The sequence below is a fragment of the Sarcophilus harrisii genome, chromosome 3 (assembly GCF_902635505.1).
Source record: "Sarcophilus harrisii chromosome 3, mSarHar1.11, whole genome shotgun sequence".
NCBI lineage: Eukaryota > Metazoa > Chordata > Mammalia > Dasyuromorphia > Dasyuridae > Sarcophilus > Sarcophilus harrisii.
Window position 1 is genome coordinate 595,487,278 of NC_045428.1, and position 65,184 is coordinate 595,552,461.

At 49.7% G+C, this 65,184-nt stretch overlaps 4 protein-coding genes across 4 annotated transcripts in view; 1 reads left to right on the forward strand and 3 right to left on the reverse strand.

Annotated features, from left to right (window-relative positions):
• The first annotated feature begins 1,700 nt into the window (after positions 1-1,700).
• PPP2R1A (protein phosphatase 2 scaffold subunit Aalpha) lies at positions 1,701-29,118 on the forward strand. Its single transcript, XM_031963283.1, has 15 exons — positions 1,701-1,877; positions 6,728-6,818; positions 9,427-9,527; positions 11,078-11,310; positions 12,802-12,949; positions 14,125-14,280; positions 23,277-23,391; positions 23,486-23,556; positions 24,898-25,032; positions 25,351-25,524; positions 26,423-26,483; positions 27,564-27,718; positions 27,885-28,027; positions 28,409-28,500; positions 28,671-29,118. Exons 1-15 carry the CDS (start codon positions 1,800-1,802, stop codon positions 28,685-28,687), a joined length of 1,770 nt encoding a protein of 589 aa, XP_031819143.1. The 5' UTR covers positions 1,701-1,799; the 3' UTR covers positions 28,688-29,118.
• Positions 29,119-30,643: 1,525 nt separating this feature from the next.
• Positions 30,644-31,861, reverse strand: LOC105750200 (formyl peptide receptor-related sequence 4-like). Its single transcript, XM_012547264.2, has one exon. It carries the CDS (start codon positions 31,859-31,861, stop codon positions 30,644-30,646), a length of 1,218 nt encoding a protein of 405 aa, XP_012402718.2.
• Positions 31,862-43,879: 12,018 nt separating this feature from the next.
• Positions 43,880-48,133, reverse strand: LOC111720241 (N-formyl peptide receptor 2). The gene is made up of 2 exons (XM_031963284.1): positions 48,095-48,133; positions 43,880-46,023 (listed from the first exon to the last, which is right to left on the reverse strand). Exon 2 carries the CDS (start codon positions 46,010-46,012, stop codon positions 44,975-44,977), a length of 1,038 nt encoding a protein of 345 aa, XP_031819144.1. The 5' UTR covers positions 46,013-46,023; positions 48,095-48,133; the 3' UTR covers positions 43,880-44,974.
• Positions 48,134-59,902: 11,769 nt separating this feature from the next.
• Positions 59,903-65,184, reverse strand: part of LOC100915075 (N-formyl peptide receptor 2-like) — a 7,964-nt gene continuing 2,682 nt past the window's right edge. Inside the window, exon 2 of the mRNA XM_012546834.3 lies at positions 59,903-64,359. Coding sequence (XP_012402288.3) covers positions 63,302-64,348 — 1,047 coding nt within the window. The 5' untranslated portion in view covers positions 64,349-64,359 and the 3' untranslated portion in view covers positions 59,903-63,301. The remainder of the gene's footprint in view (positions 64,360-65,184) is intronic.

Genomic DNA, 65,184 nt, shown 5'->3' on the forward strand with positions numbered 1-65,184 from the left:
GAGGTCAGTGTGAGTTATCGGACCTCATGGATCACCGAACGTCACAGAACTTGGAAGCAGAACATCAGGCTGGGCTTGGAGGGAGAGTCCGGCCCTTCCAGCTACTCTGGCCTCTGGTTCCTCCTCTGTAAGAGGAAGGCGCTGAGCGAGCACCAGAAGCCACTGACACCGCCTAGCTCTGCGCATCCGGGCAAGCCACTTTACCCTATTTGCCTCAGTTTCCTCATCTGTGAAATGGGGACGTTGGAGGAAAAATGCCCACCCAAGAAAACCCCACGGGGTCCCCAAGACTAGGTGACCGACCGCCCGTCCCCAGGCATCCCAGGGCACAGGTGGGGCAGACACCGGTCACTGCCCCGGCCCCGCCTGCTCCGAAATGGGGAGGGGTCCTCCGGGCTCTGCCGTAACCGAGGTCACCGCTGTCCGTAAGGAACAGGAGCGGGCCCGTTGGGCCCTGGCCCCGGAGGGCCCTGGGGCCAAGTCCAGCTCCTGCCTCGGCTTTTCTCCGACCATGGGCAGCCCCTCTACTGAGCGGAAGCTTCCCGAGGCCAGCGCCTGGCCCCGCCTTCTTGGCACCCTTTGTATTCAGCAGGCGCTCAGCAAATGCTCTCTCAGCCTAACTGCAGGCCTGAGCCCGGATGGAAGCTTCCCAAGGCCAGCGCCTGGTCCCGCCTTCTCGGCACCCTTTGTATTCAGCAGGCGCTCAGCAAATGCTCTCTCGGCCTAACTGCAGGCCTGAGCCGGGATGGAAGCTTCCTGAAGGCCAGCGCCTGGCCCCGCCTTCTCGGCACCCTTTGTATTCAGCAGGCGCTCAGCAAATGCTCTCTCGGCCTAACTGCAGGCCTGAGCCGGGATGGAAGCTTCCCGAAGGCCAGCGCCTGGCCCCGCCTTCTCGGCACCCTTTGTATTCAGCAGGCGCTCAGCAAATGCTCTCTTGGCCTAACTGCAGGCCGGAGCGGGATGAGCCTTCAGGGCTCGCTTGTCCTTATTTACAGAAGGGAACCTGAGGCGCAGGGAGGGAGCCCCGGAACTAACGGCAGAGCCGGGATTCGAACACGCGGTTCCTTCCACTACAACACGCTGCCTTGGATTGTCAAGGGACTACGTACCACACAATGAAGCTGGTTATGAATGGGACTCAAGAAAGGTAGAATTAAGTCATCTTTAAGCGCCCTTCTCGCTCTGACGTCAACTTCCGGAGAAGTCAGACACGCCCATGCCGAGGTTCTGCACCTGGCCGGGGGGGGGGGGGGGGGGGGGGGGATCTCAGGAGCAGGGCGGGAGCGCGCATTCTCAGTTCCTACCGATGACGTCACACACTGCTGCTAGAACCCGACCTCCTCGAGGTTGAATGTCGTCACCATTCCTCACCTTCCATTGGCAGAATGTGCTGCAATTGGTCTGTCGCTAGGGGCGACAACCAATGATGTTTCGGAGATCGATTGGGAGGAGGCGGGTCTATGCTGGTTGCTAGGATGCCAAGTTGCAGTAGCCCTCCCTTTCTGCCTCCGCCTCTCTACGGGAAACGGGCCAGCTAGAGAGAAGGCCCATTTTTCCTTTAGCCAATAGCGGAGAGGGGGCGGAACCTCGTCTATTCGGACCAATGGGCGCGCGGTGCCTCGTGCGGACTGTCCAATGGAAGTCCAGCAACCCCTGCAAAATCGCCTAGGAGACCCCCCCCCTTCTTCCTCTGGTTCTGCCCCTCCCCCGCCCCGCCCCGTTCCACTCCCTTCCCTTCCCTTCCCTTCCCTCAGCTCGGCTCGGCTGCCGAAGCCTGACGGGAGCGGGACGGAGCCAAGATGGCGGCGGCCGACGGCGACGACTCGCTCTACCCCATCGCAGTGCTCATCGACGAGCTCCGTAACGAGGACGTCCAGGTTCGGGCCGGGGCCGGGACCCGGGGGGCCCGGGGCTGCGGGCGGCGCGGGCGGTCGCCTCGACGTTCTTGGGATCTGAGGTCTGGGGGGGAGGGAAAGCGAGCCAATCAACGCACGCGTCACTTGTCTCGCGCCGCCGTGGCCCGCTGAGACAGCACCTTTGATTGGACAGCGGCGCCTCTGGGGAGGGGGCTCCGGGCCCGGGGACCCCGGGCCGGGCAGGTCTGTCAGGGGGCGGGGGCGCGGGCGCGGGGCTGCCCCCGGCGCCTCCTGATTGGCCCGCACTCTGCGTTCTCGGACGCGCAGAGGGCTTCCTGATTGGCCCTCGGAGAGCAAGGCGCCCCCTGATTCGCTCCGGCCCCGGACGAAAAGCGGGGACCCCCGTGGGTTCCTGCAGGGGAGCGGCCCCTGCAAGGGGCGGGGCCTGGCTCCGCAGAGGTTCTGAATGGTGGCTCGGAGGTTAAATCCCCAGTTGCGGCCAGGCCTCTCAGGATGCGGGGCAGGCCTTGGTGCTTTTCCGGGCGCCCCACTTCTCCACCTTGATTATCCCGCACCCTTATTCGGGGCAATGACCTTTTGGGGAGAGAAAGGACCCCCTTGGAGGTGGTGCTTAGCAGGGAGTCGAGCCAATCGCCGAAGGGTGCCCGCCCCCTTGGCAGCTTTCCATTGGCTGAGAGGACGGGTCGGGCTTCAGAGGCTCCACGGCCTCCCTCGGCCTGGGGCCGGACGGACCCGGGATGCCTCTTGGGACTGGGAGTGCGGCAGGCCGCCTTCTCCTTTTGGCCTTGGCCAGCTCTAAGTGACCTTGGGGAGTACGGCGCCCTTCCCCCCTTTCCCTGAGGGGCCTCAGTTTCTCTCTCTGTACACGTGGGGGTAAATCTGATTCACAAATGTCCCTCCCTGAGGTCCTTCTCCTTCGCCGCTGCCGGGCCCTTCCCCCTCCAGTCAGCCCCTACTCGGGGGAGGGATAAAATGGGACACGGACACCTGGTGCACAGTGATGTGGGGTAGGGAACCTCGGAGGAGGGATCGCCCGAGAAAGGAGCGTGGGGGTGGGGGCGTTATCCCAGGCACACAGAGAGGAGTGACCCAAGGTGAGCTGCAGGCTGGGGGGGAGGGGGCTTAAATAACCAGAAGTGCTAGAACCCTGGGCTGGGGCTCTAGGCCTGAGCCCAGGAGGGCCATGCCGAAGCCCTTGGCCTGGCTTGGATGGGGGATGGGGGCTGTGGGCGTTTCCCCCCCCTTCTCTCAGCCTTGCCAGCCCAGGCCTCCCCTTCATCTCCCAGAGTATCAGAACCAGAAACCACTGTAGAAAGTTTCCAGGCTGGCCCACAGAGTTAGGGGAAGGGTCTTGTCCAAGGTCACGGCATTAACTCTTGGGTGGGAGCTGTTCTGGGAATCCAAATTCCGACGCTTTCTCATAAGGCTGAGCCATGGTCCCATTCCTGTCCTGGCTTGCAACCTTTCGCAGGCCAATAGGATCTGGCTGAGGGATTTTTAGCCCCATATTGGAGGTACGTGTTGGATGATTTTTGGAATTAGACTTTTTGGGTCCTAATCCCTGATCTCTTGTGACTTTGAACAAGTAATTCAACAGAAGTCAAGACTGACTGTAAAATGAAGGATTTGGATTAAATGACCCCTAAACCCAACCCCCCCTTTTCTCTTGGATCACTCCTTCAATCAGTAAACACTAAGTACCCCTCTATTGGGGGCACTGTGCTGAGCACTGCAGATGCAAGAAGAGGCAAAGGCCGTCCCTGCTCTTGAGGAGCTGACAGTCTCTTGCTAGTTTTCTCGTGTACTTTCTCTGTACCCATCAGCCAGGCCCGAGGACCATTTTCCCTGCTTGGAGTGATCTCCCCATCCATTCTAGAGCCCATTGAGATCCTCCCTGTGCTTTGCATTTTTCCAAGAAACCTGCTTTGGTCATGTTAGCTGGACGGGATCTCTTCTTTCTCTAAAACCTCACTTGACCATGTTCCTCTCTCTTGGGCACTTTAAAGAGTTTGTTTTCCATTTTAATTGTCGACTTTTTAATTTGCCAACTGGATAGCTCTCTGAGAAGTAGAATGGTAGATAGGGGCCTGGCCTGAAGTCAGGAAAATCTATTTCAAATACTTACTAGCTTGGGGATCCTGGACAAGTCACATAACTTCTTGGTACTTCAGTTTCCTTTTCTTTAAAATGAGATGGTTGGCCCCTTCGGCTCTGAATTGGCAGTCAGCGAGTAGACGTTTACCAGATGCCTACTGTGTGCCCTGCACGGTGTTCTGCACAGGGGTTACAAAAGGAGACAAAAGTCAGTCCCTGCCCACAAAGACTTTACAGTCTGATGAAGGAGGCAACATCTAAACAAATGTCTACGAAGCAAGCCAGGCATAGGATGAGTAGGAAATAATTAACAGAGGAAAAGAATTGCTCTTCCTAATTAGTGCGTAGGTTTTTTTTCATGTCACTCCAGAGCTCAGGCGCCTCCAGTGACTTCCTCCATCCCCAAAGACCAAGGTTCAAACTCTTCTCAAGCTCTCCTGGCTAGACTGCATCCCGGCCTTCCAGCCTATCTCATCTTCCTCTCTTCGTGTACCCATAGGCCTTGGCCAGGGGGTCACCCCGGCTCCTTCTGTAGACAGCCTGCGCTCTCCCACCTCCATGCCTTCGTAGCCTGCAATGATCTGCTTGATTTCCACCCTGAAGAACATTTGCTGAATGAATCGTGAAAGCTTTTTGTAAACCTTAAAGCTCTCTAGCAGTGTCAGGGAGCATTGTTACCATGGTGCTGAGGTGGGGGGGAAGGGAACTAGGCTGGAAGCCAGTTATTCATTTATTCAGTAGTTTCCCCATCTGCATGGTCAGGGGAGGGTGACTGGTCCGTGAAGGCCCTTCTAGCTCTGATCTACTTTGTTCTAAGGGCCCTTCCTCCTCTGGGCTCAGCCCTGAGCTCCTGAGTACAGATGAATAACCATCTTGTTCTCTGAGCCTGTGCTCATCTGGTGAGGTGAGTCACGCGTGGGAGAGTCCATTCCCATTGCCAAAGACTTCTTGGAAGTGGTGGCCAGCAGGTAATAACCGTCTTAACCTGCTCCCGTGGGAAAGAACGGGGCTCATGGCACATAGAGTGTCACTCACCGATGGAAACTCTGCCTTAACTATCGGCGGGGCTCCTCACACGTCTTCCTGATTCTGCTCTCTTTCCCTCTCAAATCTGGCCTTCGTGGGCTACCAGATTAAATTTTCCAATCCATAGATTTGTTTGTTCTGTTTTATAGTTAAGAAAGCTGAGGCAACTGAATTGCAACACAGAAATAGGTCTGGAAGGGAGGCCTTAGAAGGGAGGCCAACTTTTCTGTCCCCTTTCTCTCCATCTTCCCCCGGCCCTCCCATTCTCTTTCCCATGTTACAGGTAGAAAGGAGAGTTGCACAGTACAGCGGACAGTGTGCAGCTCCTGCCCTCCAGGAGAGCCCCCTCTAGGAGGGGATTGGGGATGTTTATGTGATGAAAACACATGTTTTGGTAGTGCTGACTTGCTGCATGAATGTTTTGTGTCCGTGATCTCCCTGGACTTTCTTGACAGCCCTGTGGGTGTTTTAATGTTGATTGAAGTACTTTTCCTGCAGTAGCCCCAGGACCTAGAGGGACGAAGTGTTATTATGGCTCTTTAAATGGCCACAGAGAAGAATGGACTCTCAGGGTCACAGAGTGAGAAGTTTTGAGTTTGAACTTGAAGTGAGAGCGCTTTCCCTGAATAGCAAGCCACGTATGCCATTGAGTGGTTCGGAAGAACTACAGATACTTATTAAGTACCTGCTATGGGCAAGAAACCATGCTCAGAATTAAGGTCTGTGCAGAAGGATGGAGAGAGAGTTCAGCATGTCAGGGAATTGGGGCCCCTCTTGGTGGTAGTGCTTGAGCAGGACCTTGAAAAGATTCAGTACCTGGCAGGGCAGAGAAAGTGGGACTGGAAACACAGCAGGAGGGATTTCAGGGCATTTCATAGGGCAGATCAGTGTGGGAGCAGAGAGAAAGCCCCAGGAGGACTTAGCCAGAAGAGCTCTGGGAATGTGGAATCTCAGAGCTGAGGTGGGGGGAACCACAGAACATGTAACCTCAGAGTTGGAGGACCCTAAGAATATGAAATCTCAAAGCTGGAAGGATCCATGGAACACGGAACCTCAAAACTGGGAAGATCCATAGAATACAGAATCTCAGAGCTGGGGTGGGGCAGGGTATAAAATATGGGACCTAAGAGTTGGCAGGGTCCATAGAACACAGAACCTCAGAGCTGGAGGACCCTAGGAACATAGAACCTCACAGCTGAAGGACTCATAGAACACAGAACCTCAGAACTGGAAGGGCCCTTAGAACACAGAACCTCAGAACTAGAAGGACCCATAGAACACGGGACCTCAGAACTGGAAGGGCCCTTAGAACATGGAACCTCAGAGCTGGGGTGGGGGGGTATAGAATATGGGACCTCAGAGTTGGGAGGGCCCATAGAACATAGAACCTCATAGCTGAAGGACCCATAGAACACAGAACCTCAGAACTGGAAGGCCCATAGAACATGGAACCTCAGAACTGGAAGGGCCCATAGAACCTGGAACCCCAGAGCTAGGAGGGTCTTTTAGCCACAGAACATGGATTCTAGTTCCAGCCTTGTACTCGGGTTGCAAGCCAGGGTCAGATTGTAGAGCCTTCTGTCTTGTTCACGATGGATGCTTGAGGTCTGACCCTCCTGCGATCCCTCATGCACCCTTTGCAGACAGAGAAAAGCTTGGTGGGGACCGGCCGGTTGCCGAGCGGCCTGCTCTCGGAAGCCTCGCTCACTAACTTGTGCTTTTTCCTGCAGCTCCGGCTCAACAGTATCAAGAAGCTGTCCACCATTGCCCTAGCCCTTGGTGTGGAGAGGACCCGGAGTGAGCTCCTTCCATTCCTGACAGGTAGGGGAGCCTAGCCAAAAAGCAGTGGCCTTGTGGGAAGGGGTGTAAGAGGGAAGGAACTCCCTGAAAAGGGTGATGCGGCTGTTTGGGAAGGGGGTGGAACCCCTCTTCTGGGCGCTGAGTTTTCTCAGTGTGGGTTAACAAATAGCATTGACAGAAACAGGAGGGCTCCCCGGGGGCAGCCTCTTTCAGGGGAGACTCTGTAGGCCTTCACCAGACTGGAGGTCAGTGAGTGCTGAAGGCAAACAACCGTCTCTGACCTTCTGCCAGCTCTTTGGCCGTCTCCAGATTTCCCATTGGTCACAAAAGAGACGGGTGACGGGTGACCGTTACTGACTGACTTTGCCAGGGGAGGGATCGATGTCGGCCTGGAAGGAGCCCAGCTGTAGGCCTGGGGTCCTCATGGGGCGCCAGCTTTAGAGTGGTGTGTGGGAAGGCGTAGGTGGTAGACCCTTCTCAGACTCGGGGATGGCCTTGTCGCTGTGGAACAGTCCCTTTCGTGTTGGGCAGCCTGCTTAGGGTCTCCTCACATTTTGAGACTTAGCACGCTGCCAGTGCAGAGGGATGGTGTGGGAGCCCGCCCTTTGGGGCAGAGTGGGAGGGGACAGCAGCTCCTGGGAGGTGGACCCTGAGGTCCCAGTGGCCCCGGCCGCTCACCTTCGGCCAGTGGCCTCCCAGGAGCCTTGTTGATCTAGTCCGTGTGGGCGCTGTCACCGTGTAATGGATCAGCTGGGTCTCCTTGGTGGCCCCTGCTCTGTGGTGTGCCCCAGGCTCGGGGCTCTCCTTCTAGCTGAGTAGTGTCAGGGCTGGGCCTCTGGGGAAGGGCTCCCGAGAGCTCAGTCTACCCTCAGGCGCCTGAGGGCCCTTGGAGCATCCAGGGCAGCTGACTGGGGCATCTCCCCTGGAGATCTGGATCCAGCCTTGGACCCTTCCTGGCTATGTGGCCCTGGACTAGGCACTTCACCTGGTTTCCCTTAGCTTCCTCATGTGTAATGGGAGCCAGAGAAGGAAGTGGTAAACTACTACCGTGTTTTTACCTAGAAAACCCCCAGTGGGGTCACGAAGACTCAGACATACATGTCGTCTTGCCAGGATGGTCTGGGGGGGGGGGCTCTGTCAGGATTTCCTGAGGCCTTGACAAACAGACTCGGGATGAGGGGCATTATTCCAGCTGGAGGCTGTTGCCTGAACAGAGCTGTGGAGAGTGGAGAGGAGCACTGGGGCTGCTGGGAATAGGTTGAAGAAGGTCCTTTGGTGAGCTTCTCCGCCGCCTCCCTGGAGTTTGGGCTCAATCCCACATGGCAGCTCTTGTTTCCGGAGGGTTTCAGGTCCACCCCCACCCCCACCCCACCCCCCGATCCCCCTTGCAGTGGCCCTTTGGATCACTGTGAGTCCACTTCATTGTCCCCTCGCCGTCAGTGGTCAGGAGCCCTTGGGAGCTTCACCAGGTGAGGGATGTGATGGGGATCGGGGGCCGTGGAACGGGCCTTGGAAGGGACGGCAGAGCCCAGAGGGCCTGATGTCACCCTCAGACAAAGCCTCCCAGGCTGGGAGCGTGTTCCCCCTCCCTCTCTGTGCAAGGCGACTCTGAATCTGAGGCTCACTGAGGTCTTCGCTAACCTGGAAACTCTGTGATTCTGTGCGGTGCCTCTGCTCGAGTCCCTTGGCCCGGGGAGCTCGCGGTTATGCAGGGCGGTCTCTTCCGGCCTGCCTCGGTGGGAAGCTTTCCTGGGGTGCTGAAGTCCGTCTCCTGCTGCCTGTGACTCTCTGGGCTCAGACCGGCCCTCCAGGGTCACTTTGGGCCTGTCGCCTCCTAGGGGATAGAGAAGGTTGATGTGCCCTTGTGGTCCTGGGGCTCCAGGATTTGATGGGGGGCGGGGAGCTCGAGTTGTGAAGCCGGGGGAAGGTGGCGCCCCTGCATAGCCTCTCCCTGGGCTCGGCCTCCAGTCACTGCGGGGAAGCAGATTTCAGCTCGGCAGGAGAAAAACTCCTCCCTAAGTGTGGTTCTCTGATGGGGGAGTAAGCTCCTCCCCCCGGGGATCTCCAGGAGGACCCCTTGTCCTGATGTTGGGAGGAGATTGCTGCTTGGGGAGGGGGCTTCTGATTCCCCCTCTGGTTCTGTATCGTCCAGCCCTCCGCAGCTAGAAAGGCCCTGAGGGAGTGGCTTCTGTGCTGGGGCCGGCACAAGGCCGGGAGCTCGGGGTGGGTGGGCTTTGGGGGCGGGCACGGGAGGCAGCTCCCTCGGGGTGACAGGAAGCTGCCCAGAGGGTAACATTGGGAAAGGAGAGAGTGGGGACGTAGCAGAGGCGAAGGCCAAGAGGACAGAGGAGACCTGGGTAGTGTAGAGAGGAGACTCCCAGAGGGCAGGGGTGAGGTGCCAGCAGCAAAAGCCTCCGGCTGAGGAGAAGCGGGTTGGGAAAGGGTGAGGGTGTATCCCTCTGGAAGGGTAGGACGCAGGTACGTAGCTTAGCCCTAGAACTTGGGCCGTCAGAGCTTGGGGACTGTGGGGGCACCTGCGGGGTTTTCTGGCTTTCTGGAACCTCGCTGCTGGGGTCCTTGGGAGTCCTCAGCAAGGAGAGGGGATGGTGAGCTTGACTCTGTCCCACAGACACTATCTACGATGAAGATGAAGTGCTCCTGGCGTTGGCTGAGCAGCTGGGGACTTTCACCACCTTGGTGGGTGGGCCCGAGTACGTCCACTGCCTGCTGGTGAGTCCGGGTGGGCCAGGGCTGGCTCCCCTACGCTAGGCCCAGTCAGTTCAGCAGATACTTAGGGGCACCTCGTGTGAGGGCGTGCGGTATGGGCTGGGGACACCAGGTGAGAGCGGACACCGTCCCCACCCTCATGGAGCTTACAGCCTGATGGGGTGTGATGGGAGGGGAGAGCAGGAGACACGGATGAGGGCTTCGGGAAACTTGGGCGGGCAGAGATCCAGGGCTGGAAGCCCCGGCCCGAGATCCCAGGGGCATGAGCTGCCCAGAAATACGGCTCTCCGAGGTCTCTCCCTGTGCTGCACTGTGCTGAGTTTATCCGGGACACCAGGGAACCAGGCAGGGAGACCCCCGTCTCTAGGGTGGAGGGGGTCACGAACACTGCCCCAGTGGGGCTCCCCAAACAACTGGGTTGTGTGCCCAGCTCCCTGGGGGGATCAGATGTGGAGAAGACCCTCGGCTCTCCCGGGAGAAACTCCTGGAGGCTCCTTGGAGCCCTCTCTGTGTTGAGAGAAAGCCGGATTTCTAAGAGCACTAAGAGCCCAATTCACACACACAGCACGTCCTCCCCCAGACCAGGTTGAGTGGGTAATGTGAGCTATTATCCCCATTTTGCAGATGAGGAGACAGGCCCAGAGGGTGAAGTGAGCTGGCCAGAAGACAGATAACCTGGAATACAATTAGAGGGTAGCTCCTGTGTGAGTGTGAGCTCTGTGAGGGCAGGGACGTGCCGCTTTAGCTCTCTATCACCTGATGCCTGGAACCCAGGAGGTGCTTACTAAGTGTTTGCTGAACTTGTTGCGGAGTCAGAACCTAGGGACCATTTAGCTTGAGAGCCTCCTCTTCTGGATGGGAAACGGAGGCCTAGAGAAGGGGGAGGGACTGCCCAGTGGTGTAGATCTGGGATTCGAGGCCCGGGGTACTGAGGAGGGGGGAGCGGGCGTGAGGGGGGAGACAGTGTGCCTGTGGCTAGACTTCAAGGGGTTCATGCAGTTGGATGGAAAACGCTCAGTCCTAATTTCCACTAACTTCTGCCTGAAATTTACATTGAAACATCCGATTCTTAGAAGGGGACCCAAGGAGGAGCAGGGACACAGAAAAGGACAATCCCTGATCTGGAGAAAGCCCAGAATTTTCCAGGAATAAACTGAGGCCCTGAGCTGGGTTGGGTAGAGGTGAACCTTGAAGGCAGATCTTTTGCCAGTCTGGCGTCCTCCCCGCTACTCACATGTAGTCTCTGAGCCAGCAGGGACTCTAGAAATCATCGCACCCAGGCCACTGAAGGGACCAGCTTCCAGGCAGCCGGGGTGTGAATAGGAGAGGCAGAGCCCACCCTTCTCGCTGCGCTGTGCGAGCAGCCCCAGGCCATGGGCACTCGTGCCTGGGAGAGAAGGCAGAAGGTCCCGGGGCCATAACCCAGAGGCGTGTGTGTCTAGGGAAGGAGGGCAGGGGGTGAGTGAGAGGAGATTTCCTGGGGGCGGTGGGGAGCGGGACTCAGAATCGTGAAGGTGGAGCAGCTAATGTCACCCTGACTTCTCCTGCCACAGCCCCCCTTGGAGTCCCTGGCCACGGTAGAGGAGACAGTTGTTCGGGACAAGGCGGTGGATTCCCTTCGGATTATCTCCCACGAGCACTCGCCCTCGGACCTGGAGGCTCACTTTGTGCCCCTTGTGAAGCGGCTGGCGGGCGGCGACTGGTTCACCTCCCGCACCTCAGCTTGTGGGCTCTTCTCCGTCTGCTACCCCCGGGTCTCCAGCGCCGTCAAGGCAGAGCTACGGCAGTGAGTGTGGTTTCCTTTTGTTCCCTGGGTCCCGCCCCTTTGTTGGTCCCTTTCTCCTTAACCCTCACCTTCCAGCCTCTCTCCTTAACTTTTGATGGCTCAGGCCTAGATAATTTACCTGCCTTTATGCTGTTCCCAAAAGCCCTTTGAGGTAGGTAGAGCAAACATTCTTCTTCCTCTTCTGTTATTGCTTCTGGGGAAGCTGAGGTCTTGTCACGAGGCTTACACGGGCCCACTGTTTGTACCCCCCGAGATGCTTTGGGTGAGCCCCGCACCAGCCCGACTTTGTGCAGCGTCTGGCACATAGGAGAGAGCACCGAACAAAGGCTCGTTTCTGGTCATCCTCTAGGCCCCAGACAGCTGATACCCTTAGGCTGTTTCATGATCAGGGAGCACTCTGGCCCTCCTGTAGCCATGGCTCACATCTAAGCATGGGGTTAGCCCTTAGAAATCACCTCATCTGCTGCCTCAGTCCTTTAGAGAACAGGGCTCAGGAGGAGGAGCCGGGGCAGGGGCAGGCCCTGCCTCCAGGTCTCCTGCCGCCTGGCCTGGGCCTGTCTCACGTGGACATCGGGTTCGGTGAGAGCTTTGAACCCATTTCGCAGGGGACAGGCAGTAGGTGAGGGAGTCTCAGCACCAAGGAGAGCGCCCTCGAGACCTGGAAACAGATGCTTGGCTGCCACTGGCAGTCAGCTGTGATCTCGGCAGACGCAGACTAGGTGCCTCTCCGGACTTGATGCCGGGGGGCAGGCGAGCCCGGGGCCTGCCTGCCTCGGAGGCGGCTCCGTCAGAGCTGCAGTTCTGTGCCCTTCTTGGTCTCCCCAAAACCTAAACTGGAGCTAAAGACGGCCCCGGGACAGTTAGCCCTTTGTTAAGAAGGCCTCAAGTGAGGCGAGTGCTGGGAACCTGAGCATCAAATTCAGAAAAGAAGCTCAGTGAAGAAACTCAGAAATGTCTGCAGAAATGAAAGCCCACCATCGGCCCCTCTGATGTGCCTTTGCCTGCCGCAGACACTGCACTGGGCCTGGGGGCATGTCAGAGACTATGTGCTGGCCAGGGACACACCGGTCTGCACTGGGCCTGGGGCATGCTGCGGACTCTGTGCTGGGCCTGGGGCGTGCCTCACTGCTGCTCAGGTAGCAGCTTCCACAAAGGAGACAGCTCTGCCCCTGGAGCATCCACGCTAACGGAGCAGTGCACAAGCATCCCACTAGATCCCTAGAGACAGGAGGTAGCCTTGGCGGGGCATGTATGTGGGGCTCCCCTCTCCATGAGCAGCCTCAAAAATGCCAATGGCCACAGCAGCTAGGGCTGGAAAGTGTTCATGTTTACATGACCTTAGGTGGAGAGGGATCTTTTTGGATTAGGGATTTTTACTTTCTAGAAATTCTGACTTGCAAATGCCAGCTTTTTTAAGCTGTCCCCAGCTGGCGGCCTTGGAGCCCCTCTGGGGCTCCTGCCATCCTCAGCTTCTTCTGCACGATCCCGTAGGTACTTCCGGAACTTGTGCTCCGATGACACCCCCATGGTCCGACGAGCTGCCGCCTCCAAGCTGGGAGAGTTTGCCAAGGTTCTTGAGCTGGACAATGTCAAAACCGAAATCATCCCCATGTTCTCCAACCTGGCCTCTGACGAGCAGGTGAGGAGCCTGGGACCGTGCGCCCCTACCCGTGTCTGTGGGGGTAGCCTTGGGGCCTGGCAGCATCCTCCTTTCTGTCGCCCAGGCCCCGGAGGTGAGGGAGGGATGGATCCCCCCTCCCCCCCACTAGACACTCTCTAAAGGAGGGAGGGCGGGGGTAGGGATGGCAGCAGGTGGAATCAGACCTCGGCAGAGCCCTGCTCAGGGCAGGGATGGCACAGAAGGAGTGGTGGGGGGTCTTAGAAATGGTCATGCCCAAAGGAGGGAGCCTCTCAGAGGGAAGCAGGCAAAAATCAGCTCCTGCAGTGAGAACCACCTGGGAATGTCATTGGAAAATAATAGGGAAGGGGCAGCTAGGGGGCGCAGGGGACAGAGCACCAGCCCTGAAGTCAGGAGGCTCCGAGTTCAAATCTGTCCTCAGACACTTAACACTTCCTGGCTGTGTGGCCCTGGGCAAGTCACTTAACCCCGCATGCCTCAGCCAAAAATTATAGTAATAATGCTAGATAATGCTAGTTTGTGGTTTTCTGAGTCAGGAAGTGTCCTGAAAGGATCTGTTTTATTTGAGTTTGGTTCCTGAATCTAGACCATCCCTTTCACTACTTTTCTAATAGAGGAGGGAGCTGAAGTCACAGGGGAGGGGGAGATGTCATGCCCAGGGCACCCGGAGAGGCGGGGCAGAGCCTGAGTGTGGCAGGAATGAGTCAGCACTGAAGCCGAGCCTTCTCTTTCTCCTTTCCCTCCCCCATCACTTACCCGTGTCGAGGAGGGGTTGAGTGGAAGTGAAGGTATTATCTGCAGGCCGGGAGGATTGTGTTTAGGTGACTTAGGAAGGACGGGGCTCACCGTGGTTCTCTTGCACTTCACGGCCACGTTCAGGATGGGGGAGGGCAGGTTTCAGGGAGGCCAATTTTAGCCCCTGAGGGGCAGCGCGTTACCCAGCGAGGAAATTCGAAGGTTCCTGGCCATGTTGTCAGCATCCTTAGATCGGTGCTGGAAAGGCCTTTAAAGCACAGAACGAAGCCTTTTGGGCCCAGAAGGAGCTGGGGCCATATGGAGGCTGCATAAGCACTGGTCAGGGTATCACGGGGGTCCTGGGGGAGGTGGCCTCGGCTCAGAGCTCCCCAGTCTGTCACCAGTGACCCTCCCTGGGCCTCCCCACTCTCCCTCCTCAGGACTCGGTGCGGCTATTGGCAGTGGAGGCTTGTGTCAATATTGCCCAGCTGCTGCCCCAGGAGGACCTGGAAGCCCTGGTGATGCCCACGCTACGCCAAGCGGCAGAGGACAAGTCCTGGCGGGTTCGCTACATGGTGGCAGACAAGTTCACAGAGGTAGGTTGAGGGAGCTTCGGGGGTGGGGGGGTGGGTATTCTGGAGGGTCTCACTTCCTGTTTGAGGATTGGCAGCTGGCAGCCCTTTGGTGAAGGCCGCCTTGGATTTGCAGAAGTAGCACAGGGTGGGCACAGTGTGAGCCCCCAGGCTCCAGAGCTGGAGTTGAGCTCAGTCTGTGCCAGAGAGCCTGACCAGCTCTGGGGGGGGGGGGGGGGGGGGTGCCCACAGTGCTGTGGTCCCCTATTGTTCCCAGCTCTCAACTAAGCCCATTACACCCTTTGCTCCCAATCAGGCCACGCGTGGCCCTCACACGTCTTGGGCCTTTCTTCCCTTCTCTGGAACGGGGGAAGCAACTGGTCCTTCTGCTTAACATGCTTTGCCCTTTCCTGCCCCCGTCCATGCATGCATCGGCCAGGGAAGGATTCACCCTTCTCTTCCTCCTTGTCATTAATGTAATAGTAGCTTGTGTGTCTAGAGCATTTTAAGATCGACAGTGCTTTTGGCCCCTCGGGCCTGTGATGTGAGTGAGCATAGGGATTCTTGTCCCCGTTTTACAGATGACAGGAGTTGCCTGGGGCCAGTCAGCTTGTGTGTGCCAGAGCCCCAAGCCTAAGAGGCCTTTATATGGCAGGAAGCGTTATGGAGTCAGAGGCCTACATTCTGTTATTACACAGGCCAGAGCAGCCGAGATCTGGGGCTGGACGGGAGCCATCTCCTCCTACAGATGGAGAAGCGGGCCTCATAGCTGGGCCTCTGCCAGGCCCATTTCTGCCCTTTGAGCCTCTGCCCTAAATGCCTCTTTCTCTCCTCTGCTGGGGCCACAGCTCAGAGGAGTTAGATGACTTGCTTAAGGTCCCACAAGAGGTGGCGTTTGGAGTCCAGGCTGCTCTGTGGCCCCACATTGCCTTGATCCATTCAGCCCAGGAGTGTTTCATCACAGGCCCTTCACCCACCTCCCATTTCAAGCTCCTTCTCCATTTGAAAAAGGCCCAAGGATCAGGGGTGACATTGGACTCAATTCCTAAGAGCATGAGTGAGAGCAATGCTGATTTGTCGTCTCCTTAGAGGAGTCTGAGTGGGAGCCCGTGTGCCCCTTCGGAGGCCATGCTTCAGAGTAGTTGGTTCAGCTGGACATGTTCAGAAAAGATTGACTAAGATGGAGAGGGGCCTGCCTTCCCCGGCGTTGCCAGTGATCTCTTTGGTGCCCGGCCCTGGCCTTCATTGCCCAGCCCCGGCCTTCAGAGCCCAACAGCCTTTGACACCGCTCTGGCTGCTGGGTTTTAGGGACATAGCTTCGACCCTGCTCCTCCTCCCTGGCTGGCTACTCCTAGGCTCCTCTGCTGGCCCTTTTATTCAGGTTGCCCCCGCTGACTGCGCCATCCCCAGGTGCTCTCTCCTGGAGCTTCTTTTCGCTTTGTACTGTCTAGCTCGCTCGGTGTTCTCCTCAGATCCTGTGCGTCCCATGGTTTTCTCTGTGTAGGTGATTCTCAAATCCATCTGTCCAGCCCTGATCTCTTTGCTGATCTCCAGTCCCACCTCGACCCCTGGCTGCCCATCTCAGAGTCAGTGCCTCCAATCAGAACTCGGTGCTCTCCCCACCCCCCCGTCTCCCCCCAGATCCTCTCTTCTTCTGGAGCTTCCTGTTAGCGGTGAGGGCCCCCTGGACTTGAGTCTTGTTGCCCGGGGCCAGGCCACTGCCATTGGGGCGTCTGTCACGTCCAGCCCTTTCTTTCCTCGCTGTGGTCACGGTCCGGCTCCTGTCACCTCTTCATTGGTTTCCTGGCCTCAGTTTCCCCTCTCCGTGACCACATCTCCGCTGCTCCCTGACATCTCGCGTGTCACGGCCGCTCCTTGGCAGTGAGAGCTCTGCCTCTGGCTCCTGCCGCTTTTCTCCCGGGCATGTGCATCGCCCAGCTGTGCTAACCATGGCCGCCATCTTGCAGCTTCCCCTTCGGCCTTCTCCCCTGGGCCTGGAATAGTATCCTCCTCTCAGCCGTTACTTTCCCTGTTTCTTTGTAGCCTCAGCCTGAAGCTCACCTTTTATGGAAGACTTTTCCTAGCCGCTCATGCAGGGCTTCTCAGGCTTCTCATCTCCTCTGCAGGAAATCTCCAGGTGTTAAATCTTATCTGCCTTGATAGAATGGACGCTCTTTGAGGGCGGGGACTGGGATTTTTTTGAATTCCCAGTGCTTAACATTGTGCCTGGCACACAGTAGCACTTAATAAATGCTTCTTAGATGACTGTATTGGAAGACATTTTTAGACCAGAGAAGGGGAGATTTTCTGGGGGGATCCAGACTTAATCTAAGCCTTCATTGAGAAAAAAGATGAGATTTGTTCTGTTTGGCTTTGGGGGTAGAATTAGGAAGATGGTGAGAGTTAGAGGGAGATTGGTTCCACGTGAGAACATTTCCCTTGTGAGCTGTCCCAGAGGGGCAGGAGCAGTGCTTGGTGCCCGTCATTCTCTCATTTTTCTTGTAGTCCACAGAGATGCCAGCTGGCACCCCTGAGAGCTCTGGGGAGAGGACTCTTGGTGCTTTCCTCTGGTTCCCCTTTCTCACTGTTCCGTTTTTCCTGCTCCATCTAAGAATTTGCTAGCTCTGAGGGAAATAGGAAAAATTGATAATCTCTGTGCCATCAGAATAACCTGTGTACTCTCCTGAGTGTGGCCTGTGAGCCCATCTCTTCCGTACACGTCAGTTTGTCCTTTCACAGTCTAGTGGCGCAGCCAATGTGTGGTCAGAAGGGCAGGTTGGAGGACCCGAGTTGGGAGGGACCTCTGATCCCAGCCTTATCTCTACAAGAATCGGGCCTTTGGGTAACTGGGGAGGTGGGGGCTTGTTTCCCGAAAGCTGTGGCCTCTCCCGGGGCTGATCTTCCTTGGGCAGCTTGGAGCTCAATGGAACCACGGTGAGTCTTAAGCCTCTGTTGGCTCCTTAGGAACATCTGTCTCTTCTTTGCTCTGGGTCGGAATGTTTTTAACTCGTTCTCTACATGGCTGCCTTTCCCCTACCCTTGCCTTCCTCAGCCCCTACCCCCCTGGGCTCTTCAGCTCTTTTTCAGGCCTGTCACTGTCCTGCTCAGCAGCCCCTCAGTCTTAGCAGTGACCTTCACTGACCTGGTCCTGAACACAAGACTCATGTCAAACACCCCTGGGTGGGGCGGGGCAATAGCGATTAAGAACGAAGTCATCCCTGCTGGTACAGTTTGGGTTGTCTGCTGTCCATTGACCCAGTGCCTCTCAGTGCAGCCCCAGATCTGATTTCCTGCCTTGGTGGCCAGGGAATGGGGGGACTAAGCCTTGGCTCTCCCCTGGCCAACTGGATGACCTTGCTCAAGTTCTTCTTAGGGCCTGCCTCAGTTTCTTCCTCTGTAGAATGAGGAGGTTGAATTGGATGATTTTTAGGGTCCCAGCTCTAAATTCTAGGGACATGTCAATAAGAATCAGTACTTAGAGGATGCTTGAAGGTTGACCAAGTACTTTGACAAATAGGATCCTATTTTTCCTTCCAAGAAGCCTGGGAGGGAGGTGCTGTTCTCCTCATTTTACATGTGAGGAAATTGAGGGTAAGAGAGAGTGACTTATCCAGGGTCACATAGCTTATAAATGTCTGCCTGACTCCGGGCCCAGCTATAAAACTTGTGGCTGTTTTGACTGACCATCAGAAATACTGTGAGCACATTTTTCTTTTCATTAAATATAATTTTCTTCAAGTAACCAAAAATCAATTCACTTGTTACCACAGTAGGAAAAAAGCACAGCACCGGTTTGACAAGTTGGCCATGAAAAAAATAAACGTGTCCTTGTACAGCCCAAGCCCAGGCTGGCGGGAGGCCGGGAGCGGCAGTACGCCTCCGCTCTCCTGCCTCATGCTTGATCAATTCTGGAGGCTTCAAAGTTGTTTGTTCGTAGTGTGGGCATTTTCTCCCCCATTTAAAAAAACTTATTTTTCTGGTTATACATATGTGTTAACTTTTTACATTTCTTTACGATCATGGTGGGAGAGAATAAAGAGACTAAAAGAGGAAAAACCACAGGAGAGGAAAAAAACCAGAGCAAAGAAGTGAGCATAGCACGTGGCGTACGTTCCATCTCCATCATTCTCTTTCTGCACGCAGACGGAGTTTTTATCCACCATTTATTGGGATTGCCTTGGCTCAGAGTGTGGTCGTTCTGTATGTAGTGCTTGACCTGCTCTCTCTCTCTTGTCTGTCTGTCCATACAAGGGCTCGCATTTCTCAGAAGCATCCTCTCCCAATTTCTTGGGGCAGTCATTGTTATGGGGCAGAACTTGAAACAAGGTGCTAAGTCAGTGGAATTGATAGAGACATTGGTTGTTTAGCATGGTGCTTAATAGTTCTCTAGTTCAGTACATGTCCTTAGTACTTACTATAGTTCCGCAAGATTCACACCTATGATGAGAGAGCATATAAGCTCGGACAAATTCAGCAGAATCAGAATTAGGGAAGACAGAGAAGTGGTGGCAGGCTGTCCTGTGGAGAACATTGAAACCAAGATCCGGAAGGCCTCCAGAAAACTAGCCGAGCCCCAAGTGAAGGAGACAAGGCTTTGAAGCAGACAATGAAGGATTTGGACCTTCAATACTTGGCTGCACATGGGATGATTACTGAATTGAAACGAAGGCTGCTCCCAGAAGCCCCCCAAGAAACCTGCTCCCAGAGAAGATTACATTTTAGAGAGAATATTACAAGTCTTGTTTAGCCGTCGCCCCAGTTTCCAGTCCTGGTGAATACAGCTGTGTGCATGGGCCCTTTTCCTTTTTCATTGGTCTCATGGGGCGTGGGCCTTGTGCTGATGTTGGCTTGGCGGGCATGCCCAGTTTAGTGACTGCTGGGGCACAGTCCAAAATCCAAGTGACTGCCCCACTTTTATGTGGTTCCACACCCTTCTGGAGTGACTGCTAGGTCATCCACGTCCCCAGCAAGCAGGGAAGTATTTGCATGTCACAGCATGTACCGGGATAATTAAGGCAAGAATGGGCACCTGCAGTCAGCCCTCGCCCGGTCCGGGGTGTTGGGCAGAAAGCTAGGCCTTCTGCTACCTCCCAGCCAGCCCTGTCCCTTTCTGGGGGAAGGGGGGAGGGGAGCTCACAATCAGAAGTACCTAGATCTTAGAATTCAATGCCTTGGGCTCTAATTTGGGTGCTGACACTTCCGAGCTGGGCAGGAGAAGGGCAGGGTTAGTGGTACCAGCACAGAGAAGCAGCTTCCTTGCAATTGTAACTTAGAGTCACCTGAGAGCAAGAGAAAGAAATGGGGAGCCACTGATCCCACATGGGCACTAGGAGTGCTCAGGGCATTGGTCCTCCTGAGTTCAGATCTGACCTCAGACACTTATTGCTGTGTGACCCTGGGCAGGTCACTGCACCCTGTCTGTCTCAGTTTCCCCATCTGGAAAATGAGCTGGAGAAGGAACTGGCCAGTCATAGCAGCATCCCCACCAAGGAAACCCCAGGTGGGCGCAGGGAGAGTCATTGAACATGTTGAACAACAAGAAGTCATACATGAGACCCTTTGCGGGCCACATCTCACCTTAGTCTTAAAATGCACCGTTATCTGTGTTTTATTATATTTTATTTCTCATGTCCAATATTTCCCAATTCCATTTTAATCTGGTTTGGCTTTTGTTTGACATCTCTAGCCTAGAAAGGTTGTGACTTGCCTAGAGTCATGCTTTATTGTTTATCCAAGGTGGACCTTGAATGCAGATCTTCTGCTCTGCAAGGCCAGTTCTTTGTGGTGCTTCGCCATCTCTCCATAGTTGTGTCAGGCTGGGTGAATCAGTTGAACTCCTTGAATCTCAGGTTTCTATTTTTTATTAAAAAAAATTTTTTTTAAATTCACTTTAAACTTACATAAGAAAAAAAATTGCCATGTACCCAGCAGAACTTAAAGGAGGATTCAGAATAGAATAATAAAACTAATGATAATAATAAAAAACATTAGGTTTCAAGAAAACCTATATAATAAATAATATCCATTGTTTTCAAAACTGCCCAGCCTTTCTTTGCTTCCTTGTAGGTTTTCTTTTGTTCTCTGCTGGACATTTTTTACTCCTCCTCCCTTTCTAAAAAAGGCAACAAACGTGTGTGTGTGTGTGTGTGTGTGTGTGTATAGACATATGCACAGTTATCTGTAAACATATATACATATATGTCTATCTTTCTCTCCATATATACACATATATACATATTACACACTTATACATGTGTAAATAAGACCACACTGTTTATTTCCACTTGTCATCTAGAAAATGTAAATTTTTTTTCTGTTTTCTAAAAAGTGTAAATATTTTCCCAATTATATGTAAAAACAATTTTTTGATTAATCTTTTCTCATTTAATATTTCACTTTCCCCCAATTACATGGAAAGACAATTTTTAACATTTGTTTTTTAAGATACTGAGCTCCAGATTCTCTCCCTCCCTTGGGAACTTCTTCATCTCTCAGTGAGGATATAGTTCTGATACAGTTATGTATGGGCAATCTAGATTTGTCATGTTGGGAGACCAGAAACCCCCCCATCCGCCTATGAAAAAATAAAAGAAAGTGACAAAGAGTATGCTTTGATCTGCTGTCAGACTCGGCCAGTTCTTTCTCTGGAGATGAATAGTGCTTTTTATCGTTCATCCCTTGGAATTGTCTTCGATCATTGTGTTGCTGAGAACAGCCAAGCCATTCATAGTTGATCGTCTTCAAATCTTGCTGTCACTGTATACAATGTTCTCTTGGTTCTCCCTTACTTTTCCTCTGTTTGTGTAAGTCTTTCCAAAGTTTTCTGAAATCCATCTGCTCGTCATTTCTTGTAGCACAATGGTCTTTTATCACTATCCTATTCCACAGCTTGTTCAGCCATTCCCCAATTGATGGGCACCCCTCAATTTTCAGTTCTTTGCCATCACAAAGAGAGCTGCTGTAACCATTTCTGTATAAATAGGTCCTTTTTATTATGTGATGATTAACTCTGATGGACGTGACTCTTTGCCACAAAGAGGTGATTCAGGCCGATTCCAATAGAATTGGGATGGAGAGAGTCATCTGCGTCCAGAGAGAGAGCGTGGGGACTGCGTGGGGATCTTAGCAGTGTTTTCATTAGTTTGCTTGCTTTTTTTCCCTTCTTTCTCATTTCCCCCCTTTTGATCTGATTATTCTTGTGCAATATGATAATTGTGTGAATACGTTTAGAAAAATTGCACGTTTAATCTATCTTGGATTACTTGCTGTTTAGGGGAAGGAGAAAAATTTGGAACACGAGATTTTTTTTGCAAGGGTAAATCTTGAAAAGTATTTTGAAAATAAAAAGCTATTATAAAAAAATTATAAAACCCAAATAGGTCCTTTTCCCTTTTCCTTGTTCTCTTTGGGACACAGACCCAGGAGCAGCACTGCTGGATCCGGGGGTGGGGGGGGGAGATTTACACTTGTGTGGCCCCTTGGGCGTAATTACTCCAGAAGGACTGAAACAGCTTAAGTTCTGCCAACAGGGTGTTAATGTCCCGATTTTCTCATGTCCTCTCCACCATTTATCATTTTCCTTTTCTGTCATCTTAGTGAAGCTGCTAGGTTTGAGATGGCATCTTAACGTTCTCGAACGAGTAGTGATTAGAACATCTTTTCATATGACTATAGGTAACCTTGATTTCTTTATCTGAAAACTGCCTGTCTGTTTCCTTTGGCCATTTATCAGTTGGAGAATAGGTTCCTGTTTTGTAAAATTGGATGATTGTTTCCGCTTCCTCATAGAGTTGTTATGAGGAAGATCTTAAAGTACTGTTAGAAACACAAGCCAGTCACAGCTTATTTTAATAAGTTATATTTCATCCCCCAGTGCCTTCCCTGACAGGTTAATACATGGAGGTCCCAGATACCCAGTGCTGCTTTTCTGAGTACGTCGTCACTGCGGTAACAGCCTCCTCTCCACTTAGGAGAACCGGATGTGGCGTCTCGCCGCCCACCGCAGTGTGGGGGGGCCGGGCAGATCCCAGGCTGAGGGAGATCCCCCCAGCTGTCCTTTCTCAGATTGGCGCATGGGTTGTTGCCAGTGGGAACCGCAGTGAGCCGCAGCTCGAATTGTTATTGGCGTTTGTTGCTCCAGAAAGTTCAGCCAGGGTCTGTCCCGAGGATCAGGGTTGGTCCTGGGGACTTGGTTCTCTGTCCCTTCTCCTCACGTGTCGTCCTCGTAAGGTGGCTGACATAACCCCGCTTCCCCTCCTTACGGGCCGTGAGGGGCCTGAAGTGTGATGGGAGAGCGGGGCGGTTTGTTGGTGTTAGAATGAATGAAAGAGCCCGCCAGCGCGCCCTCTCTGCCCTCAAGGAGCCTGCCTCCCTGGGGGAGTCACAGGGACTGCGGGCAGCTTCCTTGGCAGAGGGAGGGTGGCGTTGGGACTGCTGCCTGCCCAGGCCCGCTGCCCCCTGAGCATCCTGGTGGGCAGGGCCCTGCCGGTGGGGGGGGATTGTGGCACAAGTGCCCGTTGGCATTCTGCCACACTATGTTATACTGGACCATATGGTGCTGTGCTGCATATAGTCTGTAGGCTGCACCCCAGGTGTTCTGCTACATTACATTACGTTACATTACATTGTGTCATGTATTGAGGAGGAGAAGGAGGAGGCCCAGGGAGCGAGGGGGCCAGTCCAGCACCTTAGCGAGCAGCCAGCCTGCCCCTGCCCCTCTCACAGTAGGTCTGCGATTGCAGAGAGGAGGGGGCGGGAGGAGGGCTCATGGCTCCCGGCGCCTGGCCTGAGAACTCCCCTTCTTGCCTGAGAACTCCCCTCCCCCCACCCCCTGGACTATCCCCTCCCCCGTCTCCTCACCTTTGTGTTCTCCAGGCCAGGCCTAGTGGGACTGGCCCACCCTGGTGAGAAGCGGAGCCACCCGCTCTCCCCCCTCTTTTCCCCCCCTCTCCCCTTTCCCTCCCCCATCCTCCCTTACCCCTGCCCTCCCCTCCCCCTCACACTACCCTCTGCCCCTGTAGCTCCAGAAGGCCGTTGGCCCAGAGATCACCAAGACGGACCTGGTTCCGGCCTTTCAGAACCTCATGAAAGACTGTGAGGCCGAGGTGAGGGCCGCAGCCTCCCACAAGGTCAAAGGTAGGTGCTCGGGGATTGTGGGGGTGCAGGCGGGGTGGGAGGAGGGGCACCGGGCAGGCGACGCTCAGGCGTCTCCCTCCTTTTCTGCCCACAGAGTTCTGTGAGAACCTCTCCTCAGACTGCCGGGAGAACGTGATCATGACCCAGATCTTGCCCTGCATCAAGGTGGGTGGAGGGCACGGCCGCTGGGGACTGGGCTGAGGGCGTTGCCCCATCTCCTCCACCTCTGACTCCAGAGTCTGGCTCGTCTTCCTCGGTCCGAGGGGCTCAGACGGCTTTGTTAGGTCCTCCTGACAGTTGGGGGCCGCGGAAGCGGCCTCGGAAGGCCCGGGCCAGGCTCTCCAACGCCAAGGCCGAGCTGCCCGGCCTGCCCCGGCCTGCCCTGAGGGGCCCCCAATAAAGTGGTGTTTCCGTGCGCTCAGGGCAACAGAAGGGGCCTGAGACTGGATCCCCCGTGTCCTCTTCTCATAAAAAGAGCAGAAACGAGCCCCAGACCACCCTGCGGCTCAGCCCGTAGAAGGCCTTGTGAGGTGGGACAGGTGCTCCCCACTCTTCCCATCTTACAGAGGGTGAGACTGAGGCAGAGAGGATCTCGCAGAGCTGGTGGTGGTGGGGCGAGACACGTGCTGGAAACGGCCCTTTAATGGGACTCACTTCCTCTGCAGTTCTGAGGTCACTCATTTCACCTTTAAAGGCACTCTGCCAGCAGGGGCCCTAGGCCTTGGCAGACTGGGCTGAGGGGCCCAGACCCTGGGAACGCTAACTCCTGCCCTGTGGCCTGTGGGTCAGTCTGCTGTCAGTGGCATGGGGTGGGAGGGGGAAGGAGGTGTAGTGGCAGGGGGTCTGTGCAGCCAGGGAATGGTGCCAGGCCTGGCAGGGGCCCAGCGGCCGGCTGAGAGGACCACAGCGTCCTGCTTAGGAAGGGCGTTTGCCAAGGGGAAACTGAGGATCGGGTGAAAGGGCATGGGGCCCAAAGAAGAGCGATCCTGGTGGGAGGCGGTTGGCTCCAGAGAGGCCCTGGAGGCAGACGGGCACTTGGTGGTGCTGGAGAGAGCTTCTGGGCTGCTAAAACCAAGCTGGCTGGAGCCCAGGGGTGGAACTGGGCAGCCACTGTGCCCTGCTCAGGGAGTGCTTAGGCCGGGCTTGCGAGGAGCCTGATCGAGCCCGTGCAGGGGGCGTTCCCTTGGGGAACACTGAGGCTCTGAGGCCGTGCTGGCGGCTGCCCAGGTCACCTTCTGACAGGCCTGTTTCGATGTTAGGGCCTGACCAGGTCATTGGGGCCCCGGCAGCTGGAGCCGGTGACCTCACCCATCTGAAATCTGGGGGCCCCACCCTTGGAGTGGGAGAACAGGACCTGTGGCTCCCGCTGTTCCTCCCGAGGGGTGGGGTGGGGCGGGCTGGGAAAGGAGGGGACCCCGAGGTTCCACGGGCAGCAGAAGCTGGCGGGCCCCTCCGGGGCTGGGTCCTTGACCCATTTGTCTTCTTCCCTTCCCCCCCTCCCTCCAGGAGCTGGTGTCAGATGCCAACCAGCATGTGAAGTCGGCCCTGGCCTCCGTCATCATGGGCCTCTCGCCCATCCTGGGCAAAGACAACACTATCGAGCATCTGCTCCCCCTCTTCCTGGCCCAGCTTAAGGACGAGGTGAGTGTGGGCCCTGCTCTGGCCTGGGTCGGGGCCTCAAGATCAGGGTCCCGGCTGAGGCAGGAAGCTGGCGGTCACGTCCCTGCTCGGATGGGGAGAGGGAGGGCCAGGGGTGGAGCGTGTGTGTGGGGGGGTGTAGGTGGGTGTCAGGGTTGGGGTGGCTTGGTTCAAGGGAATCCCTCCACCTGACTCAGTTTGGAGACGAGGACGGGGAGGGGGAGCAGGGAGGGCCAGAGGCTGCGGCGTTTGGACACGACCGCATTGGGGGCTGTCTGTCGCCCCTGAGCCTTCCCCCCTCACTCACTGGTCTCCCCCCAGTGCCCCGAGGTGCGGCTGAACATCATCTCCAACCTGGACTGTGTGAATGAGGTGATCGGGATCCGGCAGCTGTCGCAGTCCCTGCTCCCCGCCATCGTGGAGCTGGCAGAGGACGCCAAATGGCGGGTGCGGCTGGCCATCATTGAATACATGCCCTTGCTGGCCGGGCAGCTGGTGAGTGGGAGGGGGCGGCCACCACACTGGGGAAGGCTCTGAAGGGGGGCACCGAGGAGATGGACTGGGGCCTCTGGAGCCCCCCGTCTGAGGGTAGAGATGCGTCCCAGCAGTGGGACTCCCCACTATGGGGACCACGGTGTCCAGCCTTGGGTAGAGCATGTAGAGTGTGCCCAGGAAGGGCCTGCCAGCTGATTGGAGTTAGCCTGGCCCCGGAGCTGGCAGTGTGGCAGTGACGGGCACACCGGGTCATCCTGCTGGGGAGGAAGACAAGGATCCAGGACGGGAGCCCGGCCCCCGGGGAGGCTCTGCGCCTTGTGGCCGTGCCCCTGGGCCCCCGTTGGGGTTGGGGCGGCCTGTAGCTGGCCGTGGGACCCAGTCTCCACCGTGGGGGCAGGAGGCCCCAGTGCCAGGCTCGCCTGTGACTTCCAAGACACGGACGCAAACATGTCCTGATGTCACCTGAGTTAGCAGGTCCCAAAGGCCTTTTGGGTGGAGGAGGGGCCCTGGACACTGACCCGAGGTGGGCCAGAAAATGGCTGAGGGAGCCCAGGCTGGTCTAAGACTTTGGGCAAGTCTTGTCATCTCCCAGAACTTCTGTTTCCTCTTCTTTAAAATGGAACCGATGAGGACAGAGGTTGGGACAAAGCCGAGGGTCCCAGTTTAGAAGAGGAGAGAAGCCCTGGGGAAGTCAAGTCTAGAGCTGGACCCCCGGGCCACTTCGGGCAGCTTGGCCAAGTAGATCCTTGGGTGCTTTCTCCCTGATCTCCATGTTCCCATTGACTTCTCCAGCCCCTTCCATCCGGTCCCAGAAGGGCCATCAGAATCCCAAGTCCGCCATTGTCCGTAGGGTCCGAGGTCTCTGGTGCCCCTCTGACCCTCTCCCTCTCTCCCTCAGGGCGTGGAGTTCTTTGATGAGAAACTGAACTCCTTGTGCATGGCCTGGCTGGTGGATCATGGTGAGTGCCCAGAGGAGTGGGCAGGCGGGGAGGGCGCAGACCCTGCTTTCCTGCGGGCTCTTGGGGTGGCGGCCAGCCTAGGCCAGTGCAGGGGGACTGCGGCAGAGCGGGATTCTGGGATGTTCCAGGTGCGACCCCTTCCCACCACTGTCAGGGTTCCACAGCTGCGTAAGATGAGGGTACAGACACACCATTTCCTGACATAAAATCATAAATCTTTTTTGGAACAACTTTTTGTGGGCATGTGATTTTACTAGAGATGAAAGCTTATTTGCATATTAATGAGCTGGATCTGCTTGCTTATTTTTACATAAAGGCTTTTTACATGCCTTTTAGGCTGCAGATTTTGGGGGACCCACATGTGAGGATGGTAGGCTTCAGGTTAAGCAGCCTTGCTGCTGTTAGAGAGCTCTGGTTCTGGCACCTGGGGGAGGCCTTGAAGGAAGGGGGGAGCCGCCTCTGACTTCCTCACGCCCTTCCACTGGCTTGGGACTAATAGGGACAGCCCAGCCCTCCTGTCCTGGCCAGTGCCTAGACCTCCACCCCAACCCGCGTAGTGTCACCTGGAGCGAGAAAAGCCAGCTTCCACTTTTAGCTTTGTGGAAGAAAGGAAGAAAAACTCATTTCGGAAGAGTTCCTTTAAGTGCAGGGGCCCGAGAAGCTTGTCCGATGGGAGGGGGTGGGTGCTGGAGGGATCTCTGGATTTGGAAAGGTGAAGGAGGGGATGGGCTGACACGCCCCAGGCTGCCACCCCCCAGGCTGCCACCCCCCAGGCCGCCCCCCCAGAGAGTTGTGAAAGGGGAGGGCCTGGGGAGTCGGGGTGCTCTTGGACAAGCTGCACCGTCCACTTCTGGGGTTTGCCTTCCTCCCCTGGGTTGTGGCTGCCGCCCTCCTGAGCGTGCTGACTATTCCTACAGTTTTTAAGACAATCTGTGCCCTCGGGGACCCAGGTTTCCCTCAGTTTGCTCTCCCCCCTTCACCCCCTTGGTGTGAGGTTTTGAGGGGCCGCTGGGTTTCTGTGGATCTCTCTTTGGCTCTGAGTGCAGACCCATGGTACCTTCCTCCTCCTCTCCCTTCCAGTCTATGCCATTCGTGAGGCAGCCACGAGCAACCTCAAGAAGCTGGTGGAGAAGTTTGGGAAGGACTGGGCCCATGTCACCATCATCCCTAAGGTCCTGGCCATGTCTGGGGACCCCAACTATCTGCATCGGATGACCACGCTCTTCTGTATCAACGTGAGGACTCTCAGCCTCGTGTGGTGGGCTCTGGGAGGGGGAAGAGGATGAGGGAGCTGGGGCGTCCGGGGCCTGCTCCCCAGAGCCACGGGGAAGCCTTGTTGGAGGCTCGTATTGGGGTCATGGTGGTCGGGCCCAGAAGAGACAAGGCCTCTCCTCTCCCCAGGTGTTATCTGAGGTCTGTGGGCAGGACATCACCACCAAACACATGCTACCCACAGTCTTGCGCATGGCGGGCGATCCCGTGGCCAACGTCCGCTTCAACGTGGCCAAGTCCCTGCAGAAGATCGGGCCCATCTTGGACAACAGGTGAGCGGGCCGGGGGACTGGGGGGGGGGGGGGGGGGGGGGGGGCGGAAAACTGGATCTTTTCCCTTGACCAGAATTCCACTCATGGAGGCTGATGGCCAGTGTGACCGACCTGCCCCGCTGCTCACATCCCCTGCCTCCCCCAGTGTTTCTGCTGCCCTGTGTCTTCTCCCTGGCCTCCAGGATGTCGGTCTCTGCCTGCTCCCCATTCCCAGTGTCTCTGGCTTCTCTTCATGGCCTCTGCAGCCACCCCCCCACCCTGTGACCCGTGACCTGTATGTGCCCCTCCCCCTCGACCCCAGAGAGCTCTCTCTCTCTCAGCCCCCTGTTTCTGGCCCTGGGGTCCACTGAGGCCGCCTCTTCCTCTCTTCTGTCCCACCAGCACACTCCAGAGCGAGGTCAAGCCCATCTTGGAGAAGCTGACCCAGGATCAAGACGTGGACGTCAAGTACTTCGCTCAGGAGGCGCTCAGTGGTAGGTCCTGGGGCGGGGCAGGCCATGGGGGCGGGGCCGGGGTGGGGCAGGCACCAGGGGGATGGACCTGGGGCGGGGCTGGGGGTGGGACTGCAGGGGTATTGGGGGGGCAGCCCAGCCGTTGCTTGCGTTAGCTAAAGGTGTCCCTCCTCCCCTCTTGTCTCCCCCAGTTCTGTCTTTGGCCTGATGATGGAAGAGGAAGGAGCTGGTGTTTCTGCCCCCCTCCCTGGGCGGTGGGGGGCACCGTTAGCTCTGCCTCCCAGTGCATGGTCTGACCCCTGGCTCCCCTCCCTCTCTCCAGCACGGCTCCCCTCCTTCCTCCCTGCTCTCCCAGGGGCGGAGGGCTGCACCAGGCTAGGGGCCCTGGGGGGACGGACAGAGCGGCCTGCAGGAGTGGAGTGGCCGGCCTGCCTGCCTGCAGGGTAGGAGCGACAGGGCAGGAAAGGGGTCACCCAGGTCCCCGGCCCCTGCTCCTGCAGAGGGACCCCCTTCCCCGGCCCCTCTCCTCCTCCTCGGCTCTCCCCTCCGCCCCCACTGTGGGTGGTTTATCGTGTCAACTGTGTGGTTTTAATTTTGTTCCTTTTTTCTTTTCACGGAGAAATAAATGGATGGAAATACTTGGGTTTGTGTCACTTGTTCTGGGGGGGGAGGGCAGGCCGATAAAGGACCTTCCTCTTTGATTTTTCCTTTTATTTCAGAGACCACAGCCCCGATGCTCCTGGGGGTGACCTCCCCTGGGGAATCTCCCTCCGTTCCCTGTCTCTGTGGCTCCAGGGGATTAAGGGAATTGGGGGCAAACTGGAAGGTCATGGCCCCAGAGGAGTGGGTGAGAATGAAGGAATCCTCGTGGGGACCTTTAGAGCTGGAAGCTCCTCAGGGGGACGGCCTGGGCAAAAATAAGCATGTACCCCTCAGGCTGGGCCCTGGGAACACAGGCCCAACTCTCAGCCCCTTTGCGGTTTCCTTGGCAGAGATGCTTCTCCAGCTCATTTTACAGATGAGGAAACTGAGGGAAACAAGTGCAGGGACCTGTCCTGACCTCGGATTTCCCACCACCCAGCTCTGTCCCCTCCTTAAGTGAAGCTGCTTTTCAGGCGGCAGGAAGTCTGCTGGTCCCCTAGAGAAGCCGCCCCAGCATTCCCTTGGCCAGACAGTGGAGATGGCCCCCCAAGTGGGCTCCGGGTGTGGACTGCCGGCCCTTCCTCTTCTGCTTTAGAGGAAAGGGGCCCGGCAAGGGGCGGCTCCCCCGTGACTGTCCCTCCCCCCTCCCCCCCCCCCGAGAAAGGGGGCGGAGCCTGGGGGCAGGGCCAGGGCAGGGCACCAGGGACTGCGGGGGTGCTGAGCTCTCTCCTTCCCTGCCCCCCCAGGCCCGGCCTGTCCCTGCTCCGGGGCTCACCTAGAAAGTGCGGAGTTAAGGTCCCGGCGGCCCGAGGGCTTGGGTTCAAGTGCAGCAGTGGCTCACCCGCCCTGGCTCAGCCTCGGCTGCCCCCTCTAGACTGGAGAGGGTCGGGTTAGAGCCTTTCTCGCTTGAGAGTTCCAGTCGGGCACTCGTTTTCAGGCAGATACTGGAGGAGAGGGCCATTTTACAGATGAGGAAACTGAGACAAACCCCGGGGCCCGGTTGCTTCGATTTGGACCCGCCCCTGCCCGGAGTCCGCCTTCTGCAACCTGGGTCCCGGGTTCCCCAGCGCGTCCGCCCCCCTCAGCCCCCCCAGGCTGTCGGGGGTCCCAGTTCTCCTTGGCCCCTCCCAACGTGCCCGCCCCCCCTCCCCTGGCTCCCTCCGGGCAGCCCCTGCCTGGGCGCGTCCCGGCCGGCAGTCACCTCCCGGGGAAATGCCTTGCCCCCCTCGGCTTCTCCTCCCCCCCGAAACCATCACCGTCAGAAGCCCTTATTTTTGGGGCATTTCTGGGCCTTTTGGCCCCTCCCCCCAAATGCAAACGGACCCCTCGGAACAAGGGAAGCGAGGCCCGCCCGTGACCGGCCCTCGCCCGGCGTGCGGCCCCGTGACCGCGCCCTTTTCCCAGCTCAGGAAGGCCCCCCGGCCCGTGCCGGTCCTGTCCCGCGGTGGCCCGGGACGCCCCCCCCGCGTGCCAGGCCCGGGCCGCCCCCGGCGGCCAGGCCACGTGACCGCGCCCCTCCGCGTCAGCTCGGCCCCTCCGCCCCTTGGAATGGACGACTTTGTGTCTCCGCCGGGCGAGCTCGCGGGGAAGGGACTGGCGGGAGGGGGGCCCGGCGGGAAGGGGCGGGGCCCCGGGGAAGGCGGGGCCCGGCGCGGGGAGGCGCGGGCGGGAGGTTGGGCAGGGGCGGAAGGCCCCCGCGCTCCGCCTTGGGCTCCGGCCCGGGGCCCGAGTCCCCGCAGCCGTTGGAGTCCTCCTGCAGGGCCTGCTTCAGGGCGCTGGTCAGGGAGCAGGGCAGGTGCCGGCGGAAGCGCTGCCCCACCCACGAGTAGAGGACCGGGTTGAGGCAGCTGTTGGCGCTGGCCAGGACGAAGGCGGGCGTGGCCAGGTCCAGCAGCCACCCGGGCTCGCGGTCGGCCAGGTTGCCGACCAGCTCCAGGAGGGTCACCAGGTGCAGGGGGAACCAGCAGCCGAAGAAGGCCGCGACCACGGCCGCGAGCACCCGGAAGGGCCGGTGGGACCGCAGGGACTGGCTCCCGGCCCTGAGGCGGGCCGCGCTGAGGCCCGAGCAGGCGCAGATGAGGAGCAGAGGCCCCGCGAAGCCGGCCACAAAATTGACGGCCACGTGAGCCCTGTACCTCCTCGCGGCCCGCTCGGCGCCCTCGGCCCACGGATTGAAGTTGTTGTAACAGTAGGTGACCCCGCTCCGGGGGTGCGTGAAGGTCTGCCGGTAGGCCAGGTAGGGGCTGGAGAAGGCCGCGGCCAGGCCCCAGGCCCCGCAGGCCATCAGCGCCAGCCGGGCCGGCGTGCGGTGGTTCCGGGCCCACAGCGGGCGCAGGATGCAGACGCAGCGGTCGGCGGAGACCAGCGTCAGCAGGAAGACGCTGGCGAACATGTTGAGCATGGTGAAGACGTGGTAGAGCTTGCAGAGCGCGCGGCCGAAGGGCCAGCGGCCCGAGGCCAGAAACGCTACGTTAATGGGCAGCAAGGCGCAGAAGGCCAGGTCGGCCACAGCCAGGTGCAGGAACCAGACTTTGGTGATGCTCTGCGGCATGCGGAAGCCCGTCACCCAGATGACCAGCCCGTTGCCCGCCACCCCCAGGACGGAGATGGCCGCAAGGATGACCAAGAACAGGCGGTGGAGCGCCAGCCTCGCCCCGGCCGCAGGGTCTGGAGGAAGCTCCGAGGAGTTGGCTGGAGGAAGCTCCGAGGAGTTGGCTGGAGGAAGGGAGGTGGCCTCCATGTTATTTGTGGCTCACTTGTGGATCGGCCAGCCGGCGTTTGTTGCCGGTGGAGGCGAGGCACGGTTCTGTAACAGAAAACCCAGAGATAGAAAGAAGTGCTAGAGAAGAAAGATCTAGGAACATACTCGGCAAAGTCATGTGGAAGTGGACCCAGAAGAAAAAGTGAGAAGCCTCATTTGGGGCTCGGTGTGAGTCTTACCGAGTCTTGCCCGTTGAAGATTTCCACCCACTCCCGGCTCCTGGGGACTAAGCCCAAATCAGTCATTTTTCTTGGGGACTGCGACAGATCCCACGAGGCCCTCTAACATTTCTCCCCACGTCGAGTCTACGCCCTGAAGGCTGAAAACAAACCTTTGACGCTTTTGTGTTCTCATTTAAAGGGAGTCTGCATGTGTGCATGTGTATGGTCAGTAATTACATACATTTATATTGTATTTTATAGAAAAATCAAATAGATACTAAAATGAGGGGTTTTTTTCCTTTCTGGGTCCAAATCAACTTGTATTTGAAATTTGTTTCTCCTTTGGGAGGTTTTCTGTTCACATGTAAACCGTTGACCTTAGAGAGAGCAGTCTCCTTCCTAGAGATGGAATGGAGCCCCGGAAAGAGCCTGGAAGATGGCAGACACAAATCGGAGCCCTAACGTTTCTGCTGATTGTCTGGATGGCTTTGGGTGAGGGATTTCTCATCTCTGATCTTGGGCTTCTCCATCTGAGGGTTGGACTGGGTAATCAGGGAATTGGAATCCCAGAGTATGACCCTGGCGGAGCAGAGGTGTACCTTCCAGTTCCATGACCAAAGCCTGTGGATTCAGATCTCTTTTTTTGGAGACCCCAGCTGCCATGTTCTCCCCGCCCCTCCCTTCGCATCTGTGCCCCATGGCTGGCACCTGGAGCATCCTGCCTCCCCCTCCCCAGAATTCCCAGGGCCCCCGCTCACCCTGAAGTGCTGATTCTACTCAGATTGCTGAGGTCTCCTGAAGACTTTTCCTGCTGCTGCCAAAAAGAGATGTGAACACAGGCAGGGCAGGCTCAGATCTGATAAAGGGACAGAAAGAGGAACTCTGACCCCATGGTCCTGTCCTTGCTATCTCATGCCATTTCCTGTGAAGATGCTTTTTTTCCTGCAAAGAACAGACTTCATAGGTCAGGTTTGACTACTGGAGAGAGCCTTGAACTGAGAAGAGACTCACTATCTCCACTTTTAATTGACTTGTCTGTTGGGACAAGTTGCTTCCTCATTCAAAATCAGTTCATCAGTAAAATGGAAAAAAAAATCCCTATCATGTCTACTATCACAGAAGGCTGTCACAAGTGTTAGCTAAGATAACATATACAATAAAGGGGTATCAGGGTGGCATAGTGGATAGAATACCTGAAAGCAGGAAAGAAAACCTGAATTCAAACCCAAGCCTCAAACAATGTACTGTGTGACCCTGAGTAAGTCACTTAACTTGGTTGCCTCAGTTTCCTCATCTGTAAAATGAGCTGGAGAAGGCAATGGTAAACCACTCTTAGCTTTGCCAAGAAAACCCCAGAAGAGTTGGACCGGACAGAAATGACTAAACAACAATAGCAACAATATCATAAAATTTGAAGGATCAAGAGCTAAATAAATGTTAAATCGCCAAGTATTAAGTGTTTACTGTGCCAGGCACTACAGGCCAGTGCTACACTGCGGGGATATAAAGTAAACAAATAAACAACAAAAAATTAATCCTCGAACTCAATGTGTCCACTCTAATGTGGGAGACAACATGAAAACAGCCATAAACGGATAAGATATAAATGGAATAAACTGTAGACTCTTGGAGAGAAGCATTAAGGTTAAGAAGGATGGGAAAGGTTTCTTGGAGCCAGTTGAACTTAAGGTGAAATTTGAAGGGAGCAGGAATGCCAGGGTGTGAAGATAGAAAAGCTAATAAATAAATTAAAAAACAAAATAAATAAATAATGGCAGAAAAAATTCTAATATTTCTAATTCTAAATTCTAATAAAGGATATATGCTTATGCCCTTGAGTGATTTACCCCACAAAGTACCAGAGGGAAAAATAGACCTTTAATGAAAAAAGAGGAGTTCCGAGCATTTCTCATGACAAAACCATAGCTCTATAGAAACTTACATTCAAATATGGGGAGGTGATACATGTGTCCTTTCTGAATCTGATCATTATCAAGGGTCATAGAGGGAATCTAATTAGAAAACCTGGGAGTGATTCTATTATGTCTTTGTGAGCTTAAGAGAAAAATGGAAAGAGAAGGGGAGGGGAATATATCAGAGAGAGAAGGGAAAGGAAAATTGGGGAAATTATCTCATAATTATGGTACACAAAGAAACATCTATACAAACAAGGAGGAGGAGATGGGGGGAGCAGCTAATTCCATCCTCATTCTCATCCAAACTAGTCTAAAAAGGGAGAAATATAATTGGAAACAGAAATACATTTTATTCAACAGGGAATTCAAGAAGGGAAGAAGAATAAGAGGGTAAATTTTTTAAAAGATAAGACCTAAGCAAACACACTATAAGGATATACAGAAATATCCTACAGTTTTTGTTTTTTTTGAGGTGGCAAAGAATTGGAATCTGGGAGTATTATATTCCATCACAATATTATTGGGCTATAAGAAATGGCGATGAGATTGGTTTCAGAAAAAACTGGAAAGTCTTAGATGAATTAATGCAGAGTAAACTAGACAGAAGGGGCCAGCTAAGTGGTACTGTAGTGCATGAGCACTGGGCCTGAAGTCGGAAAGGAAGATGAGTTCAGATACAGCCTCAGACATACCTAGCTGTGGGATTCTGGGCAAATCACTTCACCCTATATTCCTCAGTTCCCTCCTCTGTAAAATAAGCTGGAGAAGGAAGTGACAAAGCATTCTAGTATCTCTGCCAAGAAAATCCCAAATGGGAACACAAAGAAAGAGTTGGATGTGACTGAAATGACTCAAAAAACTCAAGGTGAGACTTCTAAGTAGAGATGTGCAAGGGATATTTGGTGATGCTGAACTGGACCTCAGGAGAGAAATGAATTAGAGACATGTAGATTTCTGCCAAGAAAACAAGTGGAGTCAGAATGGGACATAACTGAAAACTACCTAAAAACCATAAAAATGATACCAGTTGATTTCACTGAGATTTTTGTTCCAGATTTAAAATTCTTATTTCCATTGAATGAATTAAAGTATTCGGGCTGTGTCCTTGAGAATGAAAAAGTACCTGGAAAGACTAACATTTTCTTGAGCAGTGAAAGTTTGTACCTCAGCCAGTAGTTCTTTCCTGGGATTTTGTACCCTTAAAAAATAATTTCCGGAGTAGCTCGGTGGTGCAGTGGTTAGGTGAATGTCTCAAGGAGATTGTCTAGACTTGCAGTCATTTACAGAAGGAAGCTAACAGTATAAATTTTGAAATATTGAGGAAGTAAAAAGATCATTCTCTTCTCTCCCATCTCCATGACCCTTTTTGTGCAATCATTTCAGGCTTGTTTTTCAGTTACGACCCCATTTGGAATTTTCTTGGCAAAGATACTGGAGTAATTTGCCATTTCCTTCTCTAGCTCATTTTACAGATAAGGAACCTGAGGCACACAGGGTAAAGTGATTTGCTCAGGGTCACATATATAGCTAGTATCTGAGGACATTTTTGAACTTTCTGTTCCTGACTCCAGACATCAAATTATCTCCACTGTGTCACCTAGCTGCCCTGTATAGGAGGAATCATACAACATGCTAACTGTCCTTTGGATTCATCTTTCTGATTCTCTTTTTATTTTTTCTTGAGGCAATTAGGGTTAGCTGACTTGCCCAGGGTCACACAGCCAGGAAGTGTTAAGTGTCTGAGAACATATTTGAACTCAGGTCCTCTTGATTTCAGGGCTGGTGCTCTATCCTCTGCCCTGCCCAGCTGCTCAGCTGCCCCGCCTCTCTTTTCTTCATCTGGGACTTTTGGAAGGTTGATGACCACCTCAGTTTGAAGAACAAGCACAACCAGGAATGCTGAATGAAGCATCTTAGGACTGACCAGTTCTTGAGCCAGCTCAATAAGCTTTTATTTATTATTCATTTATTGAGTGCTGGGGATCCACAGTACTGTGATCTCAAATCAGCTCAATCCCTATAGATCCTAGGAATCAACTATAGGATTCAACTACAGTCTGCTAGAGGCAGCTGGAATAAGCCCTTGAGATTGAGCTGATTGTTAAATATTCAGCATGAGCATTTACAGCTCAGAGCAAACAGTTACATATAGGTCAAGGCTTAATTTATTATTTTGTTGATTATCTAGATTTTAAAAAGTGATGGAGAAAATTTACTTTAAAATACGTTCTGCACACAATGTCGCCTTCTGTCCCCCTAACCTGTTGTCAAATATTTATCCACATCCCCTGAGACAGAGGGTCAGATTTTCCTTTTGTTTCCTCTGCTTCCCCTAATTTAATGATCTTGAGCTGGGGGAGGAGTGAAAGCCTCTTCCCCCTTTCTCTTTATGAGTTGGATGAGAATGTGTTTGGGAAACATGCCCATCCAAAATTGGAGAAGTGGCCAGTGTGTATGATCAGAAGGTGTGACTAAAGGAGTTTCTATTGACTATTTGATTTTAACTTCATGTTTTTAAAAATTTGAGCCTATTCTACTACCTTAAGACACTCAGTCATAATGCCTATGGGGCAGCATAGTGTAATGCATCAATTTTCAATCTATTTATCTCAGCACACTCTTAAGAATTATTGGGGATGCCGCTCAAGAGCTTTTATTTATATGGATGATATCTATAGATATTTACAGTATTAAGAATTTAAGCTGATACAATATAAAAATATTCCATTAAAAATAATAGACTCATTTGTTCGGTTATTTTTAGTTGTATCCTACTCTTTGTGATACCCATCTCCCCTTTTTTTGTAAAGATCCTGGAGTGCTTTGCCATTTCCTTCTCCAGTTAGTTTTACAGGTGAGGAACCTGAGGCAAACAGGGGTAAGTGACTTGCTGAGGGTCACACGTCTAAGCTAACACACCTAAGGCCAAATTTTAACTCAGGCTTTCCTTAGTCTAGACCCGACACTCTATTCAGCATCATTAACTTATCTGCCTCATATAACCCATTACTTGTTGACAAGACTAATACATTTTTTTGGCATCAAATTCTTTTTTTAAATTTTTTTTTTGAAAAAGACAGTAAGAAGAAAAGAAAAACAGAAAAGGAATGCAAAACAAAACAAAGCAAAACAAAAGAGAACATTGTATGGACTAACATATTTTAATGAAAACAACTATTTCCCCAAAATAGCTGTTATCAGAAACACCAAACATTAGTGAGAAGAGTGACAGTATTTTATAGATTTTTGCAAATCTCTTTAATATCTAGCTAAATAATAAATAGCTGAATTCTCATATTTTCTTCTGCTTTCAAACTGCTACAATATGTTGTTTTGGTTGGAATAAAGAAAAGATGGTTTCACACAGATATGTAGTGGGAAAAGAGGGAAATATTGAATAGAAAAATAATGTCAACTAGATGGAGTGCCAGACATGGAGGCTCGTCTACTTGAGTTTGAATCAGTCTCATGCATTTCCCAGCTTCGTTGACACCGGACAACTCACTTAGCCTTTGCCTCAATTTCCTCATCTGTAAAATGAGCTGGAGAAGGAAATGGTCAAACCATTCCAGGATCTCTACCTAGAAAACCCCAAATGGGGCTCATGAAGAGTTGATAATAGCTCTCCACCAACAAATTCTTATGAAAATAATTGACCTCATGAACTCCCTAAAAAATCTTTGAGCCCCCAAAGATCCATGGACCACACTTTGAGAACCACATATGTAATGGATAGAAAATCAGTCTTGAAGCTAAGAAGATCTAATTTCAAGCCCTGTCCTACACAGATACTGATGATGTGACTCTGACTTTGGCACTTAAGGTCTTCAGGAAAGTCTCTAAGAAAATGTTTCAGAGAACATCTCATCTAGAGATTCCCTATAGCAGTAAAATCATAGATCTAGTAAACTCCTCTATTATATAAGATGGTTGGGCTGTAAATTGGTGTAACCATTCTGGAAAGCAATTAGAATTGTGTTTTTAAAAAGTGAATAAAGTAGATTTACCCTTTGAGTCAGAGATCCCACTCACAGGTATATAGCTCAACAAGATCAATGTTCAAAGCAAAGGTCTTATGGACAAGACACCAGCATGTTTATAGTAGCCAAGAATAGGGACCAAAATAGATGCTCATAAATTGAGGAAGGACTAAACAAATTGTGGCACTCGAATATAATAGAATATTACTGTCTAGTAAAAAAGGATATGACTATGAAGATTACAGACATACATAGGATTACTTACATGAACATAAGCAGAGGAAAGCAAGTAGAGTCAAGAAAACACTATACACAATTACAGCAACAACATCAATGGGAAGAACAGCCACAAAACCCAAAACTGAATGCCATGAGAGTGTGTAATCTTCTACTTGGTTGACAGTTTTTGCTAAACTGCCCCTTCCATGTCTCTTTAATTTAATTCTTTAATTCCTCTCTTAGAGGAGGAGTAGAAGAGATAAGTATTTTGAAAACTGAAAGTAATGTGAAAGCAAAAGAATTTTCAAAAATACAATTGAATTAAAAAAAAAAGAAAAACTAGGGTATTGCAATATACCAAGTGCCTGAATTTATAGGTCCTGAGGAAAAAGACATGAAAGATTCAAATATCCATAAGGAATGGGGTTGTAAGTCAAACTACAAATGCCATTTTAAATTCGAATATTTTTATCTCTAGTTTGAATCTGTAGAATTTGAATTCTAATATTTAGGTCTGGGACTGGAGTAGGACTGGAGAACTAGAGGAAAAAGCCACCAGACACCATTTTGAAGGTGGGGAGAACCAGCTGGTTTCATTCTGATAGCTAGAAAGTTATTTCTAGATGACTGGAAAGTTATCCATATGGCAGACAGAGCAAGACAATCAGTTTGAACAGAGAGCCACCTGGTGGTTAATTCAGATTTTGTTCAACACTGAACAATTTCAAACTGTAGTTATTGGGAAGTGACAGCTGTGAAAAAAGAATCTTTTAAAATAATATTAAAAACTGGGTTTTTATTTAAGATTTCCAAAGTTCTATAACTATACACACATCTCACTTAGCCTTCACAACAACTGGGGCCTTTATTGCATTCACTTTACAAAGGAGGAAATTGAGGGTAGACAGTGGTTAAAAAACTGCCCACTGCGGCTAGTAAGTGCCTGAGATCAGATCTTAACTCAGAAAGAGGAAGAGTCTTCTTGTGTCCAGGTTTGGCCTTCTATGTACTGTGAAGCCAGTCAGTCAAGAAGCATTTTTTTCCCCCTGAGGCAATTGGGATTAAGTGACTTGCCCAGGGTCACACAACTAGGAAGTGTTAACTCAGGTCCTCCTGATTTCAGGGCTGGTGCTCTACCCACTGCACCATCTAGCTGCCCCTAATGAACATGCATTTTTGAGAGCTTAGTCTGTGTGGTTCACAACATAGCATTTTCACTCTTTTTGTTATTGTTAGTTTGTATTTTATTTTCCTTCTCATTTTTTCCTGTTTGATTTGATTTCTCTTGTATGACATGATAATTGTATAAATCTGTATGCATATATTGGATTTAACATATATTTCGACCATATTTAATGCATATTGGATTACTCACCATCTAGGAGAGGTGGTGAGGAAAAGGGGAAAATTGGAACACACGGTTTTGAAAGGGTTAATGTTGAAGAATTATCCATGCATATGTTCTGAAAATTAAAAAAGCTTTAATAAAAAAAAAAAAAAGATCTTACTCTGTGTCAGGCACGATGCTACATGGTTCCAGACATGTGATCCAGCTCCTAAATGGGCACAGAAGTGGGAGCGGGCTGTCCTGTTTGAACATCAGGATGCCAGAATTGTTGGGCCACAGCATCCTTAAGAGAAGCAAAGTATAAAATGATGGGAAAGATGCCAAAAGCTTGTGGAGCTCTAATCTGATTTAGAATTAGAAGAGACTCAGAGATCAAGTCTAACCCTCCCATTTTACAAAGAGATCCACAGGTGACTGACTTGCCTAGGGTCGCACACCTAGTAGGTGTTTCAGGTAGGATTTGAACCCAGGGATCCCTGATTCCCAATGCAGCGTTATTCATTAGACCAGGAATAAATGTAAAGTCCTATCTGTGGGGTAAAAAAAAAATCTCTTTCCATTTTTTTGTGGGTAAAAACAGAGACATAGTCTTTCCTGTGACAACACAAAACTCCATCAAGCTAGTGTTATTTCTTTATTCTGCTTCTAGTTGTCTCCCCTCACCCCTTCCTCTCTCCCCCTTCCCCCTCAAGAGGTGTGAGTACTTGGGATTTTCTTTAAGGCTTATAATTAGATGCTGGTTGGACAGGGATGGCAGCTAAATGCACATCCTGATTCTGTAAGGGAAATCTTTTCTTGCTATTTTATTTTCTGTGCTGTGTGATTCAGGATCTACTCTGATTGTCTGAGATTGGCTCGTTCAATAAGCTCCAAAATTTGTTGGACTTTCGGTCCAAACTCCAGGGTGGGATGTACCATAAGACTTTGGGAAGCTTTTTAGACTTCAGTGTGGAAGCTGGACAGCTCCTTTGGGGAAGGAGCTGAGAAGGTAATGGAGGGAGTGAATGAGATAAATAAAAAAAGCAATTATTGAGAGTTTTCCTGTGCCCCAGGCACTAAAAACAGACAGTTCCTGAATTCAAAAAGCTTGACTAGGACTGTCCTTTGTTCTCTCACTGCTTGTCTAAGCAGCCTGATTCCAAGGTTGGGGGAAAGAGTCAAAAAGAGAAAATAATTCTCTTTCTCTGTCTCTCTCTGAGAGAGACAGAGAAAGAGAATTATTTCTCTCTCTCTCTCTCTCTCTCTCTCTCTCTGTCTCTCTCTCTCTCTCACACACGCACACACACACACACATCTCAGATCTTGCAATTATGATAAAGTCATCATGTGGAAGGGATATTATATTATGTCCTCCTTCCCCCTTTTTAGCTCCCTTTTAGATATTGTTTTCCCCTATTAGAATACAAGCTTCTTGAGGGCAGGGGCTATTTTTATTTTAGCTTGTATTAACAATCCCAGTGCTCAGCACAGTGCCTGGCACATAGTAAATGCTTATTAAATGCTTCTTGTTTTGTGTCTAGGAGTTTAAATTCTAATAGGTGAAGATAGCACATAAAATGAAGCAGAAAAGGGATGTTGTAGGGAAAGTAGGTGGGAGCAAGATGAAGAGATAGGAATAGAAAGCCAGGAGGAGGGAAGTCAGTCTATGGCTGGTTCTGATATTTCTTCTAATAAGGGCTGCAGGCAACAACTCAGCAAATGGGAGGAGCTGTCCAGCTTTGGGGCAGGCTGGGGGTTCTCCATTGGGAGAAGGCAGTTGGGAAAGAAGTGGAAAAAGCCACAGAATTTGTCCAGTTTTCATTTGCTCTCTATACTTGAGATGAACATTATTCTATTTCTTTTTATAGATATTTTTATGTTTCAGTCTTGTTACAATCTTGTTACAATTTATTATGGGATGAGGTAGGGATATAAATACATTTATATTTTTTTGGACTTGCTGTTACGATGTTTCTCAGTGACATGATTCTATCCTACCATCGCAGGCAGAGTGAATTGGTTTTTCAGGGAAAAAGAATTGGTTTCCATTTTTCTCTGCCCCCTTCCCTCTATTTTTATCTTTCTCTGAATCCCCTTCCCCCACCAGCCATCTCCACTGTTATTAGAAAAATTGGATGAATGGGAGACATGCCCTCTGGAACAGAAGGTATCCCAAAGAAAGGGCACATCAAACTGAATAGTTAGAAATGCAATGACTAGTTATGATGTGAACTCCAAAAGGATAGAAGTTCTGGAGATCCCATTGGTACCTGGAGCAGTAGAACTAGCAGTGTCCTCGAGTGGCTAACAGCATTTGAGAGACAAACCAATGGCAAATTAGACACTGTGGAAAAGTAGCTTCAGGGAGTGAAATGTCTCATAAAGAAAAGGTTTTGGCTCTGGGATCCAAAAGGGCACTGAAGCTTGGAGCCCAGGAGAACATGACAAATAAGGAAAACTTCATGAGTTCTCAACAAAGAGAGAAAAAGACTTTCAGTCATTAGAACTGTGAGTTTACCTTTTGGCTCTTACACATCTTTTAAGTTTGAACTCTTTCTCCCTAGGACGTGGGAGGAGGAAGTACACCCATGGTTTCAGAGGATCAAAAATGATCAGATTTTTTAAATTAAATAAAAATTTAAAAAACCATTTTTATTGATGTTGATTATATTTTCCACTAGTCTCTCTTCCTGTGCCTCTTTCAAGAGCCATTTCATTTAACAAACAACATTTTACCACTTTCATTTTTTCATAATAGCTTTTTATTTTCAAAATATATGCAATGATATTTTTCAGCATTCACCCTTGAAAACCTTGGGTTCCAAATTTTTCTCTTTCCCTCCCCTCTATCTCTTATTTATCACCAATATAGGATGAATATGTGCAATTCTTCTAAATATATTTCCTCATTTAACAAACAAAAATTTTAAAAATCAAAAAAGAAAGGAAGAGAAAAAAATTAGTATAGCTGATAAATAGATTTAAAAGTCTCAAAATATATGCAGTAAAGTACACTTTTGGACCTCCCATCTGTACAAAGGAATAGGCTATCAGATCTATGATCTTCTCATAGCTCTTCTTTGGAATCATTCATGTTCCTTATATTTTGGTTATATTTACTTCTGAGTGTGTGTGTGTGTGTGTGTGTGTGTGGATTCTTTCTACTTACATGTTTCTAGTCATTTTATATTATATTTTCTTCTCTCTGCTTACTTCACTTTATATCTGTTTATGTGGATTTTTCCATGTTCCTCCTTATTTATAATATTTTTATTTCTCATAGCAAAGTAATATTCTATTACATTCACGTAGGACAATTTGTTTAGTCCTTCTCTGATGGATGGGCATCTATTTTGCTTCCAGTTATTTGGTATCATAAAAAGAGTTCCTAATAGTGGAATTTCTGGGTTAAAAAGTAGGGAAATTTTATATTCACCTTATTTACATAATACAAGTCTTCCCCAATGGTTGTACTGATTGACAGTTCTATCAACAATGCATTAATATACTTACCTTCCCACAACCCTTCCAACATCGACCATTTTCATCTTTTGTAAGCTTTGTTAATTTGGGGGGTCTGGGATAGGAGGATTAAAAAACATAGGAACTAGGAACTGTCCATATTATATCTTCTCAGTAAATACTTTTTCTAAAATAGCTAATGGAGTTCAATTGATTAATTGAACATGGGAAGCTCACCAATGGGGACTCATGAATACCAGACATACAACCAATCCCTCAGGGTTACCTCCTAGAGCCATGAGAAGAGGAGCAGCTCTGGGAACCTGACCTGCAAATCTGATCAGGAACTGGGGATGTGAGCCCAGAGTGTATCCTATATGTAAAGCTTTTAAGAAATTGGATGTGATTCTCTTTAAGTGTTACTTCTACTGGTAACTCGAGTGAAATGGAAGTCAAGTAAGATCACAGGTAGTAGGCAGGGCTTCTGCTGTAGATATAGAACCTTTTTATTTATAGAGAATGTCAAGGAATTGATAAATTCAAGGGTTATTTCCTTTGTGGCAGATGGCTTTTGATGTGGGTTATTATGGTTTATGATTACTCCTTTCTTGGGCTTAATCACACTAGACAAGGATTTAGCAGTAGCTGAATTTTCCTTTTACATGAAGGAGAAACATGTTCTCCCCCTGAATACTCTGCTTTTTAGTTCTTTTGTGACATTTATCTCCTTTCTACCTATTTGACCTCTGCTTCTTCATCCAGATCATCATGGGTATCTCTCAAGGCTCTGTCCTGGGACCTTTTCATTTTGCACTCTATTTTTGTTTTTTTATTTTTATATTTTCTTTTTTTTCTATTAAAACTTTTTATCTTTCAAAACATATGTGTGGACAATTCTTCAACATTAGCCCTTGCAAAACCTTGTGCTCCAATTCCCCCACCCCTTCTCCCATGCACTCCCCTCCATGGCAAGTAGTCCAATATATGTTAAATCCAATATATTGCACTCTCTTTTTGAACTCATCAACTCCCATGTATACAATTATCATCTCTATGCAGAAGTACCCATGGAAGACAGAAGTGGCTAGACCTGGGTGTGAACTATTGGTTGTTACTCAACTTTACATCCTATAGGTCAGATTTCTGAAGGCGAGAGTCCCTGGCCAATTCACTCCGGGATCCCATAGCCAGAGAGTCATTCATAACAAAGTTATGAAAGTTAGAAACAGTGCCCAGAGAATCACGGAGTGGCAGTCCCCCAAGGCCACAGTTTATAGAGATGCAGAGGGAAGAAAGATGCAGTTCTCACAGGGATGGAATAGGGACCGAATCCCCTATCTCTGTGTTTTTGGCCACAGGTTCTTTCTCTCCCCTTCTTCCTCCATTCCTCCCTAAGACTGCAAAAGCTGGGGCCTGAGGGGGAAGGGCAAATGTTGCTCAAAGCCACCAGCAGTGTTTGCTGAACTAAGTGAGGGGATGGAGCAATTTCTGCTGACCCCAAAGGAACCATCGGAAGGAACCTTGTGAAAAAGGGGGTGGAAGAGTCTAAGAACAGGTTTGAAAACCAGAGATATTTGAAGAGGGAGTGAATGAGGGTGATGAAATCTAGGGTCGGGATGATGTCATCTCAACCCCTCACAGCGGGGAGGGGTCCCTTCTTTTAGCTCTGAGTGAAGGACGACTAGACCCAATATGTATCTAGACCCGTACCTTGTCCAGGAAGACTTTTATATGGAGTTCATGGTATAGTTTGTCAAGCAAGCAGGGGCTGTGAGTCCTTAGAACACAGAGGACAGGAGACCAGAGCCTATGAGCCCACTGGCATAGGGCGTAGAAGGTTATCATCACAAGGGTACCTGGGAAGTTGACCGCTAATAATGGGGACACAAAGGCTTAAAACATGAAATACGAGAACCGGGAAGGGTTTTAAAAATCGGAACAGAGACTGAGGACTGCAGAAGAAGAAAGATTATCAGGCACCAAGGCAGCCCCCAGAGACCCCCGAGATTGGAGTCTCCTCACAGAGCCTATGTCTCGGTGACGGTCGCGGGGGCCGCAGAGACGGAGCTGCTGCCGGTGGCCCCCGTGGCGGCGGACTCCTCGCTCAGAGCCCTCTCCAGGGCGGCGGGCAGGGAGCGGAAGAGTTTCTCCCTGAAGTCCCGACCTATGAAGACGTAGAGCAGGGGGTTGAGGCAGCTGTTGACGAAGGCCAGCGAGGAGGAGAACGGGCTCAGGTAGGGCAGAACCTGGGCGAGCTGAGGGTGGGCGTAGACGGAAGCCTCGACCATGCCCAGCACGTGGTGAGGAAGCCAGCAGAGGAAGAAGGCGACCACCACGGCCGTGAGGATCCGGAAGGGCCGGCTGGAGCGCACCCTGCGCATCCCGCTCCACAGCTTGGCCGTGATGAGCCCGTAGCAGACGCTGATGATGAGGAGGGGGATGAGGAAGCCCAGGGAGAAGCGGGTCAGCACCAGGGACCAGTGGCGGTTCTCAGCCCAGAAGTCCACGTACTCCTCGTCCTCCCCCGCCTCGTCCAAGTTTCTAAATTCAAAGTAGCAGAAGGTGATCTCGTCCTCCGTGTCCGTGGTCCTGAAGATGAACGTGGGCAGCGAGAAGGCGAAGGCGAATATCCAGACGCCGGCGGCGGCCAGGGCGGCCAGACGGGGCTTGCGGTGGTTCCGGGCCCAAATGGGCCAGAGCACGGAGACGCAGCGGTCCAGGGCCACGAGGGTCAGCAGGAAGACGCTGGCGAACATGTTGAGGACGGCCAGGAAGCTGAGGAGCTTGCAGAGGAACCAGCCGAAGGGCCAGTGCGGCTGCAGGATCGTGCTGCTGATGACGAAGGGCAGGAAGGCGGTGAAGGCGAAGTCCGCGGCCGCCAGGTTGAGGAACAGGACCGTGGTGACCGTGCGGCTCATTCGGAAGCCCGCCACCCAGAGCACCAGCCCGCTGCACGCCCAGGACGAAGGCCAAGCAGCAGACATGAGGGAGATGATCCAGAAGGTCTGTGGATGGGGAGTGGGGAAGAGGGGGGCGTCCGAGGGGAGCACGGAGGAGTTCTCCATCTCGCTCACACCTGCAACACACCGGAACCGTGAGATTGTCGGCCCCTGAGGTCAGGACCTGGCTGTGCCTTTCCTTCCCCTACCCCGCAAACTCTGTATTAGCTCTTTCCTCAATGCCTGGAGCACCAAGCATTTCCTTCAAGGCTTCCAGCCACTCACTAGGGTCCCAGTGCTTGACTGCGGTGGCTGATCCTAGGTAGACCCTCCTCTCCTAGGTGCTGGGGCCCTAGGGTCACTATTCCCCCCCCCCCCCCCCCCAGGCTCTTCCTTCTGAAATCTCCAATATACCTCGGAGAGCCCGGGGCTGCAGTTCAGGGAACGTTGTTCCCAGTTGAGTTTGCCGACTAGATGGTGGCCAAGATATCTTGCTCTATGATTTAGATTGACTCATCCCAAGATGGCTGAACTGAACTGAAAAGGTCTTTTAGACACCGGCTGGTCCAAGCCCCTCTTGCTATCGATGAGAGAGAACGGAAGCCCAAACCACTGAAATCCTCCCCCCCAACCCCACAGCTCTCAAGTAGCTTAAGCAAGTCAGACATCTGGCCCAGGCCAGTCTTCCAGCTTCAAGCTGAGCGCGCACAATGTCGGGGACTGCTTGAGGCAGCTATTCGAGGTGTGTAGGGTGAGATAGCACCAGGTAGGCTCCATTGTCCCGGTTTCCCAGCCTGGAACTCCTTCCCTTGCCTTATCTCTCCTGCTGCCTTGGTACACACTCTCAGCCTGGCTGCTTTTCCTGTTGCATTTCCCCTCATTTCTGCCCCCCACCAAGGACAGTGTCCAAGGACTCCTGATCATGGCATCCTGCGGGGTCTGGCCCTGCCTTGTGGTATGACCTTAGACTTCTCCTCTACCTGGGTTTCATATTGCTCGTGGATAAAATATAGGGGTCGATGCAGATTCTCTCTAAGGTCCTTCCCAGTGCTGACATTCTGTGTCTCACCTCCTAAAACCCCTTCTCTCCAGGGCTAGGATGAGGGTGGATGACCCAACAGTGTCCAGAGCCTTGAATTGAGTGGGTGCTTCAAGGGAGGAACAAACAAAAATGGCCAGTTAAGATCGGAAGCTCCCACATAGCAGTCTGGAGGAATAGCTCCCTCTTGGCCATGGTGGTCTGTCTGCCTCCCCAACCTCTCACAGGGATGTTGAGTCGGTTCCCTGTTCCTCCTTACTGATTTCGAATTCTCTTTCTCCCTCCTTGGGTATGGTTTAGGGTACTTGGTCTAGACCTCAAATTCCAAGTGACAGTTTTGCTTCCTTCTCTTTCATTCCATTTCCCAAGGACCTTCCTAGTTCTGACACTAGATGTTCTGGGTTTTAATGGGCCTCTTACCTCTGCTCTTCCATGTTCCCTGGGTTTTCCAAACTCTGCCATTCCATCTTCTGGAACCCCTTAAAACACTGACATTCCATCCTTTCTCTGCTCAAGGTTTATTCTCACCTCTGACCTTCTGTGTACCAAATGCCCCTTAGCCCCTGATTTTCCATCCTCTAAGTTGTAAAGATTTTTCCAAGCCTGAGGTTGTCAGGTTCTAACATCCTTCCCAGTCCTTGTCCTAAGGTCTCTGCAGTCTGGCTTCTGAGCACGGCATTCAACGGCAAATGATCTCCCCAAAGTTGCCAAATCAAATGGCTTTTCCTTCTCAATCTTTATCCTGCAGGCTGCAACTGTTAATCACTTTCTCCATTTTCAGGTCCCCCCCCTGAGACTTGGCTCCTTCCAGACGGTGCTGCTTCCCAGCCCTGAAGTTGTTTCAAGGCTTTTCTGGGTGTTGACATGGGATATTCAATGTTCTAAGGTTCCTTCCAGCTCCAACATTCTGTGCTCTAAGGCCCATCCCAGATCTGGCAATTCTATGTACTAAGGACCCTTTTAGCTGTGAATTCCTCTTTACTAGATATTCTAAAATCTCTCCTTTCCGTATCATTCTCCCTCTGGGACTCAGCCACATTCATTCTTCTGGGGCCTTGGAGTCTCAGATGTCCTTCTCTCCCAACTCTTAGGCTCTTAGAAATGAGTGTTTCTTGATTTTTCCCGCCCCCTCCAGGTCCCAGATGCAGAGGCTCCCAGGCCAGACTTACCATATCTATTGATGTCTTCTCTCTGTTGGGGTAAACTGAAATTGAAGATGAAGAAAGAGGATTAAGAACATCTATGACTTACCCAGAGTTGAGTAATTTGTGGTCAGAGAGAGAGAACATATGTCTCTTTGCCCACAAACATCTGTTAGCTAGGAGCCAAAAGAAAACCACTATCTTCCTGGAGGACTCTGGGCTTGTGTCCCCATCCCCTAATCCCTCATGGACCCCAGTCTTAGTCCTGGTTACCTAGAAACCATGCTCAAAGACTCAGGTGTCCTTCTTTGCTTCTGCAATCTCTGGCAGAGATCCTGGGTGATTATGGGGAAATCACTTTTCATCAGGGAAAGATTTTTCTTATTTGCAAAATAAGATGTTCTATTTTTAAGAAATCTTTTTTTTGGTGAAGTAGCTTAAAGATCCAACGGAGGACATTATATTTGATCCTGGAGGTAATAGGGAGTCATTGGAAATTGAATGGGGAAATGAGATAGTAAGATTGGATATGAAGGTGAATGAGAGTGAAGAGTCAAGGATGATGTCCCAGTTGTGGACCTGGAAACCTGTAAAGATGAAGGTGTTCTCCATAGTAAGGGGGAAGACTTTGGGGGGGAAAGATAATGAGTTGCATTTGGGACGTGTTGAATTTGGACCTGGCACACAGCAGGTACTTAATAAACATTTACCAATGGGCTGATTAGCTCTTACTGTGTTTGAGGCTCTAGGCTAAGAATTGGGGACCCAAAGAAAGACAAGACCAGTTTTTGACCTCAAAAAGCTCACAATCTGGGAGAGTCAGGAAGCATCCATTCCCCTCACCGTAACCATGAGATTGGGAAGCATCAGTAAATGAGTAAAAAACCCACAATCAATGGGAAGTGTGAGGTGAGGAGCGGTTCCATGCTGAAGGAACCAGCTCCCAGGGAGGACCTGGAAATGGAGTGGTTAAGGGTAGCATCCAGGGCTGTAGAATCCTACATAAATCTACAAAAAGATTGAGAAAAGGCTATTTGTTTTGGCATTTAGGAAATCAGAAGCAAATTTGGAGAAGGCATTTTCAATTGAAGGCTGTGGCCAGAAGCCAGATGGTAGAAGATGCAGAAGAGTAAGAGAAGAGTGGAAGTGGAGGCACCTGGTGTAGCCTGCCTTGTCAAGAAATTTAGTTAAGAAGGGGAGGAGTCTGAAGTGAAGGAGGGTCATGGGATTAAAAAATTTAGCATGATGCTTACTTCTCTTTCCTGCATTACTCATGCATGATCTGATCTATCATGATTCTGTCCTTGATTATTCAATGTGTTTATTTCTTGGTTATTGAGAGAGATACAGAACCTGAAAAAAAAATATATATATATACATATAGGTTCTGGTTTGGAGGAATTACAAATAAGCAAGACAGCTTTGTAAATTGTTTAATTTATTATCTGTCTATCTCCCCACACACCCACACACTGTCTAACAGAATGACTATATATCTATATCTATATATCTATCTAGATCTAGATTTAGATATAGCATTGATATACTGGCAAAGAACTGAGCGATCAAGTGACTGAGGTCCCCGTGAAGATCAAGAACAGGGCTAAGAGTCATAAGAGAGAAGAAAATATAGAATGATAAAAGATAGAATCAGTAAAGGAATTTCAGAGTTCATAAATATGTAAATGGAAGAGTTGTGATGATGGCAGGGCCACGTGAAGAGCCATCTCTGTGTGATGAGTTGGGATGGTCACTTGGGACGGTCACTGGTAATGGGAACTGCATAGATTCAGTAACTGCTGAGCTAGCTGGGTAAGGGCGCATCAGTGTTTATGTTAGAGTGCCCATTAAAAAGGACAGGAGTTGAGGAAGAAAGAGAGGCTTTTCATCTAGGAATGAAGGAGAATGTTGGGATGAGTCACCAGGATGTTGATTGGGTGATAAATTTGGATTGAATGAACATCACAGGAGGAAAACTTGCTTAGGGCTAAAGTCAGGGAACATTTATTGGTAGTGAGGAGTATTACAACTCTCTCAGCATGACCATGGCCTCGGGGGCTGTCAGTGAACGAGCCGCCATTAAGGGAAAGTGTGGCCAGGAAAACAGCATCACCAGGAGGGAGCCAGGTGTCAGTGACTATCAGAAAATGAAGGGAGTGATTAACAGAATCAAAGGCTGCGGCTCAAGGAAGGTGAAGCTTGAGAAAGGACCAATTTGGCAATTAAGAAATCAGAAGTCATGTTGCAGAGAGCAGTTTCGTTAAATGATGAAGTCTGAGGCCAGATTGCAGAGAATTTAGAAAAAAGGGAAAGGAGGGGGAAGAGTACTTTAGTTAACAACTTTTTTTTTTTTTTTCAAGAATCTTAGGCAAGAAGGGAGGAGAAGGGAGTAGAGTTACCAAAAAGAAAAAAAAAAGAAAGGAAGGAAGAAAGGAAAGAAGGAAGGAAAGAAGGAAGGAAGGAAGAAAGAAAGAGGATCCTTGAGAAGCCGTCTTTAAACCACATAGAGAAGATTTGGAGGAATTACAAATAAGCAGGACAGCTTTGTAAATTATTTGTTTAATTCTCTCTCTCTCTCTCTCTCTCTCTCTCTCTCTCTCCACACAGTCACACACTATCTAACAGAATGACTAGGCCATGTGTAGGGTGTGACATAGATAGAGAGCTGACATTTGACCAACTCTGTCTCCAAGACTGATTTCCACCTTTGTAGAAGGCAAGAGGATGAGCATAACTGGAATCCTTCATTCTCCTCTCTCCATACAGGGTCTTTTGGTTGAATTATATTCTATCATATCAAATATTCTATTTGTATCATATTCTATTTATAATATAACATGATATATTGTATTATATCTATCTGCCATCCCTCTTATACTGGCAGTCCATAGTCATGGTTCCCTCATCTAGAATATATGTATATATTCTAGGAAGTGTAAAGTGTCTGAGGACAGATTTGAACTCGGGTCCTCCTGACTTCAGGATTGGTGTTCTATCCACAGCATCACATAGCTACATCTAGAATCTTTTTTTTTTTTTTTTTTTTTTTTTTTAAGAGTGCCTCTAAAAGGAAAGTTTTTTTTGGTCATTCTAAAGTAAGTGATAGTTTCCTTTTACCAAGTTTAATTACCTCTTGACAAATTCTGGTTGCACAAAAATATAATCTCCCCTAGTAAGCAAACAGGCTTATCCCACAGGATAAGTACACAGGAATTGGGGAGTTCTTCACATTAGAGTAGATGGATAGAATACCGAAAAGCGAATTAGTGCTTTAACTCAGAAGGAAGAGAAAAAGATCTTAGCTCAGCTGAATATAGAATGTCTTACTAGGGGAAGTCCATTTTTCTCATTCTCTAGAGATGAGGAGACAACTGCTAGGAATTAAGAGATGTATGTGTGTGTGTGTGTGTGTTTAATGTGCATGCGTGCGTGTGTGTGTGTGTGTGTAATGTGCATGCGTGCGTGTGTGTGTGTGTGTGTGTGTGTAAGGGGGCTGCCACATGTCTGTAGCTCCAAGGTACCATCTTTTCTATTATTTAGCAGAATACCTTACCTTTCTTTCCCCTGTTTCTTCTCAGACCTTCTCCCTACCAATTCCTTGAACTTTCTCATAGTGGAGGACTCAGTCTCTTAGCCCATCCACCTTCATATTTCCCTCTGAATAAGAAACATGTAAGTTCCCACTCTATCACCCTCAATAACCTTTGGACAGGGCTGTTACATGTAGCTGAAAAGAAAAGCCAACTAGCTGTACATAATAGAATATTCATCTGCATCCTTTCCTTCCCCTCTCTCCCCCCCTCCTATTTTATCAACATTTATGGAAATGGCTACTCTATTTTTTTTTTTTTGTCAGCTTTGGAATACTTAAAATTCAAAGGAAAAAAAAGAGTTGGCCAGGCGTGGAGCAGAAAGGTATTGAGTAGGGAGCACAGAGCTCAGAGAAGTACTTCCTTGCCTTGGAGGCTTTCAGGTGAGAAAGAATTGCCATGGGCCGCCAGATTGGGAGGTGACTTTGGTCTCTTGTGTTTATTTTTTTCTTGAATATATGATTGAGTATCTGGAGATGGGATGTCCCAGGTTACATTCTTGTGTTTGAAAGGCTGGAGGAGTCATTAGGGGACCAGCAAAAATAGTCAAAATCAGAATCTTCTTGTAGCCACAATAGCAGAGTCCATAGGAACCACTTGCTGGAGCTAGTGTCTCAGGGAATTAACCCATCAGCTAAGATGCCCCATCCTGGAAGCAAAGGAGTGAGTGGATTCCTGGCTCTGCCATCTGCAGTAGTGAACCTGATGGGGACTTTGAGAAGGAAGCAAAGGGTGACACCCTTTCTCTGTCCGCTCCAAGCAATAAAAAGACAAACTAAATCCTTCTACCAAATATTGTTGTTTGTTCCTGTTTCAAAGAGGACCAGTGACCTCATGGGTCTTGACTTTTGGGTGAATAGGATTTAAAGTGAATCAGAATTGTACAAACCCATTAATCCCACTTTCTCCTTTATAGATATTGGAGTCCAGTGGTAGGATAAAAGTCAAGATGACTGAGAATGGCCTGGGATGCAGTGGATGACCTTAAAGTGGATGACCCCATCGATGTCTAAGTAAGCCCCAAGCACTCCACAGTTCTTCAACCCACTTCATGCCCATGTGGAGCAAATTATTCTCATTCACCCATTCCAATGGAGGAAGTCTTCACTTGGGGTAGGGACCTTCCTATCTCACCAATGGGTTTGAGACCGATTGGTCACTTTCACCTGGTGTAGCCCATGTGGGCAAAACAGTTTACTGACCACTGTGCATGCTACAGCTTCTTGGAGCTACAGGTCACAGTTGAGTGCCAGGTGGACCCCCAAAGGTTGATGAGTACGCTTAGAAGGGTGTCAAGTTCTCACACCAGAAGTGCTGAACACGCTGTACAGTCCTCCCTGTATGTAGAGTTAACCAAAACAAATTGTTCCATTGACCATGTATAAAGATGAATGTCTTATTCTTTAACTTGAATCTATCTTCTTCAGTCAGGAGGTGAGCTCACGTTTTCCAGGGGCCATTAAATGTGCAGAAGGGAGAGCCTGCCTTGGGTTTGGGGTTTGGGGAAATGTTTAGTACCGACCACTTAAAGTCTGAGTCCCTTCTCCCAGGAAATGCATGTGTGTAGAAGGGGAGAGGGGGACTCCTGATTTGGGAGCAAGGATTTTGGAATCGCTATCAATTGGCTAATTCATATTAGATGTGGGGATTAATATTGCCCTACCTACAGCAAAAGAGGCAGAGTTCTGAGCCCATAACACTTTATCAAAGGGTCCACAATCCCTTAATGAATTGTACCTCAGATCCTGAGATCCCCTTCCTTCCAGGACTTTCCTTCTATTTATGGTTTGATTCCCAAATATGCAAAAAAGGCACGACAAAATGCAGAATCTCGTTGACTGATATGTGACGCAATAGTTAAAATCAGCCAAAAATGGTGTCAGCAGGAGCATGGGTTGAATAAGCAAGGATATCTCTGATGACTAAGTGGCCACAAGATGGACGGGCTCTTCCTTAGGTTGGGCAATAAGAGATAGTACAAGATATACATGTGCTTGCGGAACATATAGGGGGGTGGAGAGGACTTTCCATACTGTGGCCCCATCTACAGAAAGGGGATATCTTTCTTGACGTTCTTGTGGTTGCCCAAATGAGATCCACAGCTGGCAACATTACATTAAAGTCTGATGCCCATTTAGGACCTTCCTATAGAATCTATATTCCTATGTGACTTACACAAAGTGTGGATTAATTCATTGCTTATTCTTATGCCTATTATTAGGGGATTGACTAGTTTTTAAATATATTAAAATTACTAAAACCATTACCCTTTATAAAATCATAATGAACTGACTAATATTGATTAGAATTTGAGTAGGAGTTTTCAAAGAATTATTTCTCTCAGAGAGAGTGATCCCAGAGGGGTGCCGTATTTAAGAATTATTATGAATAATCTTTTTTTTTCCTGAGGCAATTGGCATTAAGTGACATGCCCAGGGTCACACAACTCAATACACGTTGAATGTCTGAGGCCAGATTTGAACTCAGGTCCTCCTGACTTCAGGGCTGGTGCTCTATCCACTGCGCTGCCTAGCTGTCCCCTGTTATGGATAATCTTTAAACTTTCTATCTAGACTGAACATGCTGAGATAGTATCTGGCATGATTCCTTCCCAACTGATCTTCGAAGGACATGATTTGTGGGTATTTCTCCATCATGGATCATCTCTATCTTACTGATGTGTTCCTTACAGGGGGGCACCCAGAACTGAATGCTAGAATCCACTTGTGGTCTGACCAAGGGGGAAGGGAATATACCACCTACTGTGTGTTAGGCACTGTGCTGAGGGATTTTACAAATAATATTTCATTTAACTTAGTATACCTTCACCTCACAAGAGCCGGACACAAGTGAACAACAACAACAGCAGCAACAACGATTACTCTCAGCCCTCCCAAATTCCCCCTTCCCAGGACACTCTACCTCGTTTATTAGCTGCCATGTCATAATGTTGGTGCTGCTATGAAGCTTGCTGACTCCAAATCCCTTCTAGGTGAATTTCTATTCATTCATTCTATCCAATTATACTATGACCATCTTTAAAAAATTGATTTTTTGAACCCTAGTATAAGTCTTTACATTTATCTTCATTGAATTTCAATTTATAAGCGTTAGCCCAATGTTGCAACTCGCTTCGCAAAATTTCTCATAATACCCTGAGTATCTCAATAAATTTTCCCTATTGAAATACCTAAGAATTCCATTTACTAAGTACTTAGGTTGAAAATTTAAAATATCCCAGGGGTTCCCATTCTCTTTATCATTTCTTCCGGCACAATAATATTCCATCACATTCATAAACCACAAACTTGTTTAGTCATTTCCCAAATTATGGGCATCCCTTCAATTTCAATTTCAAAATTGTTCCTATGTCATTTCCCTTATTAGGCTGAAGCCAGGGACTGTCTTTTTAGCTTCCCTTGAATCTGAGTACTTAGCATGATTCCTGAAATGTAGAGGTACTTAATAAATACTTTTGGATTGTCAACTTGAGAAATTTTGTCAAATGTTTATGAAAGTCTAGTTATTCTATATTTCCAACATCCTCTGGACCTTCTGGTCTAACAACCTTGTCAAAGAACACAAGGTTACTTGGACATCATATAATTTTTTTCCTTGTCTCTTTTCCATTTTCTTTATTATTATTTCCCCCCTGAGGCAATTGGGATAAAGTGACTTGCCCAGGGTCACACAGCTAGGAAGTGTTAAGTGTCTGAGGTCAAATTTGAACTCAGATCCTCCTGGCTTCAGAGCCAATGCTCTATCCACTGGGCTACTTAGCTGCCCTCCCATTTTCTTTTTTATTGTAAATCTCATCGGGCTGCTAAGTGGCCCAGTGGATAGAGGGCTGGGTTTGGAGTCAGGAAGAGTAATCTTCATAAGTTCAAATCTGGCTTCAGACTCTTGCTTAACTGTAACCCTGAAGGAAACCCACTCTGTTTAGCTCAGTTTGTAAAATGAGCTGGAGAAGGAAATGGCAAACCACTCTTGTGTCTCTGCCAAGAAAACCCCAAATCTGGTCTTGAAAGGTTGGTCAATCATCAGCATGCACAAATGCTTTTATATATAAAAAAATAAGATTGATCTGAACCTGTGAACTTTTTCTATCTACAACTAAAGTGGATTTTGAATTTAATAAGGTAGCAACACTATTTTCTTTTTCATTCTCCACTGCTTTCAACTTTCTTTTGTGTGTTTTTAAATGTCTTCTTGATAATGTGTCTTTCTCTTTCTTAACTCTCCATCTCTACCTCCATAACACAGGCAAAACAAATCAACACATTGGCCATGTCCAAACGTGGTCCATTACTCTCAATAAAGATATTAATAAATAATTAAAATTAATAAGAATACTATTAATAATAGTCAATCAACCCAGGTCTTGCTGACTTCAGGTCCAGTGATCGATCACTGGCCTGCATCTCTTAGCTGGACATATTGCTAAGAAGCCAACATGACTCTTTGCGATTTCCATATGCCTTTCTAGACATTCACCAATCATTCATTTAGTAATGTCTTCTAGACTTTTCCCAGGAATTGAACACACACTTAGAGACTATTCTTTTCCTTTTAAAAATAGATCTTTTTTAAAAAATTGGATAATATTTGGTCATCCTACTTCTGAAGGACCTTCCCTATTTTTCACACTTTTTGTAAGAACACTGATTGTGAGGCTGAACAGTCAATTACACTAATTCTTTCAGTCTCCTAGGATGTTGTGCATCTGTGCCCAATGACTTGAACTCACCAGGAACAGTTAGAAGCTCTCTTACTACCCCCAAGGATGCCCCCAAGGTGTCGGGACCCTGAACAGATTTTTTTTTTTTGGAAAGATCCTTCTATAGAAACAATTTGTTTAAAAGGTACATTACAAAATTCATGGGTCCATATGATGGATCTATCGACAAATATAATAACAATTACAACATCCATCATTTCTTTAATAAGAAATATTTAGAGCCTTGAATTTTAAAGAGCTGAAATGATTGTTTAAATCTAGATTAATGCTATCAACCTTTCCCCCATTCCAGTCTCAGTTCTATCCACTCTGAAGGTCAAAAAGTGAAGCTTCCCACCTCTCCTCCTGGCTATTCACAACACTATTAGTACATGTTCCAGGAAAATGGTTTACACTGTTCACCTCATCTGTATTTGAGCTGCTGCGGTCTCTCAACAGGCTACAAATATCCATGACTTCATTTCCAGGGAGCATTTTCAACATCATTCAATAACAAATACTGAGGGAGTTAGAATATAACGCAAGTCTACTGTCACACTCCAAATATACACATTCCCAGAAAAATGGAAAATGTTGCCCTTTTTGCAAACAAAGAATAATAAATGAAAATTTGGGAGTTAAATGATGTCAAAGTGGATAGAACACTGGGTCTGGAGTTATGAAGAGGAGTCTTGCTGAATTCAAATCCGGTTTTGAACACTTAACAGCTATGTGACCCTGGGTGAGTCACTTCAGTGACTTTTCAGTTTTGCTTCAGTTTTGCTTCAGTTTTCTTTCCTGTAAAAGAAACTGAAGAAGGAAACGTCAAACCACTCCATTATCTCTGCAAAGAAAACCCCAAATGTAGTCATGAATAGTCAGACATGAAAACTTCATCATAGATCAAAGCTTGTAAAAGGTCCTGATAACAATTTTTCTTTCCATGAAATAGATAACTTTGAAGATAATTTTGTTGCCTTACACTAAAGTTTAAATTATTTTAAAGTATTATTTTTTGTTGGCAGCATAAATAAATTGGAACATAGAATACAATTACTGTCTTTACATTTGAAACCTCAAATAAAATAACTCTCAAAGTTAAAATAATAAATTACAATTTAAGAAAATAAAATATTTTAATGAAAATTTTTAATGAAAAAATTTCATACATCTTTTTTTCACACAACAATTAAGCATAAACAGGAAAAATACAAAATGAAACTATTCCAATCTAATGTAACATTCCACTATAATAGATTGTAACTTATGCAATGAAAGATACATCTGTCCTACCATATGTGGTATGATAGACTTTGATGTCAAATGTTGAACTATCCTTCTTTAGACAGGCGAATATAACCAATAAGTTTATTACAGTTGCAGTTATAACATTACTCACTTTGACATATATATATATATATATATATTTTTTTTTTTTTTTCTGAGACAATTGGGGTTAAGTGACTTGCCCAAGGTCACACAGCTAGGAAGTGTTGTGTCTGAAACTATATTTGAACTCAGGTTCTCCTGATTTCAGGGCTGGTGCTCTCTCGACCATACCACTTAGCTACCCTTTTGACATATGTTTTTATTTTTTATTTTTTTTAATTTTATTTTTTTTTATTATAATAGCTTTTTATTGACAGAACCCATGCCAGGGTAATTTTTTTTTTACAACATTATCCCTTGCACTCACTTCTGTTCCGATTTTTCCCCTCTCTCCCTCCACCCCCTCCCCTAGATGGCAAGCAGTCCTATATATGTTGAATATTGACATCTATTTTTAAAACAAATGGGAAGAAAGTTTATTTTGTGGATTATTAAGAATTTAAGTAAAACTTATAGAATTTTGAAGTAGTGTATTGAGACCCATGCTCCACATATAACATGGAGGTACCTTTTGTGTGGCTCCAAGGGAAGTGGAAAGGATATTTCTAGGCTTCCCTCCTCATCCCCTCCATACTCTCCCCGCCCCCACTATTTTCCAAGGGAGATTTTAATTCTTTCCGGGAAGGGAAGCTGGAGGTTGAAGGCCTGCTCTTGGCTGCTCTGTTCTTCACAGAAAGAGGGAATATTGGGATAAAATTATATCTTTGCTCCCTTAAATATTATTAGTCTGGGGATATGAGTTTCAGGTTAAAGCTAACTTCTGATAAATATTCATTATGGGGTGTAAGAGGAACCCCAAGCTCTATATTCAATGCTTGACCCCTTTTTTCCTCCAAATGCCAGTTATACAATCAATACGTATAGCAAATAGCAAAGAAACCCCTTTATTCAAATCAGAAGCAACACACAAATTAGAGAAGGTACACATAGGAGCATATGTAATAGAGTGTGAAAGAACTCTCCCACTGGGACCAAAGCAACTGACTCAATCAAGGAGTCTTGGATCTTTTCCCCAAGGGAAAATTCCCCACAGTCTCTAGAACAGAAAGCTAGAAATAGGGCCAGGATGGATTCTGCCAGGAACTCTCATGTCTTCCCAGAAACTTATTGATCAGCACCTAAAATGGGATTGGCCTCTTCTAGCTCCTGTATTCGAAGCTTGAACATTGCTCCAAGAAGATTTTATAAATTGTGCCCCATTCTCATACAGGGCAGGATATTCATCTTCAAGCAAAAAGGAGGGAGTCCCCTACCAATGGGCTTTGGGATTAGGGTTACACAGGACACATTAGGAATTCTAAGAAATAATTAGAGGACATCAAAAACTGTTAAGTGTTTAAAACATAAACAGTACGCTACTAATATCAGTGTTTAAAGATTAATATTTTAATGAGAGTCCAAATATTTGGGTACCATTGAGAACAAAAGCTATTTTAAATATTTTACATTTGTTTATTTCATCTTTATTTCTGTTTAATTTTTTGGTGTATGTTTTATAATATAACATTAATACAGTTCATTTTTTTTCAGTTATATTTGACTCTGTAATCTCCTTTGGGATTTTCTTAGCAAAGATCCTCGAGTCCTTTGTCATTTCCTTCTCCAGCTCATTTTACAGATGAGGAAACTGAGGCAAACAGGATGAAGTGACTTGTCCAGAAAGTTTCTGAGCTTGGATTTGAACTCACATTGCATCCACTGTATTACCTAGCTGCCTAGTACAAGCATATAAATAATTTATTTATAAATTTATATAAATATAAATTTATATTTATAAATTATTTATTTTTCTAATGGTGATATCAAAGTAGTTTGGAGAATACTGGTCTAGGACACTGACATTTTAAATGACTTGTCTATGATCAGGGGGCTACCATCTCTAAATCAATAGTTCTTTATAATGAACTGACACCTGCCTTCTTGCATAGTCTGCCTTCTAGTCTCTCTCCTTCCCCCCAAAAAATCACTACAAAATGAAAAAGTGAGTGTCAAAAACCCAGATTTCCTGGAAGGAGCACGGAATGATGGGAGCATGACCCTGAAGGATATCTCCTGTCTTTACCTGTTTTATCCTGCTGATGGAGGGAAGACCCTCAATGTGTTTGAATGTGACATTTTTTTCTCCACCATACCTAGGACTTTTTTTTTTTTTTTTCAAATCCTTTCAAATCCCATGGAAGGTCACGTCCTTGGGATCTTGGGACAGGAAACCATTGCTCAGTCATTCCCTCTCCCATTTCATGGAAGACTCAAAAATCACGCCCATACAGCTTGTGTTAATTGACCCACAAATGGCTGCAATATGTGAATATGCCACCAGAGGTCGCCACAAGGGACCCACTCGTCAGTCTATGTGCGGACTGCAGTACCTGCATTGGCCACTAGATGCCCGGATTAGCCTGGTTACCCTTATGGTCCCCTCACGCTTCTGCTGCCCTTGCCAAAGACTCCATCTCAGCCTCTGTCCCTGTTTGTGTCCAAGGAAGTCGCTTCTGCAAGGTCACAGGAAAGGCGCAGGGGAGAGAAGGAAGGGGAAAAGTGCAAAAGTCTCTGTCCCCCGGGGTCTGCGGGGGGCTTATCCTGAGCCCCAGCATCTCCACAGAACAACCTAAATACGGACCGTGAAATGATGTCGGGATTCCGGCTTTCCCTGGACTGAGCAGGATGCTCTCTCTCCGCAGCTCCCCCTCATCCCCCCAAGCCCTATCGCTGAGCTCTGCCCCTGGGGCCAAACCCAGTCTGCTCTTCTCAAGGATAGCCTTTCAGCTGAAGGTCAAAGCAGAACTGACACGGGCTGATGGGCAGAGGAATGGTTTCGGAAATATTGACAAAAATAATGCTAAATGACCTGCTTCAAAGAGTTGTTGAGAGATTACTCAAAAGAAATGTTCTATGTGAAGTGCATTTCCACACTTATTGAATATATAAGCATAAAAATACCAGATTTTGCTGTGTAAAGGAAAGGATTGGCCGATGGGGGCTCAATCCATAAATCAGGTACAATATACTCTCCCCCTTAAATAAATATATGAAGGCTTGGGGAACCTCCTTCCAGAAATGTGTGATGGTGCTACTTTTTGCTTCCCAGATTCAGGGCACGTCCGGGTCTCCTAGAAGTTTCCTGTCCATTGGATGCATATTAAAGAAAAGTCTTTTAATTAATCAATGAACCAGAATGGATTGTGTCTACAAAAGACTCCAACAGGTTAAATCATTCTCTCTTGCTTGATAGTGAGGGGGGCAGAACCATGTAAGCCTCTGGGTGGGAAGAGTTTTGTGACTTCCTCCTGCTCAGAATGGTTTTTTTTTTCCTGTTGCTCCGCATCGATGGTTTTCAAATCAAATAGAATTGTTGAGGACCACCTACTAGGGAGAGCATCTTTGTTGTCCTTCCTCTTATTGGTTAGAATTACAGCAATATCAGCATTTTCTATTGCTGCTTTATTCCCTAATAGAAATATAAGACTATCACTTGTTGATGGACTATTGGGAGAACACTGGGGTGCTTTCCCCTTTTTCTAAAGGTGCCCCTAGCTCTGAATCTTTGAGCTCAAACTGGGCTCAGTTCTGAGGGAGAGGAGTTATTCGAGTCTTCTTTGAAAGAGCACTTATTGTGGTGGCCATAATCAAGCAATCTTTATTTCTCACAAGAGCTCCTAGAAGGAGGGGATTCTGGATGGGAAGAAGAGAAATGAGTGCAGATGTCTTCCCTTTTAAATGGATGCAGACCCAATCCACCTGCCTCTGTCACTGTGTGGGAGAGACACAAAATGACCACCAGTAGGCTTTTTTGTTGACATCCCAAAGTACCAAGCTTTTCAACCCAGCTCTGAAGTTCTCTTTTCTGAGATCCTTTTCACCTCTGACCTTTCCTTTTCCCAGATCTGTAGTTCAGGTAGACAAGCAAAGGATGGGAGAATTTCCAACATGGTGGGCTTCCAAGGGCTGTGACCAATGTTCCTTCTGTGGAGGATGTGTTCTCTCAGTCAGACTATGCATCCTTCTCCCATATTTCCTTAGATGTGGGGCTCCCAACCAGTGAGAAAGAGATATTGAATAATGGAGGGCACTACTAGGGATGGAGTTCTAGTTCAAATCCTACCTCTCTAGTTTAGGACCTCAGGTATACTTCTTTTCCTTTATAGGTCGGAAAAGGGGAAAAGGAGGGAACAAACATTTATATAGTACCTACAACTTGCTGGGAGCTGTGCTAAGTGCTTTTTACAAATATTATCTCGTTTGATCAGAATAACAGGCCACTGGTTGCCTCATGCTAATTCAACATGATTTTATTAAGTACCGACGGTTTGCAAGACATTAAATTAGGTATTGGAATTTACAAAAAGGAAACCAAAATAATCCTTAATCTTTTCATCTGTAAAATGGATGTCTAGGCTTCCTTGTAGCCTTAAATTCTATCTCTGTTTTTGTATATGTGTGAAAATGAGGGTCTTTCCCTGTCCCCCACCTACTCCTTAAGACAACTCCACAGAGGGCTGTAACTAAACCCTTCCCCAAGTGGCCAGACCCACCAGGGAAGTGACTCTCCCTGAGTGTGACCCATGGTGTGTGAACTCATCTCTAAGCCCAATTACTGAGGGAGTCCCTGCCAGTCTCACTGAATCACCCCTGAGCCAACAAACCACTGGCAACAAAATGGAGTCAGAAGGGGTGCTTCATGTAAGAATACTAGCTTCCCCCCCCACCCCCAAATGGAGCAATTTTGCTGCACTTTTCTCTCATCTTCCTCTTTTAATCACCTTCTCCCCACTACCTTTTTAAGGGTTCTTTATTGAAAGGATTTTCTGAAATGAGGTAGGAGAGTCTAGGACATGGAAACCATAAAAAACCCCTTGCATAATATATTTTTTAAAATGATGGCTTGGAAGCCCTTGAAGGTCACTGAATGGCCCTCCAGCCTCCTTTAGTTGATTCTAAGCCCAGGTCCCAGTGGCAGAGTGAGGATTTGAGACTGTTTTCCCAGCACTTTCCCTTCCTCTTCTCAGAGAAAGACCCCTCCCTTCCTCAGCTCAGTATTCCCCTTTCCTCCAGGGAAGGTTAGGGGAGCAGGACCAAGTCCTGGAGGAGCTCAGTGTTCTCTGTGGGAACAAACTCTGGTGATTCAGTGGGAAGCTTGTTGGTATCCGGGACCCCAGAGCCACAGCAGGAGGAGGCCATCTACCAGGAGTGGGGACTTCTGAGGGCAGGGAAGGAGGAGGGATCCACTGATTTGGGATGACGTTGGGATGTCGTCTCCCTTCCTTCTTTAAGACTCAGCGTGCTGACCAATCATTGAGGCTTTCCTATGACAGGTGGAAACTGGGGCGTCCTTAGAACACAGAACAGGGAGTACCAGAGCTGAAAGGTTCTGAAAAATGGGAGCATACATTCTGGATTCAGAACAGGGCTGGGATTGCCCTTAGAATCAGAGCTAGGAGCCACCTTAGAACAGAAAAGTCCGCGTTGGGAGGCCGCTGGAACTCGGGACTTAAGCAGAAGTTCCCAGAATCCCCCGAGAGTGGAGTCTCCTCACAGAGTCTATGTCTCGGTGACAGCCATGGGGGCCGCAGAGACCGAGCTGCTGCCGGTGGCCCCCGTGGCGGCGGACTCCTCGCTCAGAGCCCTCTCCAGGGCGGCGGGCAGGGAGCGGAAGAGCTTCTCCCTGAAGTCCCGACCTATGAAGACGTAGAGCAGGGGGTTGAGGCAGCTGTTGACGAAGGCCAGCGAGGAGGAGAACGGGCTCAGGTAGGGCAGAACCTGGGCGAGCTGAGGGTGGGCGGGGACGGAAGCCTCGATCATGCCCAGCACGTGGTAAGGGAGCCAGCAGAGGAAGAAGGCGACCACCACGGCCGTGAGGATCCGGAAGGGCCGGCTGGAGCGCACCCTGCGCATCCCGCTCCACAGCTTGGCCGTGATGAGCCCGTAGCAGACGCTGATGATGAGGAGGGGGATGAGGAAGCCCAGGGAGAAGCGGGTCAGCACCAGGGACCAGTGGCGACTCTCATACAGGGCGTTCACGGACTCCTCGTCCTCCCCCGCCTCGTCCCAGGGGTCAAACTCCATGTAGCAGAAGGTGATCTCGTCCTCCGTGTCCGTGGTCCTGAAGATGAACGTGGGCAGCGAGAAGGCGAAGGCGAATATCCAGACCCCGGCGGCGGCCAGGGCGGCCAGACGGGGCTTGCGGTGGTTCCGGGCCCAAATGGGCCAGAGCACGGAGACGCAGCGGTCCAGGGCCACGAGGGTCAGCAGGAAGACGCTGGCGAACATGTTGAGGACGGCCAGGAAGCTGAGGAGCTTGCAGAGGAACCAGCCGAAGGGCCAGTGCGGCTGCAGGATCGTGCTGCTGATGACGAAGGGCAGGAAGGCGGTGAAGGCGAAGTCCGCGGCCGCCAGGTTGAGGAACAGGACCGTGGTGACCGTGCGGCTCATTCGGAAGCCCGCCACCCAGAGCACCAGCCCGTTGCCAGCGACGCCCAGGACGAAGGCCAAGCAGCAGACGATGAGGGAGATGATCCAGAAGGTCTGGTGGATGGGGGAGTGGGGGAAGAGGGGGGCGTCCGAGGGGAGCACGGAGGAGTTCTCCATCTCGCTCACACCTGCAACACACCGGAACCGTGAGATTGTCGGCCCCTGAGGTCAGGACCTGGCTGTGCCTTTCCTTCCCCTACCCCGCAAACTCTGTATTAGCTCTTTCCTCAATGCCTGGAGCACCAAGCATTTCCTTCAAGGCTTCCAGCCACTCACTGGGGTCCGAGTGTTTGACTGCGGTGGCTAATCCTGCGCAGACCCTCCTCTCCTAGGTGCTGGGGCCCTAGGGTCACCGCCTCTCAGCTCAGAATTTGCAACACCCCCTTCCCCAAACTTTCCTAAATATAATATCGAATTCTGGCACAGGTCTGATGCAAATCCCTCCCCTTCCCGAGCCTCATCACTTCTCATCAAGGTCTCTTGGTCATGATCGGTCAGATACCCAGAGAGTGGCTGACGACCAGGGGCAGCTCGGTTGCGCTGGGTTTTTAGTACTGGCCTTCAAGAGCCCCCATCGGTGTATTTCCAATGAATAATCAGCCAGGCTTAATTGGATTTTTAGCAAATGTATTTAGCAAGATGAAATTGCAAGAACAGTATTTATCTTCCCGCCAAATCTAGAGCACATTTCCCCACAAATACATAAACAGCCAGAGATTTAAGGCACTCTTGGTTTTACTAGATATTCTTTTGGTGGCCGGCCTGAATTTTCCCCTAGGGATATTTCTCTGCCGGACCCGGACCACAGGAACCTTTGTAGAACCTGTAGCTGATCCTTCTATCACTAGCAGCCCTGCAGCCTGAAGCTGCCTTGATTGACCATTGACCAAGGACCATATCCAACCAGGTTTGCTGCCTTGTCAACTCCCCCTTTACAACTTTTCCAGCTTCAA

Coding starts and splice junctions, on each gene's coding strand:
- PPP2R1A (XM_031963283.1), top strand. CDS start 1,800: ATGGCGGCGGCCGACGGCGACGACTCGCTCTACCCCATCGCAGTGCTC. Junction 25,033..25,350: donor TGGCCCAGCTTAAGGACGAG/GTGAGTGTGGGC, acceptor GTCTCCCCCCAG/TGCCCCGAGGTGCGGCTGAA. Junction 27,719..27,884: donor CCACGCTCTTCTGTATCAAC/GTGAGGACTCTC, acceptor TCCTCTCCCCAG/GTGTTATCTGAGGTCTGTGG.
- LOC105750200 (XM_012547264.2), bottom strand. CDS start 31,861: ATGGAGGCCACCTCCCTTCCTCCAGCCAACTCCTCGGAGCTTCCTCCA.
- LOC111720241 (XM_031963284.1), bottom strand. CDS start 46,012: ATGGAGAACTCCTCCGTGCTCCCCTCGGACGCCCCCCTCTTCCCCACT.